Source organism: Triticum aestivum, chromosome 2D, assembly GCF_018294505.1.
Source record: "Triticum aestivum cultivar Chinese Spring chromosome 2D, IWGSC CS RefSeq v2.1, whole genome shotgun sequence".
Classification (NCBI taxonomy): Eukaryota; Viridiplantae; Streptophyta; class Magnoliopsida; order Poales; family Poaceae; genus Triticum; species Triticum aestivum.
The window spans coordinates 281,678,796-281,750,884 of NC_057799.1; the positions used below are offsets into that span (position 1 = coordinate 281,678,796).

Sequence of the window (72,089 nt, forward strand, 5' to 3'; positions counted from 1 at the left end):
GTTTTAGCTATTTTCTGGAATTTTCTGAATAAGAATAAATCCAGAAAAAGGTTAACTGCGTCAGCATGACGCCGGGGTGACGTCAGCAGGTCAAAGGCGCCAGCCCAGGTCAAACCTGACGGCTGGGACCCACATGTCAGTGTAACAACAAACTAACAGAATTAGCTAGTGTTAGGTTAGCACTAACCTAGGTTAATTAGGGCCTGGGCCCACTTTTCGGTGAGTCAACCAACTAACTAGGTTAATTAGCGCTAACTTATCTAACACCTAAACTAAAAAGGGGCATGGCCCACACGTTAGTCAACCAGGGCGGTCAAACTAGGGTCAAACCCCGGTCAGCAGGGTCAAACCCACCGGCGACTCGACGCCGGCGAGGCCCGAGACGGCGGCGCGGCTCGGAAATCGCCCACGGGCGGCCAAATGGGCGGCGGAGAGGCTCTACGGGGAGCTGGCGATCGCGCGCATCTAACGGGGCAAGCGGGAGCAGCTGGGGTGGAGCGAGCTCGTCGGAAGCGAGCTCGCGGCAGCGGCCGACGTTCGGGTGTTCGCGGGATCGGTGCTGCGGTGCGTAAACGAGCGCAGCGAGGCACTAGGGAGGCTCTATGCGCGGTGGTGAGCATGTTGGACGCACGCCCGGGACCAAATGGTCACCGGAGCTGCGTCGGCGACGAGTGCAGGCGGCGGCGCAGTCGGGCGAGAGGGGCGCGGTGACTACGGAGTGCAAGAGAGAGAACGGAGAGGGGAAGGATGATCAGCAGCTCACGGTGAACACGAGGAGCGAGTCGGCGAGCTCAGGGAGGGGCTGAAGCGAGCGGGGCGGTGAGGGGGATCTCTGGCGGCCGACGGCGAGGATGAGGATGATGGCGTCGCTTCGGGCGTCCCGCGGGCACGTGCTTCGTCTTGGGGCTCCGTGGCGTCTAGGCGGAGCCTCTGGACAGCAAGGAGAGGCGAGGGAGAGGCGATGGCCGCGGTGGTGCTCGTCGGCGGCGACGACAGCGCTCGGTGGTTGCGTGCGAGATAGCCAGAGGAGGAGAGGAGCTCGGGGAGAGAGTGAGAGGGCCTGGGGGTGCGTGGCGTCTCCAGGGTGACGTCGGGGAGGCGGCAGCAAGCAGGAGGTGGCCAAGCGCGACGTCGGCGCTCGCCACCGAGCTACTTCATGCACTGGCATGGGGAAGAAGACAGGCATGCCCCTGGTGGGCTGGGCCAGCCAGCTGGGCCGTCGAGGTGGGCTGCACAGGAGGTAAGCCCAGGTAGGTATCCTTTCTCTCTCTCTCTTCTTTTTGTTTCAGTTTTTCTATTTGTCTGCAACTTTAGAGCTTTATTAAAAATACTAAAACTCACTCAAAAATCATGAAACTTCTCATGCCCACTTTTTGGAATATTTCCAATAGTAAACATTTTAGTTTATGATTATTTGGACATTTTAAATATTTTATAGTATTTAAATGCCCAAATGCAATTAGAGTATGATTTAATCCAATGACCTTATGCTGTCCTAGAAAATTGTGCACCATTTTTGTCAGAGGTTCTAGACCAAGGCTAAGATGATGAACATTTTAGAAGGGCATTTCAGGTTCATTGAAAAGAATTTTGGTAAACTCTAGTTGGTTTAAGGGGTGCTGGGGGTTCTGTCATCCCCATTTCAAGTTTCTACGAAATTTAAACATGATGCACACATAAAGGGCTAGCCTAGTGCAAACTAGATCTAGGGATGTGACAACTCACCCCTACTAAACAAGAATCTCGTCCCGAGATTCAAGTCGTGAGGTAAGAAGACAGAGGGACATAAGCTAATACAATCTTCACGATCCAGATGTATTTCTCGAGGATGTTGATTCATTGCATCACCTTGATCTTGACGTCTTGCTTTGAGAACTACATCCAACATGACAACGAGAAGAAAGGGAGAATTTTAGAAGAATCGATCTTCTTGAGGTTCGAGCAACTTAGGATCATGTAATGATCACAAGATCAACTCACGGAATGAGACGTAGAAACATCTCTGGAGCCGAGAGGCAAAACATGCATTAGGAGGGACAGAAGAAACAATTTGACGAGGGTTTCAAAGTAGCGAGGAAACAATTACCATGATCCCATAACGGGGCACCTTGGGAGAGGTGACTCGTACAATTATTCCCTTAGGTGGCAAAAAGAATTACTTTTGATGCATAGATCATTGAAACTCTCTATACCAGCCTAAGGAAAATCACAATCGATCATTTGAAGGAATTCGAAAGAATGACATACTCAGCTTGGAAAGGAAACTAGAGTTATAAGACAACTCGGCAAACGGAAGGCACATTCCGATTGATACCGAGGATGTAACCTAGTGTCTGAGCGTGCTCTCAAGAACTTGAGCATTTCCATATTCATCAAGGTTTTACCAACATCCTGGCAAGGATCCTGGCAACACGACATACTACCATGATGACTAGTGATGGATGATGCGGATACAAAGGAAGATAACACCTTCTCAGACTTCCCCTTAGCGAGGGTAAGGAAACAGACTCCGGATGATCGACCGAGAGACATTTAGCACTCCGCTTCTAATGTTCTCCTTGATGTGCTAGCGTAATCCATTCATAGATATGGTTTGATATCTGGAACATCAAGTAAAAGGTCGGACTTCGGGAACACAAAAATCCATAAGGAACAACTATTGGAATAAATTCCACGAGATCCTTATGGGCAGGTGGCCAACTTTCTCAATCAAGATACTACAATAATAAGTCTTCCAGTTGGGTGTGTTGGCCACAACATCCACTTTACCGGGTTACAGAGAGACCAATATTATAGTTCTTGATAAACGTTCCAACCATCATATATGCCTGAGATTCAGATCTGGCTGGTGTCAGGATAATCCAGACTCATCGGGTTTGGAAAGAAAAATGAAAGTTTGCAACACAAATCGACGAGATGACATTGCGAGATTCTCGGGGGAATGAACTACGGTAGTAAGCTCCAAAACAAGAGCCGGTTCTGCTACAAGCATGTGAACACGCTGTCCTAGACAAGCATGGTCACCTGGTAGTCTTGCAACGAAACACCACCGAGTTCAGGGGGGAACCATCAACGAGGATATCGAAGTCCTTGCGTAAGTCTAGCTCTTAAGAAGAAACTTCTTCTCCTTGAACAAATCAATCAGTGGCTTAGTGTGCTAGGGACATATATGGACTGGAGGTAGCGAGCCTATCAAACCGTAGAATACTTCGCACATGCATGACTAACTTGGGATGACTCCAAAGGAAGCAAAAACAAGCTTTCTGGAATCCACGGCGGCAACTTGCATCAGATGCACATGAATTAGAGGAGGTCACATCTTTCAACCGGACATATGCTTCATGAACGGGACATGAGGGCAGTGCTTATAAAGTTTCCAACACTAGTGTAATGTTCAACATGAATCATGGGGGAGACAAAATGTTGCTGATGGGCTCAACAGCAACTCATCGGAATTTCCATATCACTGGACTTCCACCATCATGTGAACACGGTGATAGCATTGGTCAGACCAAAAGATGTAATGGTGTATGCTCGAGGGATCAACCACGAGTAAGACAACATTACAAACATCGTTGGTTCTGATTTGACTTGACGATAGCCCATACTCAAGTCAAAGTTTTGACAAGACAATAGGTCCAACAACTGATCAGAGGGACCAATCGATGAAGATATCATCTTTCTTCAACTAACACACACACACACACACACACACACACAAAGATATCCCTTAACATGAACTAAGTCAGACAAGCTCTTATCTTCGAACTCTCCAAGTTGTTGGTTAGCTTAACTAACTAGCTCAGGGGTATCCAACACAGATTCTTGGAGAAAGGGTGGTTTACAAGAAACCAACTTAATCACGAGCTCAACATAACAGTCAGGGGACAACCTGGTGATACTTCCGAGAAGATATTCGGAAAATCATGAACCACCAATATGTTACTAAGCTCGAGAACAATCTTGATTTTCAGGGCAAAACGATGTGATCAAATAAGCAAGGGGTTGACACAATCCTAACTCATTGATCGAAGAATGCACCAGGAAAATGGTGTAGGTAGCACAATCTATCTTAGAATGATGATTCTATAACCAACACGCTAAGAATGAGAATATTGTCCATTTACTACCAAGCAACGAGTTGCTCGGAGTATTGATTTCACACATCACAATTCACTTGTCGGCATTCCGGTTACAACAACACGAGGACCGAGGAATGAATGATGATGGTGAGAAGTATCACTGCATCAAGAACTCATAAGAGATGGTGCAATTCCTATGATATTCTTGACATAAATAGCGTAATACTCCAAGGTATAATAGAACAAAAGCTGGTTTGGCATTTGATCTGCGGAATACAACTACTTTGACCCAATCCTAGAAATGGATGAGGTACTGGAGTTTGTTTCTCCTAGTCATTCTGAACTAGAATGGCTTGACGGACCACAAGAATGATAGGCACCGATGAACGAATGCACGCATACTCTTGACTATCAATTGATAGACGAAGGTCAGAAGACAACTAAAGAGGGACAACTCAAAGGAACATATGTTTTTCTGAGTTGTGGATGCATGGATTAGTATGCCGAACAAATTCAACATATTTCTTTCGGATAACCCATGCAGAGAGGTAGGATTGGCAGAGTCACAATATAGAATGGGGAACTCATCGAGAGCACTCTTGTTGTGATCTTTTGGTTCAACGAGGAACTTCTGCCAAGGATGGTTCATGGTATTTGGAAGAATGATATACCACGGACCTCGAAGACTATCACAAGGTCACTAATATCCTAAAGGAACAAGCAACACTATCTACCTGAATTAAGTAGAGTGAATCTTGGGTTCAAGAACCCAGAAATAGAATGCCTACTAACTAGATGGCATCATGGGATGCTTTCGAGAATAATGGCCAGAATCATCACACTAGGAATATAAAGCACTACTAGATTACTTGGTGGTTCTCTAGGATGCCTAGGGTCATAATACTAGCTCCAACACATATGTCAAGGCAATGGAGTACCTCAACAGACCGTTAGTGTGCTTAATCTGGCCCAAAGGAACGCGAAAACAGATGGAAAGGATTTTGCAAATGCATCAAATTGTTTGGAAACCTGGGATGACTCGGACAGCATAACGGTTGTAAATGTTCAAAAGATTTGAGACATCCTGCAAAAAAGGTGGCATAACCACCCAGAATCACAATATCAAGGTGCTGAGATCAACTAACAACACACGGAAGTAGTAGGAACTGAACTGGGGCTTGAAACTATCAACTCTATAAGTCTATGGATTAGTAACACGTCATCCTGATAGATAGATGAGAATGCCTAGTTCTTAATCCCCGTAGAAAAGAAGAGATTGACTCAGATCAGAAGGGCATAAGGTAAAGGAGTAAAAAGAGCCTTACGTTCCCTTCCACAATCAATTCCCCTATATAACTAAAGAATTTCTAGACTCAACTTCGACCAGTTTGGCTTGGTAATCCTACAGGCAGTCAGGCTCTGATACCAAAGCTGTCAGGACCCCGATCCCAAGCCACTTCGATCTAGCATGTAACACATCATATCACTTCGCGGCTTCACGCACGGTATTCCCACGGGTGTCACCTTACCTGGCCCGGGACCGTTTACGCCTTTTGGCTCACGTATATGATAGTGTTGCTAGCATCCATATGACAGAGAACCCGGGCCGACATGACTAGTCGTGAACCCAAAGTGGCACTAACTTACGGGGACAGGCATACATGAACCAACATCGAACGTGTCGGTCATCAGCGTGTGAATTCGGGCTGTAGCAACTGGGCTAACAGGACTCCGGGAACCCGGGCTGTAGCAGGCTAGCAGGACTCCGGAAGTCACCGCGTGACATTTCCCCGAAGGGACAGACACAGGAACGAACTGGATCACATGCCGGCCAGTCTAAGTGTTCCGGAGCAGTAGCAACTGGGCTAGCAGGACTCCGGTAAACCGGGCTGTAGCAGACTACCATGGCTCAGTGGAAGCACTAGACTACATTTCCCCATAAGAGAGGCCACCAAGGATAGACAACTAGGTTGTCGGATCCCACACATACCAAGCATTTCAATCATACACACAATATGCTCGATATGTACAAATACAACATGGCATCACAACATGACTCTACAACTCAAGTATTTATTCAATATGCTCCGAGGAGCGAGATATTACAAACATGGGTCTCATGACCCAACATTCAGAGCATACAAGTCAAAGCACATGCGGAAGCTTAACATGTCTGAGTACAGACATCTACAAATGAAAAAGGCTGAGACGCCTGACTATCTACCAGATCCTGCCGAGGGCACAAGATCGTAGCTGAGGTAACAAGCTAAACGTCGAAGTCCACGCATAACTATTAGCAAGACTGAAGTCTCTCTACAAAAACATAAATTAAGCAAACGTGAGTACAAATGTACCCAGCAAGACTTACATCAGAACTAGCTACATATGCATCAGTATCAACAAAGGGGGTGGTGGAGTTTAACGGCAGCAAGCCAGCTTTGACTCGGTGGCTATCCTGAACTACGACTACATGTAACTCTTTTGAGGTGGCGCACACGAGTCCACATATTCACCATATCAATACACCACTATGGATCCGCTCCCGTCTCCTTACGAGAACGCCATCCATAGCACTCACGCTTAGGCAAACCTCCTGGCTGTCTTTGCACCCCCACCTCCTTTATCACGTTGAAAATTTTTGTGTTTCCGCTTGAGCCGTACGAGATTAAATTTTCATATACGGCTCGATGTGTGCAGGGTTCCCGAGACACCAAACGGGCGCCCGGTACACCGGGCCACGGTGTATCTACCGCATCATAGCCCACCCCTAGGGTTAGCGCTACGCACGACCTCCAACACATATCCTACAAACACCAGAAACTAGTTGCAACTCCTGGACAGAGATCAAGGCGATTAATAAGTCGAGAGAGTCAATTAAGGATCCCAATGTGTGGTAGTAGCTATTCATGGATCACAAACACAGAACCCAGTTCCTGAGGACGGCTTCAATGAGACAACCCACCATGTACTCCTACATGGCCTCTCACCACTACCTTTACCAAATCGTGTTCACACACTTAGCTCACGCATAGTAGGACATGTTCATCACCGTTCCAATTCATCCCCGATGAATCAGACCTGACTCAACTCTAAGCAGTAGCAGGCATGACAAACAAGCATGAATGAGTAGGCACATCAGAGCTCAAACAACTCCTACTCATGCTAGTGGGTTTCATCTATTTACTGTGGCAATGACAGGTCATGCAGAGGAAAAGGGGTTCAACTACCGCAGCATGTAACAGTTGAATCGTTGTTGTCCCAATGCAGTAAAAGAGAGCAAGAGCGAGAGAGTGGGATTGTATCAGAATGAACAAGAGGGTTTTGCTTGCCTGACATAGTGGTTGAGGGGTAGTGCCATTCAACTTGATACTCGTGAATATCCTCGGGAGCAGAACCTACCACGGAGATCACACCGGTAACACAATCAATACATGGCAATATGCAACATTATGATGCATGCAAATGACATGGCAAAATGAGTGTGTTGGGCTAATGCAGCTTTGAACAGGGTGGTTTGAGTTCATTTGAATCAAAGATTCAAATGCAAACCCAAAATATGAACTCATATAAATGCATTATCTTGTTTCATCTAAACAGCAAGGTTAGGTTGCTCTAACATGCATGAAACCAGTACAAATGGATAGATTGGATTTTTCTAATCAAATTTCATATATAAATTATCTCATTTGGAGTTACAGATTAATTTCTATTTTAGAAGTTTTAGCTATTTTCTAGAATTTCCTAAATAAGAATAAATCCAGAAAAAGGTTAACTGCGTCAGCATGAGGTCGGGGTGACGCCAGCAGGTCAAAGGCGCCAGCCCAGGTCAAACCTGACGGCTAGGACCCACATGTCAGTGTAACAACTAACTAACAGAGTTAGTTAGTGTTAGGTTAGCACTAACCTAGGTTAATTAGGGCCTGGGCCCACTTGTCGGTGAGTCAACCAACTAACTAGGTTAATTAGCGCTAACTTATCTAACACCTAAACTAAACAGGGGCATGGCCCACACATTAGTCAACCAGGGCGGTCAAACTGGGGTCAAACCCCGGTCAGCGGGGTCAAACCCACCGGCGACTCGATGCCGGCGAGGCCCGAGACGGCGGCGCGGCTCGAAAATCACCCACGGGTGGCAAAATGGGCGGCGGAGAGGCTCTACGGGGAGCTGGTGATCGCGCGCATCTAACGGGGCAAGCGGGAGCAGCTGGGGTGGAGCGAGCTCGTCGGAAGCGAGCTCGCGGCGGCGGCCGGTGTTCGGGTGTTCGCGGGATCGGTGCTGCGGTGCGTAAACGAGCGCAGCGAGGCGCTAGGGAGGCTCTACGCGCGGTGGTGAGCATGTTGGACGCACGCCCGGGACCAAATGGTCACCGGAGCTGCGTCGGCGACGAGTGCAGGCGGCGGCGCAATCGGGCGAGAGGGGCGACAGAGTGCAAGAGAGAGAACGGAGAGGGGGAGGATGATCAGCAGCTCACGGTGAACACGAGGAGCGAGTCGGTGAGCTCGGGGAGGGGCTGAAGCGAGCGGGGCGGCGAGGGGGATCTCTGGCGGCCGACGGCGAGGATGACGATGATGGCGTCGCTTTGGGCGTCCCGCGGGCGCGTGCTTTGTCTTGGGGCTCCGTGGCATCTAGGCGGAGCCTCTAGACAGCACGGAGAGGCGAGGGAGAGGCGATGGCCGCGGTGGTGCTCGTCGGCGGCGACGACGGCGCTCGGTGGTTGCATGCGAGAGAGCCAGAGGAGGAGAGGAGCTCGGGGAGAGAGTGAGAGGGCCTGGGGGTGCGTGGCGTCTCCAGGGCGATGTCGGGGAGGCGGCAGCAAGCAGGAGGTGGCCAAGCGCGACGTCGGCACTCGCCACCGAGCTGCTTCGTGCGCTGGCATGGGGAAGAAGACAGGCATGCCCCTAGTGGGCTGGGCCAGCCAGCTGGGCCGTCCAGGTGGGCTGCACAGGAGGTAAGCCCAGGTAGGTATCCTTTCTCTCTCTCTCTCTTGTTTTTGTTTCAGTTTTTCTATTTGTCTGCAACTTTAGAGCTTTATTAAAAATACTAAAACTTACTCAAAAATCATGAAACTTCTCATTGCCCACTGTTTGGAATATTTCCAACAGTAAACATTTTAGTTTATGATTATTTGGACATTTTAAATATTTTATCGTATTTAAATGCCCTAATGCAAATAGAGTATGATTTAATCCAATGACCTTATGATGTCCTAGAAAATTGTGCACCATTTTTGTCAGAGGTTCTAGACCAAGGCAAAGATGATGAACATTTTAGAAGGGCATTTCAGGTTCATTGAAAAGAATTTTGGTAAACCCTAGTTGGTTTAAGGGGTGCTGGGGTTCTGTCATCCCCATTTCAAGTTTCTGCGAAATTTAAACGTGATGCACACATGAAGGGCTAGCCTAGTGCAAACCAGATCTAGGGATGTGACAGTATCGCACTACCAGCACTCCACCCTTGAAGCTAAACATTATGCCACTCATAATTCCTTAGTTTATTTATTCAAATACGAATTTGATATGATTCTAATGTTCCTACTTTAGTTTCGAAATGTGTGTCCGCGTGTTATAGAGACATAAGAGGTTTGTATTTTTGTGTGTGGTCCGGTCAGCATGGTTGGGGGATGAACTTTGTATATGCTGGGGTTTGTAGGGAGACACTCTTCGAGTTGAATCTGCAATGCATTCCATAGATAATCTGACTACTTTTTATGTTTTCATGAATCTCAGATACTGAACATCATCATAATGATTATGAGCTTGAGCGCACGAAAAGAATAAAGCAGAACAATGCCATGGCTGTCAAACTTGGCATTAAGGGACTAAAATCAAGTTTGGATGCAATGCAATGCAAACGCTCTCCACCTACAGATTCGTGTTCAGAATAAGATCCTAACAATGATTCTGAGCTAGAGGGAGACATAAGTCAATGTAGCTCCCTAGTAGAGGAGTCAGAGGCAGATGCCCTATCTTATTCACCCATCAAGGTACTTGCTCTAACTTTCAGAGGTTATATTGGTCGCACATATCTTGCAACTGATGCTTTGCATTGCTTCTACTTTGTTGCATTGCCATTAGCTTAGTTTAAATATCATGTATGTGAATGCGCCCTGCCTATCCATTTTCAGTACATATTCCATCTGTCATCATACCATATTTATCCATTCAAATTTTGTTCTTGTGTCTCAGACATTCAAAAGGAAGAGCGCGATTGCTGATCGCGGAGCAGCGCGAACAAAGTATTTGGAAAAGGCTGTGACACCTGAAAATCAAATAGCCCATTAGGAGTACTTGCAATATCACTGCCACAACTCTAGCAGACTCTAGCCCTACTACACTAGCCATCTCTGATGCCCCAACCAAGCAGACCCCAACTGCAGCAAATATTATGATGATGCTAGTTGACATAGCACTAGCTCTACGACGCAAAACCCCCATTCCATCAAAGAGTACACCAAATCCAATTGCCAAATCCCTTTTCGAACGAGAGAGAGCCCCAGTTGCAGCAAATAGGACCCTTACTTCTTCCCAGTTTAGAAGATGAAGCTTATATTGTTGTCAGGAACTTTGTGCGCATCTTTCCTTCATGGAAAGATTATACCACATACAAAGAACAATTTCCAATTTTCCTCCGCAACTTACGCGTAAGTAATGTACTAATGTTATTCATGGTAATTAGTGCATATGTTTCTGCTGACAAAAGACACAAGATTTCATTCTTTTAAATAGGCGAGGACCAAATTGGATAGTCAAGACGAGCAAGGGTTGGTTGTGCTTTTCAAGCACTCATTGAAGAAGTATCATTCTTACCTGAGGCAAGCGCACTCCGATGGCAAGCATCTAAACAAAATTTCTATAAAGTCTCCGGTGCTACATTTATTAGACAGTGTCTGGAATAATCTTGTTCGACATTGGTCTCATCTACAGCGTAGGTACTGTCTATGATATCACATCACAATTTGAATTACATTTCTGCATGTGCCTTACCGTCTAACTTGTACGAAAATTGTTTGCAGAAGAACATTCATTCTCAAGGGACCACAGAATCTCACAACTATACTACACACTGCGTTGCGCTTGTGAGTACCTCTTGCCTTGTATGACCATACTTACTTTCATAGCTGGTTGATTAGGTAGCATCACTGCACATGTTAGCCTCATTATCCTCAATTTGGAGGACATTATAAGATTCGTATCGACTCTTATATAAATTTAGAATCAACCCAATGCTTTTGAAGAGGTTTAGCTCTAGAGTGCTCTTGTAAGGACTAAACATCTTCTATCACTGTACTTAACAACTACTCCCTCCGTCCCATAATATATGAGTGTTTTGTACAGTACACCAGTGTACAAAACACTCTTATATTATGGGAAGGAGGGATTGGTTCATTGTGTAAAATTCTGCACCTTATCTCCCTCGTCCACCATTTACTAAAAATATCAGATCTATATTTAATCTTACCAAAAAGTTGAATACACAGACAATGCCAGTGTGGAAGTGTAGGCCATTGCTCTTGTCAGCACATTTTGTCCTATAACGCTTGTACTTACAGGGATTGGTAGTTGATTATGTAGCATCAATCTGCATCTTATCTTCATTATCCTCTATCCCTTCCAGTATTATCATATCTATAATTACTCTCTACAAAATGTAGAGTATAGGCAATGCTTATGAAGAAGATTCTGTGCTGAAATTCATGAGTTATCCTTCCCTTGACATGGAGAAGGGCATTATAAAGCCGGCGTTAACTGTTAATGTAAGTCAGTCCTTCTAAAGCCTTTATCCTCACCTGCTGTTTAATTTGCTCATACTCCCTATCGTCAACTGCTGTTTAGTTTGCTGTTTCTATCAAAATGCATGTTTGCAACAACTGTAAGATCCAAGTTTTAGTTGTAAAACCAAATTCTTTATTCATACCATGCACATTACTCAATACTCCCTATATGTATGCTTGTTTTTGTGGATCTATAATCCAGTGTGTGGTGAAGCAACCCACATTTGCACCTTTTCATCTCCTATTTTATCTTACTGATGTGGCTGATGATATGAACAACATGCCATGCACATGAACCAAAATAGATACAATGATTGTCTTTGCCCTTCATATATGCTTGTCTTGTTGACATGGTAATCCAGTAGTGTGGTGAAGCTCCCCGCAGTATGAACAATGCCAAATTATGCTATTGATATTTTGAACTGACTCTTTATTTTCTAATTTGAAATTGGATGGAATTGACATCACAGTTACCATCTTTGTTTATACACGTGCAAAACATGTCATCTCTCTGCTTGTTTTAGGGTGATCTGCCTAATGGCATGCACAAGTTTGCTGAAGGCTGTGAGACAAACCCAACATATATTGGAGCAAAGAAGGCAAAACATCTTGAAGATAGCGAGACAACCCCAAACTCATGTCTTGATGCAGTGTTCAAGTTACTTGAGACTAGCAGTCAGACAAGCTCACAAAATTCGTTCTTTGAATCAGTTCGACTTCTTCAGTCTCAAATTCAAGCAGAAAGGCATTCTGCAACTCAACTTCGACTTGAAGTCCAATCTCTAAGGAAGATCGCGGAGAACACCAATGAGAACCTCATTGCTAAACAACTATACCTGGAAGCTATGACTGACATGCTAGGCCGGTCTCACAGCCTTGCTCAGTAGCTTGCGCAATAGCTCCAGCACAAGGCTAACCTTTCTTGACCTGTCTTGGAAGGGGTCTTGGTTCAGTATTATTTTGTTACGCCGCAATGGCGCCCAGTTTTTGTAATTTGCTTCTTCGTTGCGCTTTATGATCACTGGCGGTGAACTTCGATGCCTAGTGGATGTAATATACCATAAATCCTTTATTGTATAGTGTAGGTTTATTCTAATTTACTATGTCGTAATTTCTTTATTGTATATAGTAGGTTTGTTCTTAATTCCTACTAGTTACCGTATATGCCATCATTCGCTATCTGGAAAAAACAGGAACAATCTGATGTAGTCGATCAGGCCAAAACATTTGCGTCTAATGGGCCTGCATTTTAGCGGGCCACAATTGGGCCGGCCCGCAACTTTCTTGTGCCTGAAAGGCCATTGGGGCCCTTCACACTGTGCGCCAGGCCCACAACTTACACGGGCCTACATTCGGCCCAAAGTTTAGTTGGGCCTTCAGTGGACCCAATGCTTAGTTGGGCCCATGTAGCTTCGGGCCATTAACAAGCTGAATATTCTGCTGGCCTGTTACGGCCCAGAAGATACCATGGGCCTTTAGCAGGCCGAAATGCATGTTGGGCCTCAAGTTTCAATAGTCGTCCACGGGCCTTTAGGAGGCTGAAATGTAGGCCGGGCCATTATTGGCCCAGTTATATGACGGGCCATTACCATACCGAAACATATCTCGGGCCTTAGTTGGCCAACTGATATCATGGGCCTTTAAGAGGCCGAAAGCTTAGTAGAGGTATCAACGGGCCGAATTATACGAGAGGCCATTAACAGGCCCAAAGTCACGTTGGACTGAATTGTTGCCACCTTGATCACGGGTCGTTAGTGGGCCGGATGTTGCGTCAGACCATATATGGCCCATGGGCAGCACGGGCCATTCCCAGGCTCAAAGACACACCGGGCTGAAATGGGCCCATGTCTACATCGGGCCTCTAACAGGCTGAAATGTCACTGGGCCGTAATTGGGCCCAAATACTCGGTGAACAATTAACGGGCCAGATCTGGCTTTGGGCCATAAATGGGCCATGTTTAAGTAGGCCATTAGTGGGCCGGCCCACTAGTACCTAAGTAAATACTACGAACCTTTGACTGGGCCGGCCTTTTTAAACTTTATGGGCTCTGTTAGGCCCTACCACGTGTCGATGTATCATAGGCACGTCTCCCCCATTGGATGGACGACATATGGCCCACCGAGGAGCTGACACGTGTTTCCTCCGACCAATGATGATTTTACACATGGAAAATCCCCATTAGTCCGGGCTATTAACGGGTTATCGGATCCAAACCAGAACCCGATAGCTTAACAGCGACCTGTTATAGTGGATGCCATCTGTCGGTTACCCTTGATGAAAGCACTTCCATGACGCACCATTTATCGTCATGGAAGTGCACACTTCCGTGATGATAATTTTGGCATTGTGATGGAACACTTCTATGACATCACAGGTATGACTATCTTGATTCTGTCATAAAATCGTCATGGATGTACATGCATGACAGAAAACGTGACCTACTATGACAAACACGTATTATCATGGAAGTGGTTTTTTGTAGTGTTGGGGGAGGTGCCACGGTATCGTGTCACCATCACTTTTGTTATCTTTACCTATCTTAGTTGGATCCTTAGCTATTTTGTGATTTAGCACAATAAAAGTTTAGTATGATCTATTTTCGAGTGCTAGTTTCATGATCTATCTATCTATGTAATCGAGTTGAGAGTTATATAATAAAGATTAGTTTGAGTTTTTGCTTGTTTAATTTTTTTTGTTTCAATCAAAATAAAGGAAATAATGAAAAAGATCATATGCCAATCTTATGGAAAGTAATGACATTACATAAGTAAAAGTATAAGTGGTAAAATTTATTGAAAGTTGACAAACATAGCATTAGTCAATGATGCAATTCATGAAATAATTAATAAGGGAATAGAAGATTCACATGCAAATACACTATCTTGGACATCTTTTATGATTGTGAGCCCCCATTAAGTATTTGATGACAAATTGTTGATGTTGGACAAGGAAGATAACGTAAGGATTTATGTTTGTTCATATTATCATAGAAGTTATATTGTGATAGATCCTCGAACATGTGGTGCTTGCCCAATATCTTTGCTAGCCAAAAATCCGCACCAAGTAGAGATACTACTTGTGCATCCAAAAACTTTACACCCAATCTCAAGTTATGAGAGTCAACTAAACCTACCTATGGATTGAATAAGATCCTTCAAGTAAGTTGTCATCGGTGCTTAAGGCAATAAAAATTGCTTCTAAATATGTATGAGCTTTTAGTGCAAGAGAAAATAAGCGTTGTACAAACTTGTGATGGCAAAGTAATAAAAGCGATGGACTGCATAATAAAGGTTGCTATCATAAGGGGCAATATAACATGACGTTCTTTTGCACAAAGAGTGTGTGCATGCAAAAATAAAAGCGCATGACAACCTCGGCTTCCCTCTGCGAAGGGCCTATCCTTTACTATTATGTATTTACTTTTTATGCAAGAGTCAATAGTGTCTCCTCTATTCCTTTTTTATTTTTCTCTTTTGCAAGCATCATGTGGTGGGGAAAGATCTAGGCACATATATCCAGTTGGATATGAGTGATCATGAGTTATTATTGTTGACATCACCCTTGAGGTGAATAATTTGGGAGGCGAAATTATAAGCCCCTATCTTTCTATGTGTCTCGCTGAAACTTTTTGCTCCATATATATGTTGTGAGTGTTAGCAATCATATAAGAGTAAATGACGGTTGAGTATGTGGACTTGCCAAAAAAGCTCCGACACGAGACCCTTCCTAAAAATATGATGAATTGCAATTGCATTATTGACTGAGAACATAGTTTGTTAGTTTCCAAGAAAGTTTATTCCTTATACTTGGATGCTGTGATGACTTGTTACTTGCTCATGAGAAGTTTTATGATAAAGTTTATTGCGCTTATAATAATGATCATGATGCTACTATGTCCGTATTTTGTTTTATCGACACCTCTCTCTCTAAACATGTGGACATTATTATTGATATCGACTTTCGCTTGAGGACAAGTGAGGTCTAAGCTTGGGGGAGTTGATACGTCCATTTTGCATCATGTTTCTATCGGAGAACGTAGGATGAAAATGTGCATAGATTACCCCAATGTCACCCCGGGAATCCATGAGTTAAGTGCCAAAACATACGTCAACTGAATCAATAGAACATCCCATTGTCACCACAGATATCGCATCGCCAGACATACATCAAGTGTTCTCAAATCCAATACTCAATCCAACATAACAAAATCTCAAAGATTAAGACTCAATTCATCACAAGAAGGTAGAGGGGGAGAAACACCATATGATCCAACTATAGTAACAAAGCTCGCGGTACATCAAGATCGTGCCAAATCAAGAACACGAGAGAGAGAGAGAGAGATCAAACACATAGCTACTGGTACATACCCTCAGCCCCGAGGGTGAACTACTCCCTACTCGTCATGGAGACCGCGGGGATGATGAAGATGGCCTCCGGTGATGGTTTCCCCCTCCGCCAGGGTGCCGAAACGGGCTCCCAATTGGTTTTACGTGGCTACAGAGGCTTGTGGCGCCGGAACTTCCGATCTAGGGTTCTTTTCGGAGGTTTCTGTATTTATAAAAAAATTGGCCTCGGAAACAAGTCAGGGGGTGCCCGAGGGGCCCACAAGCCCTTAGGGCGCGCCCTGGAGGCTTGTGGCCTACTCGGGACTCTTCTGGCCCAGCTCCGGTGCTTCAGGATTCTCTTTGGGTCCATAAAAAATCACCGTAAATTTTCAGCCCATTCCGAGAACTTATACTTCTGCAAAAAAATTACACCACGGTAGTTCTGCTGAAAACAGCATCTGTTCGGGTTAGTTCTAACAAAATCATACCAAAACCATATAATTTTTTTGCAAACATGGCATGAATACTTCATAAATTAAAGATACGTTGGAGACGTATCATCATCCCCAAGCTTAATTCCTACTCGTCCTCGAGTAGGTAAATGATAAAAGAAAGAATTTATGAAGTTTGAATGTTACCTAGCATATTTATCAATGTAATCTTCTTTATTGTAGCATGAATGTTCAGATCCATAAGATTCAAAACAAAAGTTTAATATTGACATAAAAATAATGATACTTCAAGCATGCTAATAAAGCAATCATGTCTTCTCAAAATATCATGGCCGAAGAAAGTTATCCCTACAAAATCATATAGTCTAGTTATGCTCTATCTTCATCACACAAAGTATTTCATCATGCACAACCCCGATATTAGTCGAGCAATTGTTTCATACTTTAGTATTCTCAAACTTTTTCAACTTTCATGCAATACATGAGCGTGAGACATGGATATAACACTATAGGTGGAGTAGAATATGGTGGTTGTGGAGAATACAAAAATAATTAGAAAGTCTCACATTAACTACGCATATTAACGGGCTATGGAGGTGCCCATCAATAGATATCGATGTGAGTGAGTAGGGATTTCCATGCAATGGATGCACTAGAGCTATAAGTGTATGAAAGCTCAAAATGAAAACTAAGTGGGTGTGCATCCAACTTGCTTGCTCATCGAGACCTAGGGCAATTTAAGGAAGCTCATCACTGGAATATACAAGCCAAATTCTATAATGAAAAATTCCCACTAGTATATGAAAGTGACAAAATAGGAGACTCTCTATAATGAAGACCATGGTGCTACTTTGAAGCACAAGTGTGGAAAAAGGATAGTAACATTGTCCCTTCTCTCTTTATCTCTCATTTTTTTGTCTTTTTTTGCTTGCGCTCTTTGGCCTCTTTTTTTATTTTGGGCTCTTTGGCCTCTTTTTATTTTTTTAAGTCCGGAGTCTCATCCCAACTTGTGAGGGAATCATAGCCTCCATCATCCTTTCCTCACATGGGACGATGCTCTAATAATGATGATCATCACACTTTTATTTACTTACAACTCCAGAATTACAACTCAATACTAGAACAAAGATATGACTCTATATGAATGCCTCCAGCGGTGTACCGGGATGTGCAATGATCAAGAGTGACATGTATAAAAAAATATGAACGGTGGCCTTGCCACAAATACTATGCCAACTACATGATCATGCAAAGCAATATGACAATGATGGTATGTGTCATAATAAACGGAACGGTGGAAGTTGCATGGCAATATATCTTGGAATGGCTATGGAAATGCCATAATAGGTAGGTATGGTGGCTTTTTTGAGGAAGGATGGTGGTTATAATGCACTGACGAAAGTTGCACGGTACTAGAGAGGCTAGCAATGGTGGAAGGGTGAGAGTGCGTATAATCCATGGACTCAACATTAGTCATAAAGAACTCATATACTTATTGCAAAAAGTTTATTAGCCATCGAAACGAAGTACTAATATGCATGCTCCTAGGGGATAGGTTGGTAGTATTTAACCATCACGTGCTCCCGACCTCCACACATAGGATGACAATAAAAAAACAAATCATGCTCCGACTTCATCACATAACGGTTCACCATATGTGCATGCTACGGGAATCACAAACTTTAACACAAGTATTTCTACCAATCCACAATTACTCACTAGCATGACTTTAATATCACCATCTTTATATCTCAAAACAAATGCAAGGAATCAAACTTCTCATATATTCAATGCTCTTATATGAAAGTTTTTATTATATCCCTCTTGGATGCCCATCATAACCTAAGCAAATTACCATGCTATTTATAAGACTCTCAGAAATAATATAAGTGAAGCATGAGATTTCATCAATTTCTTCAAAATAAAACCACCACTGTGCTCTAAAAAGATATAAGTGAAGCACTAGAGCAACTAACAAACTACTCCAAAAAGATATAAGTGAACATCAATGAGTAGTTGAATAATTATGCAGCTATGTGAGGACTCTCTCCCATTTAAGAATTTCAGATCTTAATATTTTATTCAAACAGCAAGCAAAACAAAATAAAATGACATTCCAAGAATAGCACATATCATGTGAAGAAGCAAAACACTTAGGCTCAACCAAAACTAACCGATCATTGTTGAAGAAGAAAGGTGGGATGCATACCGGGGCATCCCCAAGCTTAGATGCTTGAGACTTCTTGAAATATTAACTAGGGATGCCTTGGGCATCCCCAAGCCTGAGCTCTTGTGTCTCCTTAATTCCTTTTATAACATGGTTTTCCTAAATCTCAAAAACTTCATCCATACAAAACTTAACAAGAACTCATGAGATGAGTTCGTATAAATCAAATGTGAAACCTTATCATTCTCTACTGTAGAAAATCACTAAAATTATAATTTTACATTGCATACTAAATGCCTCTGCATATTTAATACTCCTATCCTCAAATAGAATCATTAAACAAGCAAACATATGCAAACATAACAGCAATCTGTCTAAACAGAACAGTCCGTAAAGAATGCAAGAGGAATCATACTTCCCTAACTCCAAAAATTCTGAAAAAATACCACACTTTAGAATTTTTTGGTTACTCATTGTGTAAATATTTCAAGATTTTATCATGTTTTGACTATTCACAAATATTCAGACAATGATAGAAAACTTTCTGTTTTCAAAACAACAGCATATAGACTTGCAAAATAAGCATGGTAAAGGCTATACTTGAACTTTTTATTGAACTAAAATATGCAAAACATTACTATAACTAACATCAAGAAAATCCTAGTAAAATAAAATGACGCTCCAAGCAAAACTCATATCATGTGATGAATAAAAATATAGCTCCAAGTGAGGTTACCGATAATGTTGGAGACAAAAGAGGGGATGCCTTCCGGGGCATCCCCAAGCTTAGTTGCTTGGATCTTCCTTGAATATTAACTTGGGGTGCCTTGGTAATCCCCAAGCTTAGGGTCTTGCCACTCCTTATTCTCCTCATATCGAGATCTCACCCAAAACTTGAAAACTTCAATCACACAAAACTTAACGGAACTTCGTGAGATGGGTTAGTATGATAAAGACAAATCATTCACTTTGATACTGTCAAGATAAGATTCATAATTTTTCTCACACAATTCCTACTGTACTTTATCATTTCCACAATTTATATCACTTAATATAAGCTATGGAAACACTAAAACAAGCAAACTATGCATTGAAAACAGAATCTGTCAAAAACAGAACAGTCTATAATGATCTTAACAACAACCATACTTCTGCTACTCCAAAATTCCGAAAAATTAGGACAACCTGGGAATTTTGTATATCAATCTTGTGTAAAAACTTCATATCAAAACCACGCTTCCGTGATTTTTTAAAATTATGTCAATGAGCGCAAAAGTTTCTGTTTTTCAGCAAGATCAAATCAACTATCACCATAGATCATCCCAAAGGTCTTACTTTGCACTTTATTGAAACAAAAGCTATAAAACATGATTACTAGAGTATCATAATCATGGTAACACACAAAAACAGAAGGGGTAAATGTTGGGTTGTCTCCCAACAAACACTTTTCTTTAATGCCTTTCTAAGCTAGGCATGATGATTTCAATGATGCTCACATAAAAGATAAGAATTGAAACATAACGGGAGCATCATGAAGCATATGACTAACACATTTAAGTCTAACCCATTTCCTATAGGGATTTTGTGAGCAAACAATTTATGGGAGCAAGAATCAACTAGCATAGGAAAGGCAAAACAAACAAAACTTCAAAACTTTAAACACATAGAGAGGGAACTTGATATTATTGCGATATGTAGAAGCATATGTTCCTCTCTCATAATAATTTTCAGTAGCATCATGAATGAATTCAACAATATAGCTATCACATAAAACATTATTTTCATGATGCACAAGCATATAATTTTTTTTACTCTCCACACAAGAAAATATATTCTCATGAATAGTAGTGGGAGCAAACTCAACAAAATAACTATCATGTGAGGCATAATCCAATTGAAAATTAAAATCATGATGACAAGTTTCATGATTATCATTATTGTTTATGGCATACATGTCATCATAATAATCATCATAGATAGCAACTTTGTTCTCATAATCAATTGGAACCTCTTCCAAAATAGTGGATTCATCACTAAATATGCCTCTCCAAATCCACTTTCATAATTGTTACAATAAGATTCAACACCCTCCGAAATAGTGGGATCATTACTACCTAGAGTTGACACTCTTCCAAACCCACTTTCATCAATATAATCATCATAAATAGGAGGCATGCTTTCATCATAATAAATTTTCTCATCAAAACTTGGGGGACTAAAAACATCATCTTCATCAAACATAGCATCCCCAAGCTTATGGCTTTGCATATCATTAACATCATGGATATTCAAAGAATTCATACTAACAACATTGCAATCATGCTCATCATACAAATATTTTATGCCAAACATTTTATTGAGTTCTTCTAACAATTGAGAACAACTTTCCTTTCCATCATTTTCACGGAAGACATTAAAAAGATGAAGCATATGAGGCAACCTCAATTCCATTTTTTGTAGTTTTCTTTCATAGACTAAACTAGTGATAAAAAAGAAACTAAAAGATCCAATTGCAAGATCTAAAGATATACCTTGAAGAACTCACCTCCCCAGCAACGGCACCAGAAAAGAGCTTGATGTCTACTACACAACCTTCTTCTTGTAGACTCGTGTTGGGCCTCCAAGCGCGGAGTTTTGTAGGACGGTAGCAATTTTCCCTCAAGTGGATGACCTAAGGTTTATCAATCCGTGGGAGGCATAGAATGAAGATGGTCTCTCTCAAACAACCCTTCAACCAAATAACAAAGAGTCTCTTGTGTCCCCAACACAACCAATACAATGGTAAATTGTATAGGTGCACTAGTTTGGCGAAGAGATGGTGATACACGTGTAATATGGATGGTAGATATAGGTTTTAGTAATCTGAAAATATAAAAACATCAAGGTAAGTAGTAACAAAAGTGAGCAAAACGGTATTGCAATGCTTGAAAACAAGGCCTAGGGTTCCTACTTTCACAAGTGCAAATTCTCTCAACAATGATAACATAATTGGATCATATAACAATCCCTCAACGTGCAACAAAGAATCACTCCAAAGTTTCTATCGGAGAGCATAGGAAGAAAACATGCATCAACCCCTATGCATAGATTACCCCAATGTCACCTCGGTAATCCGCGAGTCAAGTGCCAAAACATACGTCAAGTGAATCAATAGAACATCCCCTTGTCACCACATATATCCCATCGCAAGACATACATCAAGTGTTCTCAAATCCAGTACTCAATCCAACATAACGAAACCTCAAAGAGCAAGACTCAATTCGTCACAAGAAGGTAGAGGGGGAGAAACACCATATGATCCAACTATAGGAACAAAGCTCGCGGTACATCAAGATTGTGCCAAATCAACAACACGAGAGAGAGAGAGAGCAAACACATAGCTACTGGTACATACCCTCAGCCCCGAGGGTGAACTACTCCCTCCTCGTCATGGAGACCGCCGGGATGATGAAGATGGCCTCCGGTGATGGTTTCCCCCTACAGCAGGGTGCCGGAACAGGCTCCCGATTGGTTTTTCATGGCTACAGAGGCTTGCGGCGGCGGAACTTCTGATCTAGGGTTCTTTTCGAAGGTTTTTGTATTTATAAGAATTCTTGGCGTCGGAAACAAGTGAGGGGGTGCCCGAGGGGCCCACAAGCTCTCAGGGCGCGCCCTGGAGGCTTGTGGCCTCCTCGGGACTCTTCTAGCACAGCTCTAGTGCTTCGGGGTTCTCTTTTGGTCCATAGAAAATCACCATAAATTTTCAGCCCATTCTGAGAACTTTTATTTCTACACAAAAATGACACCATGGTAATTCTGCTGAAAACAGCGTCAGTCCGGGTTAGTTCTAATAAAACCATACCAAAACCATATAAAATTCCTGCAAACATGGCATGAATACTTCATAAATTAAAGATACGTTGGAGATGTATCACCATCCAACGACTCGCCATCTAGTCGGGTCCTATTATAGGTTGTCATGGCATGAATACTTCAGAGCAAGGTTGTTCACAACATTGTGTCGGAGATGACTGGATTATCATGGAAGCCAAGCTATGGATTGCAATTGGAGGAAGAAGGTCGATGGGATGGGCTTTTTCATACCTGTGTTGTAGTACAAGAGAGATCATGTGCCATGACAATCGACCACATGAATTTGATCAACGCCACAAGCATCGAGATGGTGGAGAAGTTGGAGCTACCAATCACACCATGTCCACAACCATACTCGTTCGGTTAGGGTCAAGAAGAGCTCACTGTCATGCAGCAAACCAAGGTACCATTTTTGTTGGAAAATTATTTTTGCGAGGTTTTGTGCGACGTGATTCCAGCACCGATGATTTCATTTAAAGACATTATAACCTAGCACTATTCCAGTCCTCTCAGACCATCAGCCTTTTTGGCCGTTGGATCCTTTGTTGACAATTTCGGTTGTCCAATTAGCGTTTCAACTTTTTCTCGCTGTCAGATCTTCGTTTCAGCGCCGATGTACCGCGACCTGGGCCACCTGTCCTAATGGGCCGCTAATCTGGGGACTTTTTTGAAGGCCTGTCATTGATCCACCCGGTCGCTAACCCTCCTGAAGAAAAAAATTGATCAGCGGACAGAAACTGCTTGGTCGTTGCAAGAGAAAGGAGAAGGGGGATCCACCAGAAAATCCTATTTGCCGCTCACTGCGTCAAACTGCCGGCGCTTCGCACAGGCGAGCGACCGAGCAGCGACGCAACGGGTCGGCCCGTTTAACCGTTCCAACGCCCCCGGTTTTGGGAACCTTCTAGAGGTTCCCAGCTGGTTTTTTCTGGTTATAGGAAACTTCTAGAAGGTTCCTTGAATCGGTTTATTCTTTATTCTGTATTTTCTTTTTTCTTTTCTTTTCTCTCATTTTCCTTTTTCTTTTTTTTCATTTGTTTCTTTTTTGTTTTTTATTAATTTAAAATTTGTGCACAATTCAAAACAAAATCACGGTTTCAAAGTTTCGGCATAATTCAAAAGCTGTTCACGGTTTCAAAATTTGTTCAGAATTCGAAAAATATTCACAATTTTGTTCACGAATTTGAAATTTGTTGATGTTTTAAAATTTGTTCACAATTTGAAAAATGCTCGCAGTTTCATAATTCGTTCACAGATTCAAAAATGTTCACGGTTTTATAATTTTATTCACGAATTTGAAATTTATTCATGTTTCAAAATATGTTCACAATTCAAAAAATATTCACAATTTTACAATTTTTTCATGAATTTGAAATTTGTTCATGTTTCAAAATTTGTTCACAATTCAATAAATGTTCGTGGTTTCAAAATTTGTTCACAATTTGAAAAATGTGTGGTTTCAAAATTTATTCACATTCCAAACAATGTCCGCGGTTTAAAATTTAGAGATTTGTTCGTGCTTTTAAAAATATCAAATTTTGAAAAAGTGGTCGTGATTTCAAAAAATGTTCGCATGTTTTCAAAAATTCTTCGGGTATCTGAAAAAATATTCTTGTTGTACAATAATTGTTCAGAGTGGTTTTGTTCAAATTTCTGAAAACTTTTCAAAAAATGTTCGGGATTCAAGAATTGTTCCCATTCTCAAAAACTGTTCACAAATTTCAGAAAAATGTTCATGTTTCCAAAACAATTTTCATATTTTAAAAAAATGTTCGTCTATTCAAAAAATTAAAATTTTGTTTTCTTTTTTGAAAAATGTTCGGGATATCAAAAATTGTTCACGTTTTAAATTTCTTTTCGTGTTATGTTTTTTCCATTTTCCTAAAAAAATGTTTGCTGTTTCTAAAATTTTTCATGTTTTGAAAAAATGTTCGCAATTGTCAAAAAGTGTTCGCCGTTTGTAAATAATGTTGAGGACTTCTAAAATTGTTCACGGTTGCTTTATTTTTTTGAAAAATTTCAAAAATTATAAAATTTGGTCAAGTTGAAAATAAATATTTTCCTTTGCAAAATAGGAATTTCAAAATTGTTCATAATTTCCAAGAGAATGGTAAAAAAAATCAATAAATGTTCCAAATCTGCTTCCACCGTCTTTTTTTAGGATCAAATGCCTCCATTGACTGTTCTTAAACGTATGTTCTAAGAAGTTGTTAACTCCCGGCGTGAGCTCTAGTGGCTAGCTGCATGCGGGTAAAAGTGCCAGTTCGTGTGTTCGAATCCCACAGGCACCTTTTTTTGTCGTGGTTTTTGCGTCATGCTATAATGCGTTCAACTTCGGTTGTACTGGGCCGGCCCATTCGTCGATCCCCCTGTGCGGCGCGCGCTCCATTTGCCGCAATATGCGGCGTATAGGAGGTCCTGGATCCACCGGTGCGCGGGAAAGGAGAAGGGGATCCGCCGCTGCGCGAGAGGTGAGAGGCCGATGCAGGGATGGATCGATCGGTCATGGCACCCTATCTGTTTGGTGACGGGTGATGTTGCCGGCGCCCCATCTCTCTTTCTCCCACCATAGCTCGCTCACCTCAACCCTCTCTCTTGCAGGTCAGCGGCGAGCCGATGACTCTAGGTCATGTCGCCATCATCACATGTAAGCCCCATCTCCGCACGCACACATATCTCTTTCTCTCGCAAGCCGCACACACGTTCTTCCCCCTCCCCCCTGCTTGATTCAACTCATCTGCTACATGATTACATCACATTGCAGGAGAGGTCTTCCATGTGGTGATCTGTCCATGTGTGTTTGCTATGGAACTGGTCAGTGGTTGAGCCCTAGATTTGAGCTCCTCATGGTAATACCAATCCTTAAAGACATCTTCTAATAAATTCTGTGTAGCCAATCCAACGCATTTCCGTGCAGCCACACTATTTTGCTATGGTTACATACAGCTCACAGTGGTTGGGTTGTATATTTTTAATGTTTAGTACTGCACCATAAGATTATTTAGTCATACTCATACAAAACCATGTTCTTTTTTTGTGTGGGAAGTACAAAACCATGTTCTCATTTGCTTGTTGAATGGAGCTTGTTATTCTCTTATTTATACAACCAATTCATAGCCATTCATAGCCATACATCCCCATGTTCTCATAGACATGAACTGGTCAGTGGTTTTGGACCGTTGTAGCCCGAGTGATTTTCTCAACTGCAGATGTAGAAGAATAGGTACAAAAAGAGGTATGATTTTCTCTCCAGTTGAGAACATGAGGGGTAGAGAGAGGAAAACACCATCGATATAATTGGAGAAAGCAGACCGATTTCATTGTGCCGCTTTATCGCCGGCAATTTGTGTGTCAGAATATGTTTTTAGAGCCAAGATGATTAAGAAAAATGGAGCAACCAAATGAAAAATGCATGTTGTGCAGAACAAAATGACAACTTCCTGCCATAATGTGAAGAACCGTTTGTCAACAGTATGCCATAATCAATTTACCTCTCGACACTGAAAAATACAAATGGCGCACTATAAGTCTTGTCCAAAGATTCGTGTTGGGCAGGAGAAGAAGTTAATATTTGTGATATACATAAAGTTGATCCTTATGTAGAACCAATACAAAAGAATCTAGATTGATTATCTTACATGTTATCTCAACAGTATGCCATAATCAATTTACCTCTCGACACTGAAAAATACAAATGGCGCACTGTAAGTCTTGTCCAAAGATTCGTGTTGGGCAGGAGAAGAAGTTAATATTTGTGATATATATAAAGTTGATCCTTATGTAGAACAAATACAAAAGAATCTAGATTGATTATCTTACATGTTATATATGTTTAGTTGCAGTGAAGAATCATGGAACGCCTGAGTTGAAAAATAATGTCATAAAATTTGACAAGGTAACATGCGATCTTATTTAGTTTGTGGGGTGAATTGGCAAAGTAAGTTTCTTAAGCTTTACATCAATTCTCCCAAAATACTACATGGATTGCTTCTCCACTAGGCTATGCGCCATCTTTAATTTAGTTTGTGGGGTGAATTGACAAAGTATGTTCCTTAAGCTTTACATCAGTTCTCCGAAAATACTACATGGATTGCTTCGTCATTAGGATGTGCATCATCTTTAATCTACCGTATTTTCCCTTACCATTACCTTCTCCATCGGTTCAGTCTGACTCGTCCAAATCTGTTTTTCTTTTGCTATAGGTTATGGTATATCGGTTTGGGGATTATTGGAGGCTAGATCTAGATTATTTTTCCAGAAGTGGAATTCATGAGCTGACTATTTAAAATGGCTGCTGATCGGGTAGTTAACATGCATTAGGGAAAATGGAGGACTGTCTAAATGAAGATGAGTTCCTTGTCCAGTGTATTGTAGTCTCTAGGAGAGTGGCAAGGAAGATACATCCCTTAAGCTATTATGCTCTTTGCAGTGCTATAAAAGCAGTTCGAAATCAGTTGAACCAAATCAAAACGCATTAGACAAAACAACAGAGAATGGATATGATATGCATGGTTCTTGAATCATGGTAAGTGGCATATGTTCCCTATACATTGATGTCAGTTTTAAATCAACCGGAGTGGCATACCCAATAATATAGTGTCCAAGCCTTCTTTAATTCCTTCTTTTGTCAATCTGTGCCCTAATCGTGTCATATATTCAAAAGATTTCTTAGACATAGTAGTAGTTTTCTGTTCTAAATTATGTATTATATACCATTACTTGGTCCTTGCTGATGTACAACAGGATTTAGTCCTTGTATGCAATTGTTGGCAGTTTTGCATCTTTACTCTCATAATGTAAAAATATAAGACTAGAAAAAACTAATCATTTTGTGTAAGTGGACCCCTTTATGTTTATAGAACTAATAAAAATTATCTGCAATATGTGAGTAAGTTTATATAGATCTAATTATATGTTTTGTGTGTCGACATATTTACGTCTATTCCGGTCATTCTATTGTCAAAATGGAAGGACGCAGCAACGCGCGCCAACGATGATCTAGTGTCACTTGTTATTGGTCGAGCCATGGTACAAAGAGCATGGTGTTGCTTATGCAAAACACACAGATATACCGTCAAGAGGGGTAAGAGGTGCAGCCTCGTGCCAATGAATGACGATCATTTTATTTCTTGGAGGAAAGAACATCTTCAAAAGATAAAAGAGCAGAATGAAAAAGAAAATAATAAGATCAAAGTTGCTGAAATTTCTGTGGTTGTCATTCAATCGAGTGAGGAAAACATGCCGAAGAGGTCAACTCAAATCCGAGGACGGTTTTGATGGGGGGGGGGGGGATGATATGACCAAAACTAAATTTATTTGTATCGACGACCACCACGATGTAGAAGACGCTGGTCTAGGTCAAGTTATGGCAGCTTCACTTGATAACATGATGCATCCTAATCAGGAAAATATTAAGGTTGAACCAGAGTCAACAGTTGGTGTTGTGCCAAAATATGGACGCACGCTATGGAAGGGAAAAACTCCATCACATGCACGTTTGAAGGTTTGCAACAACTTGATTGTCTGTTTATGTTGTCACATCCAGAACAAGACCCAGCTGTACGAAAAAAGTCTAAAACAAACCTTCAACTTGTAGACGAAAGCTAAATTGAACCGTGAACTTGCAATCCCGGAAATCAGCACACCGAACTTTCTAAATCCAGTCTATTTTAAACCTTGATGGTATGTAGTTGGTATTCGCTGACGTGGCAAGGATTGCTGGCTGGACATTACGACGAATTGGACTGGCCCATTAACACAGACGCTCGCTCTGTTTTTTTTATTTTCTTTGTTTTTCATTTACATAATGATAATAACTTCTTTTAAATTTTCGTAACGAAAATATACATTTTTTTACAAACCCACTTGTCTTCTACGAGGCAACGGCAACTCATCAAGTAAAGAACGGCTGCGGTAATTTTCGTTGGTGTCGAAACGTTAGACCCCAAGATTATAAGGAGGGAGTAGTAGGAGCGACAAAAATTGCAAGCGGCCACAAAAAATGAGCTCAACAATATTTGAACTCAGGACGTCGCACTCGCAGAGGCCACACATAGCCAATCACCCTGAAGGCTATTAATGATTATGTTTAGCGCGCACTATAATATAAGAACAGAAATGAGCGTTCATACATGAAAACCTTTTTGAAAAAAATTCGAAAAATTTCTTAGAAAAACTGTAAAGAAATTTGAAATACCGAATATATATTTTTAACGCAAATAATTTACGAAAATCCAAAACATTTTTTTTGAAAAATGTGACACAGTAACATTTTGCCAATATGCACATTTTAAAATCTGTTCCCATTTCTTCCAAAAATGTTTATGTCTTAATAGTGTTAACTCAAAATTGATTGTGTTTTCCAAAAATGTTCGTTTTTAAAAAGTATTCAGTATTTTAAAAAGTTATCGCACTTAAAAAAAATCAGAGATTTAAAAATTGTTCGTGCCTGCACGTTTCTAATATTGTTTTGCCCTTAAAGAATCTGTCAAATCTCGACGCTGTTGTGCGTGGATAAATTATTCTGGTCTCTCAGTATAGCAACATCAGCTAAAGCTTCTGAGGGCTAGCTGCATCAGTTTAGCAGAGGCAGATCGCAAGTTTGATTTTTCAGAGATTTTTTACTTCGCGTGTTCGCTTGGCGTCTCTTGGCCGGCCTAATCGCTACTGCCGTCAACCATCCCTTTCGGTATTTTCATTTAGCCTGTTATGAAAAAATTCGTTTCTCGGCCGGCCCAGTTGTGACTACAGTCAACAATCCCGGGATTCGACGTGCCATGTCGACAATCCCTGTTTAAAAACGCTCTCAAGGTTTAAATTAGACTGGGATCAGAGAGTTTAGTATGCTGATTTTCGGGATTGCAAGTTTAAGATTTGATTTATTTTCGTCTACAAGTTAAAGGTTTATTTTGGACTTTTTTCCCGCTATACGTGTGAATCCTAATCAGCTACTGCTTCTCCCGATCAAGACCGCGAGAGCAAGCGTACGCCGGCACGTTCGATCGGTGGAAATTGCTTTCCTTGAGAGACATTGGATGGGGGCCACTGAATAAATTGTATTTAATAATTTTGGTATTTAATCTGTAATGAATACATGCTAAAATAAAGAACATAATCAGGTTCGCTTTTTAGTTATTGGGTCGATAGTTAGACTAGTCACAATGGTAGTAACTTAGACTAGTAACATGCATATGTTAGTAGTCTATGTTACTATCTTTATAGTGGGGAGTAACATATGTATGATGCCATGCAACACTTCATTTATTAGGTTGTAGACTCATCTTATCTTGGTATGTGTGATATTACAGTAACTAGTTATGTTACCACATGTCTCTCTTTCCTCATTAATTACTCGCTACATTATATGTTTTGCCTAGAGATGTGTGATATTACCACCTATGTTACTCCCACTGTAGGTAGTCTTAGAAACATAGAGAATATTTTATACGGTCAACTTATTAGGCAAGTTAAAGTTGAATAGCTATTCTACTATATATATAGTCTTTTTTTGACGAGACTATATATAGTCCTGATACGGTCATTATAAGAGGAGGTGATATTTTAATATGAAATAGAGACGTGTTTTCGAGGGTAGACATCCGTATTAAGTTTTTGAGATAGCTTTAGAAACCTTTTTTGTTTGGCGTGTGAGGTACCGTCATCCAGATTGTTTCTCCCGTGCCGAGCCTCAAGGTTCAAACCCTCTACTCCATGTACATCACGTACGTGTGCGAGAGGCTACTGCTGCTGAAGGTGGAGTGTCGTGAAAGATTGGGCCATCCAACCACTCGCCATCTAGTCGGGTCCTATTAGATTTATTCTACCTTGTCTTGTATTTTAAGAAGATTCATGTACTCTTTCTCTCTTTCATCACTCAGGGTGTAGAATAAGTTAAAGAGAGAAATATTTACGCCCACGAGGCTCAGCAATATAACAACATTCTAACGATCTCCTCTCTAATCATCTTACAATAATTTATAAGAAAGAAATGCGAAGAAAGAGAAAGAGATAGTAATGGGTCCCACCATGTAAAACTGTCCCAGATGAATGAACTATTATTGGGAGCCGCTACGCGCCACCGGCGGATGCATTAGAACCATCCGCCGCATGGAGCTTCGTTGGATCAGCGCTCTGACAGCCATCAGATCTAACCACCACGCCCGTGACCACCTCCTTACTTCCTGGAACAACTGCTCAGTTTCGGAAACAAATTCCCCTGTCCGCCGTCCTGACATAGCTGCGCCCAGCGCGACGCCAGCCCCCACCACCGCAAAATCGCTGCCGCCGGCACCGGGGGACTAGTCCTTGTCGTGATCGCTGGAGTTGTTGCTCCTCCTCCGTCTCAGCCCCGCGAGCAGCTGCTAGCTCCAACCGAGCATAACGGCGACGACCTCTCACACCCTGCGCTTCTTCGACGTATTCTGCAACCAGAGCTATGTTTTTGAAACATGCCTCATGTTGCAATGTCTCACCACTCACTCTCTAACATCGGGCGCTCCTGCGGTGCTGCAACTTGGGCTATAGTTCTGTAACAAGACCCTTGTTGCAGAAAAAACCTTCACAACCGAAACATTTCTTTTCTTTCTGAAACAAAAGATATGTTGCAGAAATCTTTTGAAACAAGACTCCAGTTGTAGAAAAAAAACCTTCATCACCGAATCGTTTTTTCTTTCTTTCTGAAACTAGTCCTATGTTGCAGAAATCTACCGAAACAGGATCCTTATTGCAAGAAAAAGACTGGCGCGCGGGACTGACTTGTGGCCAGCGTGTCCACTTGATCAGGATTGATCTGACGGCTACGCAAGCGGCGGACGCTCGCGTGTGCATCAGTCGGATGAAGGTAAGCTTTTCCCGTTATTATTTTGTATTAATTGCCATACATATCAAAATTATGAAGGATAAGGGAGCAGAAATATTGTGTTTTAAAATAAATAAAGGAAAAATGTTGCAACATGTGGACCCCACACTGGCACACGGCAATAGGATGGCCCCACCTGTTAGCGTCTTTTGTTCTTGAGAGACCCACTCGTCGGTGTTGCTGGTAGAAGCACTATGGGTTCCCAAGGAAGCGAAGAGAAAGCCACCGGACAAGAGCAAGAAGGGTTGGAAGGCGGCGGCAGGATAGAGGAGAGGAGTCAGAAGATGGCTCCGGTGAAGAAGCCCAAAAAGGCCAAGCGGAAGATCAGTGACTCCGGCGAGACCAAGATCGATGACTCCAGCGAGGCGAAGACCAAGGACGCCAGCAAGGTCAAGAGAACCAAGTCCGGCGGCCCGTTGGCGTTGCTTCCGGCGGACCTTCGTGGCCCCGATACGGAATGGTGGTATGTCTTCCTCAGCAAGCACGCGGAACTCCACAAGGAAGCCGAATCAGGTACCGCACCTCCCAAACCCTCGCGCTTTCATCTCCTCCAACCCTGACAGTTCTGCCCCCCCCCCCCCCCCCCCCCTCTCGCTCCATTCGGCAGCCAATCTTGTTTGGTGTGTTTGTGTACGTATTTTGCCAAGATTTTGGGGTGGGCGGCCGTGTTCTTGTTGGAAGCACGAATCTTGTAGATTAATTGCGACCTTGCAATGCGATGCTGTCGAGACGAATCTTAGAGATATAATTCTGACCTTTTATTCACTCTGTTGGATAGGTGGTCGTGCTCCAGTGCCTTCAGATGATGAGGAAGCGTTCAGGTACTTCTTCAGGACATCGAGGAGGACTTTTGAGTACATCTGCTCGATTGTACGGGAGGATTTGATATCGAGGCCGCCTTCTGGGCTGATCAACATTGAGGGGAGACTGCTTAGTGTGGAGAAGCAAGTAGCAATTGCCATGAGGAGGCTGGCATCTGGGGATTCGCAGGTGTCCGTTGGAGCTGCTTTTGGTGTGGGGCAGTCTACTGTTTCCCAAGTCACATGGAGGTTTATCGAGTCGATGGAAGAGAGGGCTCGGCATCATTTGGTGTGGCCGGGCCAGGAGAGGATGGAGGAGATCAAAGCTAGGTTGGAGGCTGTCTCTGGTCTACCGAATTGCTGCGGTGCCATTGATGCCACACACATTATCATGACGCTTCCTGCTGTTGAATCATCTGAAGACTGGTGTGACCCTGCGAAAAACTACAGTATGTTCCTACAAGGTATTGTTGACAATGAGATGAGGTTTATTGATATTGTCACTGGATGGCCAGGGAGCATGACATTCTCACGCTTGTTAAAATGCTCTGGGTTTTACAAGCTCTGCGAGGCTGGAAAACGCTTGAATGGTCCTGTCAGAACTTCAGGGGAGGATTCAGAAATAAGGGAATTCATTGTTGGTGACATGTGTTATCCTCTACTGCCATGGCTTATGACTCCCTACCAAGGAGAAAGTCTATCTACCCCAATGGTCAACTTTAATGCCCGGCAAAAAACTGCAAGGATGCTTGGAACAAGAGCATTGGCACGGCTGAAAGGCTCCTGGAAGATCTTGCACAAAGTCATGTGGAGGCCTGATAAAAATAAGTTACCGAGTATCATCCTGGTGTGCTGTCTGCTTCACAATATAATTCTGGACTGCAACGACAAACTGCTTCCGGATATTCAGCTTCCAGATCATCATGATTATGGTTATAATGAAGAGAACTGCCAGCAAGAGAATCCTAATGGCAAAGTAATTAGAGAGATCATTACAGGATATCTCCCGACTTATGAAGAAACATCAAACTGAATTAAGCTGGATGGAAGCATAGTTGGAGATGTGATGATGTGTCTTTGTTCTATTGTTATTTACCTCAGTTATCCCTAATGTTCATGTTCTAGTTTAATCAGATCTGCTGGTTACAGTAAAGGTTCTGCATGAATGGTGTGATTTATTCCTTCAGCAATTAGCTACTTTGAAACACATGTTGAGTTAATTTTTTCCTGATGATGACAGTCCCTATCATGTTGAGTTCCATAATGTTGCTGAGGCCAGTTGTTTTGAATCAAGGAAATCAATTGTTTTTTCGAAAATGGGCAAAGGAATCATCTTTGAGGCTCTATTGTCATTAGCTACACAATTTTATTTTATATATTATACTGAATCCATGTTAGATAATTATTTAAACATGAGTTCTCCAGTCCTTTTAGTGGGTATACTGTCCATAATATGTCATGCTGTGGACAGTACTAGTCATGAATTCTTTGTTGACTCATCTTTGGTAGATTACTAGGCCACAGTTCCTATTTTATTACGTTTTGTGTTTGACATGACTGATGGTGATTTGCTGAACTTCTGAAGATAAAACTTAACATTCCATGATTTTTTTGGGGTGATTTGCTATTATTTCACTGATAAGGGTCTAAAATCCTTAAGTGGCAAGTGTTTTTATGTGTAATGAATACACCTTCTTTGATAGCACACTTGATACCCGTGAAATATTGACTCTATAGAGCATACTGATAATCTGACATCCTCTGATGTACAGGTAACTGTTTACAGCTAAGTAATACATTATAACTGTGATTTGACAAACAAACCCCTTGCATATTTCCCATGAAACGCTTATGTCCAAAATATTTCTGCCCTATCTTGCACACAGACTATAATCACAGATGCAGATAATTTCTTGACAGGCATTGGAGGGATAATATATCTTATACTCTCCATATACCTTTTTGTGCTTCTGACTTCGAGACGTGAACAGGTTACATGTGTTTCCTAATCCTGTTGTTTCTTGTTCCTTGTTTCGAATACCATTAATGTTTACCACCCTCATGGTCATTTTATTAGTTAATGGCAAGTAAATGTGAGTTCTGTGAAGTGATTTTGTACACATGAAGATTCTCATTCCTAGGAAATAGAGTAGAATGCATCAAAGGTCCTAATATTTTTCTGGAGGTGTCAAGTTAGTCCTAATTTTGTAAAACTGCATATCTATGTCCTAGAAGAATTTAAGTCGTTCATGCCCACATGTGGCGGATTGACCACTGCCATGTACTCCCTCCGTTCCTAAATATAAGTCTTTTTAGAGATTCCATTATAGAGACTACATTTAGATGTATATAGACGATTTTTAGAGTATAGATTTCACTCATTTTTCTCTGTATGTAGTCTATAGTGGAATCTCTTAAAAGACTTATATTTAGGGGACTGCTACGCGTCCACCGGCTGATCCGTATGAAACATCCGCCACCTCGACGGCCGTTCGATGCACACGTGTGCAGCCGTCCGATCTACTTCTGGCACGCAGCTCGGTCGCCTCCCCCGACCCATTAATTTCTGAAACAACGTCGAGTTGCAGAAACAAGTGCTTTGTTGCAGAATAACTTTGCAACACAGATGAGGTTGCAGAAACCTTTGCAGTAGAGTTTATGTTGTAGAAAAACTTCCGAAACATGGATGATGTTGCAGAATAACTTCTGAAACATGGATGATGTTGCAGAAAAAAAAAACATGGATGTGCGGTGCAGTGGGTCTACATGCGACACGCGTCACGTGCCGCAGGCGGCAGACGCCCAACGCTGGATCTGCAGTTGCAGGAAATGGTCATGAAATAAGAGCTGGGTTGCAGGAAACGGACACGGAGCCGGCGGAAGCTGGAATGCTCTCGGCCGTTTGATCAAGTCGCGATCGGACGGACACGGAGCAGGCGGAACAATCGCGCTGATCGGCCCGTAGGAGGGAAGAGTTTTCCTTATATTTAGGAACGGAGGTAGTAGACAACATTTCCTGCAAAATCCACCTGAAAAATTCCGTCCTCTAATTTTTTGGACGTTCTGGCGTGGCTCTGTCAACGGCGACCTGCTCTCTGTACGCATCCCCGTCGCGCGCCGGAGATTTTCTTGGGGCACGCCGAAAAAGGGAAGCGTCTTAATGGCAACGGTGGAACCCTGACGTAGGTCTCTCTCTCTCTCTCCAGCAGTCTAACAGTGTGCGGGGCGGCGTCAGCTAATGGTGGGTGGAGGCAACTGCACGACGCTGCAGGGCGCACGACATGGCGCTCTGCTGGATGAGCTTCAGGCCGCGTGACATGGCACTCTGCTGGATAAGTTTCAGGGCGCACGGCAGGTGATGATCTGCCAAGAACCTGATTTTGAGCAATTAACGTGCTCGACGAAATGCTTTACCGGAGAGGCAGCGCCAGCTTATCAGGACAAATCGTGCTGGAAGAGCAGGTCGCGGTTTTCCAGTGCTATGCTGACACATGCTCGCTAGCCTATCCCAGACGAGCCAGGCAAGGGCGCAGACGAAGCAGAGGGAGGTGTAAGAGATGTGTGCGAGCTACGCGAGGAGCTACGCACGGCAGGGTACATATCAGATGCCCGCCTTGTGCTGCACGACATGTACCCAGCAAACGCCTCGCCATCACGTTCGGGCTGGTGAGCATGCCACACGGCCATCTTTTTTGGTATTTTCTTCTCTCCGTCCATCTGTCTGCTTAAACGGGCCCGTATTCACATCACTGTTTGCTCTAGTTAGTTAATTGTGTCTCCTGACTCTGCCTGGAGCCATGTTGTGCTTGTGTGTATGAATGATTTGGTCTGAGTGGTGCAAATGATGGTGAGGCTGCTACTCAGCCTGGACCTTAGCACCACAGCAACAACACGTACTCGACAAGCACTGCTGGCCATGATAGGCGGCTGTAGGCCGTACCTGACGCAGTGGGAGCTCCTCCATGGCTGACTGGGATGTGATGTGAGTGGGTTTGAGAGAGCAGTTGGAGAAGAGAGAGAGAGAGAGAGGCCACCAAATCAGAAGAGCAAAAGATCAGGGTGTTTTGTTCAAAATATTGCCTATGTGGCGGTGGTCAACTTGCCTCACGTGCAGGTCAAACGGGATTAGAGCTGCATAGGACCTGCTGTGAACGACTTGGATGCTTTTAGGACGTAGATGTGCAATTTTGAAGAATTAGGACCAACTTACAAAAAAATTAGGACTATGATGCATTTTACTAAGGCAATATACCACTGATATGGTAAGTCAAAATCCAAGGAAAAGTATACTTTTTAAGAACATGTTACGTCACAGCAGCTATTTTATACATCCTTTGTTTCACCGTATCTGTCCCCCATGCATACCTAGGAGGCCAAAAGAGTGAGTGATATTTGGTGGAATTTTATAGTTCTTGCTTTCATGAAATGAGCATACTACTAATATATCTAGTGAGAACAAGTATGCTATTCCATCAAATATTACTTCAATTCTGCGTCTCCGTGTGGGACAAATTATGGAGAAGAGGTAGTATAAATTAATTCATGTTATGCACAAACCAAGTCTCAAATGATTCCTTGCAAACTAGTTTGGTAAGTAAAAAATCTCCAGGCAAAATTTACTTCTAAAAACATGTTACATCACTGCAGCTATTCTATACAACTTTATTCATGTTATGCACAAACGAAACCTGAAATAATTACTTGCGAAACAGTTTGATAACTCGAAAATACCAGGCAAAGTATGCTTGACAAAAAATGTTATGTCAATGTAGCTAGCTATACGTGTTAATTCATGTTATGCACATCTGCTGGAGTTAATTGGCTTCTTATACTGAATGACACGACATTTTTTTGCTGAGACTCATCGGAAAGATATATCATACTAAATGGTATTCTATTGGTCTTGTCATTTAATACAAGGCCGCAGAAAATGAAACTGTCCAACACTTAGAAGACATAGATTAATGCACATGTAGGTATAAGCATAGTGACCATCAAATTTGCTGCACTCTTTGAGTTCCTGGAGCTTGATGTTGCATTCGAATTCGGGCTTCCTGCATTAAATTGAATGATGTAGCAGTTAGTCCTTGAGTTTTCACCATGTATTGCATACTGGATTGGAGGAACATTAGACTACTGCTGATCTCATCGTTTAGTTCTGGAAGCAGTTTTTTACCTTGATCACCAGAATTTTTTAACTTACATTGGTCTAGGGTGGTAAATACTCGTGTACTCTGCAGTAATGTGTACCAAAACTTTTATTTGGCGAGAAATGGACGACATAGTCGAAGCAAATTTTGATCTTGCATTTTGTACAGGATAACAATAATGAAGCATCTTAAATGAACACACGGTATGTTCCATGTGCTTATTTATGACTTTACCTTTAGGTGCATCTGCGACTTGGTTGCTCGTCTCCTCCGGTGGGTCCTCTGGCGCTGTTGCTGGAGGAACTGGGATGGCTGGAATTTGAGAAGTCTGATGTAATGAGTTTAAGAAGCGACATGTTACTTACTCTAGGGTGCAATGGATCGTAACATTTACAGACCTGTGCATTGGCTAATCGGCGGTGCTTGGACCTTGCAGATGCCAGGGAGCTCCAGGGCCCTCGTGTGGTTAATGGCGATGCCAAATGACGCCGCACTGCCATCGAGAACCATGCACAGGCAACGGGGGTCGGTCTGGACGATGCCGGCGAGCGTGGTGCAGCAGGAGAAGCCGGGCTCCAGGGCTTTGCTTCCGATGAAGTCAAGGCATGGGGATAGGGTCATCATCACGCTCGAGCAACCGTTGTTCTGCGGTGCGGCTTTGGAGGCAATCATCGTCGCCAGAATAAGAGCGATGGTAGCGATCTCCATCTTCCTCGCAGCTCCTTCCCCAGGATGAACAATGCCGGTAATTAATATCACAATGCTACGTCTCAGAGAGGAAAAAACTTGGATGTATTGACAGGTAGTGGTTCGTAAGGACGTTGTAGGAAGAGGAAGAGGGCATTGTCTGCTGCGGATGCGGCCGGATTTTTCGGAATAATATACCAGGAAGCTGCTACTGTCTCCTGACCACACACATGTTTGGTCTATTGTTGCAGCATTCTAATCATGGAAAGGGCTTTATGCATGTGCATAAATTTAGGGTGGTTTGTTTCTCCCAACCAGTCGCTGTTCTCCTTTATGATTCCTTAACCTGGACATTTTGCCTTCATATTTGTACTGTAGGAGGCAACTATTATTTGCTTGTTTTGAGAATTAACCTACATTATTATATGAGTGTGTTCTTAATTAGTCAGAGCGAAAACAAAATATATGCCTCACAAAAATATATGTAAGAGCATCCCCAATACGTGGATGTAGATGTAAAAATAACCGAAATATACATCGCTTAGGCTAAAAAAAGTACCTCCAATACACGATGTAGATGTAAATCTTGTACATCTGAGTTTACTCTAGATGTAAAATGCATCACTAAGTGATGCAAACATACATCACTTGGCGCTGTGAAAACGCAGCCGCACCGCGCGGAGCCCTGCCTCCTGCCGCACCATGCTGCTTGCCCACCGGAACATCGCTGCACCTTGCTGTCAGTAGATCCGGCCTCCTACCCATGCCGCCGTCGGATCCGTCACCCACGCCTCGAAAGGGCAAATTTGACAATTTTGACCTCGGGACGAAATCATTTCACAGAATGAACTGGGTGCGAAACTATTTCACTCCCCTGACCCTTTTGTGTAGCGCCCGCCACGCCGGCGCCACACCCTACTGTGCAGCGCCTAGCGCGGCGGCGTTGCACTCCTGTCCACCGTGGTAGCCCCTGGGCCCGCACCCAGCACTGCAGCGCCTCCGAGCTAGGCGCCACACATGTAAAGTGCAGCGCCTAGCCGCTAGGCGCCACACATGTAATGTGCAGCGCCTAGCGCGTAGACGCTGCACTGTGACTTATCCAGCCACTTGGCTGGCCCCCCCTCCCCCACCCCCCCACACCACACACTCTCCCACTCTCTCCCCGAGCTTTGCCCCCTCTCCCACTCTCCCCCCTCTCAAATCCTCTCCCAAATCTTGCAAATTTGAAGAATTTGTCCGTGGATTTCGAAGTCAAACCCTCCCTCAAGGTAATATTCTCCGATCCCCTTGTTTTGATCCAAGTAAAGTTCTCCCATTGCTCATTTGTTGCTAGTTTGGGGAAACCCTAGTTTTGTTTGGATCTAGAGATTTGCATGGAGATGTGAGATGTTTGTTTGCCAATTTCTATGATTAGGCTTTGTTAGTATGCTAGGGTTATTCTTATGTTGGTTGTAGGGTTAGGTTTAGGGCTAGGGTTATGGTTATGGTTAGGGTTGTTGTTTGATATATATATTAGGGTTTGTATTCCGTGTTAATCCTTGGATTAGTACTCATGAAAGCAATGTTACATTGTGTTCTTTGAATGCTTATAGGGATGGGAAGAACATGTGTGTTTGTTCATCATGGGGACAAAGACGCCTTTTTGAAAGACAACATAGAACCGGACCCGGATGAGCTTGACATGGTGTTTGATAGTAGTCCTAGCTATGCGGAGCTCTTGCAACAAGTTAGGAAAGATTTGAATTGGATGGACCCTAGTGATATCATTGAGTTGGAGGGAAGGCATAATGTTGGTTTTGGAATGCACATCCGTTGGAAGACAATGCGTGTCAACTCGGAGCAACGTTGGTTGCATACAAGGAGACGGTGGCCGAATCACTAGACAAGGCTCTTGAGTTATTTGCAACGAAGAAGGTTGATTCAAGTTTGCATTTGGACTTGAACCGGAACCCCTCCCTTTGGTTGCTAGTAGCCCCCACCCTTGAAGCGAGATGAAATTGTTGAACCTCTTTTGACCCAAGAAGTGAGGCCAACATTGAGCCCGTTTACAAACAACCAAGATGAAGCTTTGCAGGAGGACAATGATGAGTATGCGGACGATGACAATGAAGTTGATCTCCATGACAACAATGTGGGTGATCTCGACAAATATCATTTGCAAGATACAATGGACCATTCCATCCCTTTTTCCCGTGCATTTGCATCGGACTCGGATGACGATGGTCCCGATGAACAAGTTGATGCGGAGGGGTTCACGGTGAAGGAGGACGAAGCTTTCGAGAAGGTATTTGGTCGGGATCATCGGACTACATTGTTCAAGGATGTTAGTCTCGCGGATGAAGCCGTGGTAGATGGTGGCCAATGTGTACCTCTTGGGGTTAGGCCAAGCTCTCACCGTGATTTGGGAGACGACAAGAACCGGGTTGCTAAAGGTTCTAAGTTCGACACCTTGTTGGAATTGAAGATGTGGCTCGACAACTACTCGGTTATGCATTATCGTCCACACAAGGTGGTGAACTCGGACGTCAATGTGCGCTACACGGTTGCATGTGCATGTGAAGATGAAATATGTCCGTGGATTATGCGTGCAAGACCATGGAAAGGAGGTCCAACTTGGCATGTAGTGAGTTGTGTGCCAACTCACATGTGCCAAGGCAAAAAGGTGGATGGAAAGGTTATGTCCCAAGACCACAAACAACTCACGCCCGAATTCATCCCTTACAGGCTCTCCAACTCAATATCCACACTTCCAACAATGAGCGTCCAACATGTCATTGACCTTGTGAAGCCATCTTTCATTACAAGGTGAAGTACGGCAAGGCATGGAAGGCGAAGCAAGCCGCATTTAAGATGCTGTATGGTACATGGGAGGAAGCATACAACCGAATCCCTAGGTTGTTGTTAGCCATGGCCGCGACTGTCACGCCCAATATGCGATACTATCCTAAAGAGACTCGAAGGTCCCACCAAGGATGGAACCGCATATTGACACGCTTTTGCAAGGTGGATATCATTACATCAACATTAAATAATATATGAGGATACATCAATACATCATACATAAGATCAACATCCGACTACGGATGAAACACAAACAGAAGCTCAAACGACATCCACCCTGCTAGCCCAGGCTACCGACTTGGAACCTATCCCCTGATCGAAGAAGAAGCAGAAGAAGAACTCCAAAACAAGTAACATCGCTCTCGCATCAAGATCATCGCAAAACCTGTACCTGCAACTGTTGTTGTAGTAATCTGTGAGCCACGAGGACTCAGCAATCCCATTACCATGGGTATCAAGACTAGCAAAGCTTAATGGGTAGGAAAGGGGTAAGGTGGTGAGGTTGCAGCAGCGACTAAGCAAGTATGGTGGCTAACATACGCAAATAAGAGCGAGAAGAGAAGCAACGGAATGATCGTGAAACTAGCAATGATCAAGAAGTGATCCCGAACTCCTACTTACGTCAAACATAACCGAGAAACCGTGTTCACATCCCGGACTCCGCCGAGAAGAGACCATCACGGCTACACACGCGGTTGATGCGTTTTAATTAAGTCAAGTGTCAAGTTCTCTACAACCGGATATTAACAAATTCCCATCTGCCACATAACCGCGGGCACGGCTCTCGAAAGTTTATACCCTGCAGGGGTGTCCCAACTTAGCCCATTATAAGCTCTCATGGTCAACGAGGGATATTCCTTCTCCCGGGAAGACCCGATCAGTCTCGGAATCCCGGTTACAAGACATTTCGACAATGGTAAAACAAGACCAGGAAAGCCGCCCAATGTGTCGACAATCCCGATAGGAGTCGCACGTATCTCGTTCTCAGGACACACCGGATAAGCGAAGCGTACAGGTACCGACGTAACCCAAGTTGCCAAGGGATGATCCCGCACGGTGCTCTAGTTTGGACCAACACTTAGACAAGCACTGGCCCCCGGGGGGGGGGGGGGGGTAAATAAAGATGACCCTCGGGATGCGCGACTCCCAAGGGAAAAAGGCTAGGTGAGGCAAATGTAAAACCAAGGTTGGGCCTTGCTGGAGGAGTTTTATTCAAAGCGAACTTTCAAGGGGGTCCCATAAATCACCCAACCGCGTAAGGGACGCAAAATCAAGGAACATAACACCGGTATGACGGAAACTAGGGCGGCAAGAGTGGAACAAAACACCAGGCATAAGGCCGAGCCTTCCACCCTTTACCAAGTATATAGATGCATTAATAATATAAGAGATATTGTGATATCCCAACATAAACATAATCCAACATGGAGCAATCTTCATCTTCACCTACAACTAGCAACGCTATAAGAGGGGCTGAGCAAAGCGGTAACATAGCCAAACAACGGTTGCTAGGAAGGGTGACAAAGGTTAGAGGTTCATGGCAATTTGGGAGGCTTGAAGAGCAAGTGAATAGGTAGCGCAACATAGCGATAGAACGAAGCAACTAGCATAACAATGATAGTAATGAGATCCAAGGTGACGGTCATCTTGCCTGAAATCCCGCTAGGAAGAAGAACGAGTCCATGAAGAAGATGAAGCCACAAAGACGAACGAATCCTCACGATCGCAACGACACGGGAACTATCGAGAAGAAGCACACAACATGGTAAACACACCACACATGAACAAGGCATGATGCTCAACCAATTATGACAAGGCTACATGAAGCTACTCATGATAAGAGATGATGCATACAAGAACAACACATCAAAACAAGTTTAAATGAGGCCGGAAACAACATATAACAATTCCGGTAAGTCCTCATATACAAATTTCGAAATTGGTCCAGATATGAATAAACCTTATGTTCAAGTTGTTAAACAGCAAGTTAAGATGCACCAAGATGATCTACATGAAATTCTAGTCAAGTTACATATAAAGTTCATTTAGTTCGGAGTTACGGCCTAGAAGATATGAGCAAAACAAGTTAAACATGGCATTGATGCAAAATGCATTCAATCATCAAGCAAACACCTCAAAACAAGGATTCAATAAGGTAATATGAAACTACATGCAAAACTAAGCAAGTTTCATATAGAGCATGCTCAAAACGGAGCAACGGTGCAACACATACACTCCAAACAAGATATAGCAACAATCTGTCCAAAACAGCAACTAGGCATCTAGCAAGCATCAAAACAATATGCTACAGCAACTCAACATGAAAAAAAAGGTATGGACATGATTTACAAGTAAAGCATGATAAAACATGAACACTGAGCTATCTCCAGAAATTACTAGAACATACTCAAAAGGACATGACAAGATTGCAAATAATAACAGTTCACAGACTTGGCAGAAATTACTGGACATGACAAAAATAACATCAGGTTGCTAAGTTTAGAGCTATCAAACAACATGCTACAGAAACAGATCATAGCAAACAAAGGCATGGCATGAATCTAATAATTTCATAGAACAAAAGTCCCTTACTGATCACGAGCTAAAAAGGTACAGAAGATATGATGGCACCCATGTAAACATAGCAAGTTTCATAAACAGATTCAGACTTGGTGAAAATAACAGTTCATGGCAGAATCAACGATAAGTAGGCATGTTGGTGAGCTTGAACCACTCACCATAGAGCAAAACATGGCATGAAAAAGTGATCAACAGTAATATGACATAATTTTGAAGCTAAACATGGCAAGAGAAAAATCATAGGGTGCATAGATCACTAGCAAAACACATGGCAAAACTGGACCTCATGTTAACAGGCTGACAACAACAGTATTTATCAATTTGAGAGCAAGATAATAACAAGCTACAGGAGGCTATAAATACAAACAAGGGCATGGATGGATAGAGCATAACATTTATAACAAAACACCCTTAGTGAACATCTCCAGATTATGCATAGAACTCATGATGGCAGCAGGTTTACATGGCATCACAATGTTACAGCTACAGACGGCAGAAATGACTAAGTCACAGAAATCAGCAACATCACGGAGGCTACTTTGCATGCTTGTGGTAGTCATCACATATATCACAAAAATACAAGTCAAGCACACCAGTAAAGATGGCATGATGTACTTCAAAACACATGTAGGCATCAAGCTCATAGGATGCATACACAAAATGCAATGAAAAAGACAAATCATCAAGTTCTGATAACAGACAGCAGTTAACATCATATAGCACTCTTGCAACGATGATTAGGGTATCAAGATGGACTCAAACAAGCATGGCACAGTGGAACAAAATTAAGAGCATCTCATGATAAACGTTTTGATATATTACACGCACAAAACAGAGTATCACACATGAAATTATGGCATGTCGAACATGAGCACATATGATGAAAATTCTGGGACTTGGCCGTTTTGAGAAAAAAACAGAGCAGGCGCACGATAGAAAAAGACGCTCAGGGCGGGACTTCGCGGGTTCTCACCACGGGCTTTGGCCCAGCTTGGAGAGGACGCAGCAGGCCGACGAGGCTTGGGCCGGAGCTGGGCCTGGGCCACGGGAAGGCCGGGGTTGCGCCGGACGCGGGGCCCACGCGCGGTCAACGCAGCGGCGGATCGGGGCTCCTCCCGATCGGCCATGGCAGCGCCGGCGACGGAGCTCGGCGGAGGCGGCGGAGGAGGACAGGGGCCGACCGGGGAGGGGCGGATCCGGCCGGGGCAACGCGGGGGCGCCGGATCTGGTCAGCGGTGAGGCAGGAGCGACGGATCCGGTCGGCGGCTCGCCGGATCCGGGCGCGGCGGGGTCGGTGGGGCTCCTTGTCTGACGGGGAACTCCTACAGGGAGCACGTGCGAGCGTGAGGGGGATAGAGAGGAACGAGGCGACGGGGAGGCGGCAACCTAACGGAGGAGCTCGCCGGCGGCGGGGCTCCGGTGGCCTGCCGGTGCAGCGCGGCGGCGAGGGAGATCGGGCCCTGCCCGATCCCGACGAGGGAGGCGCGAGGCGGCGGGGAGCGAGCGCTCGGGCGGCGGCGGCAGCGGGCGCGGGCTCGCTTGGGCCCCGGATGGGCTCGGGCGGGCCGCGCTCGGGCTGGAGCGGGCCAACGGTGGGGGAAGAGGCCAGGGAGGCGCAGGGTGAGGTGGTGTAACGCCCACGATGCGGCTATATCTCCCACGTGTCGAGGCACGACTTAGAGGCATAACCGCATAGTGGTTTTGTCGCAAGAAGGGTCATCTTCACACAATCCCATGTAATGAACAAGAATGGGATAAAGAGTTGGCTTACAATCGCCACTTCACACAATACATAAATATTATTCATACATCATCCAAAATACAAGCATATAGACCGACTACGGTCAAAATCCAGATGAAAATAAGACAACCCCAAATGCTAGATCCCCGATCGTCCCAACTGGGCTCCACTACTGATCATCAGGAAAAGACACATAGTAACGACCACGTTCCTCGTCGAACTCCCACTTGAGATCGACGCCATCATCTGCACTGGCATCGTCGGCACCTGCAACTGTTTTGGTAGAATCTGTGAGTCACGGGGACTCAGCAATCTCACACCCGCGAGATCAAGACTATTTAAGCTTGTAGGAAAAGATGGTGCAGAGAGGTGGAGCTGCAGCGGCAAAAGCATATATGGTGGCTAACTTGCGCAAATGAGAGCGAGAAGAGAAGCAATGGAACGGACGTCATCTAGCAATGACCAAGAAGAGGTCCTGAACACCTACTTACGTCATACATAACACAGACCGTGTTCACTTCCCGGACTCCGCCGAGAAGAGACCATCACGGCTACGCACGCATTTGATGTATTTTACTTGGGTCAAGTGACAAGTTATCTACAACCGGACATTAACAAATTCCCATTTGCCTCATAACCGCGGGCACGGCTTTCGAAAGATATTACCCTGCAGGGGTGTCCCAAATTAGCCCATCATAAGCTCTCACGGTCAACGAAGGATAAACCTTCTCACGAAAAGACCCGATCAGACTCGGAATCCCGGTTTACAAGACATCTCGACAATGGTAAAACAAGACCAGCAAAGCCGCCCGAATGTGCCGACAAATCCCGATAGGAGCTGCACATATCTCGTTCTCAGGGCACACCGGATTGTCCAAGCTTCCGATAGGCGAGCCCAGAGTTGCCCCTGGTGGCCACCGGCGACTGACAGTTTGGACCAATACTCAGAGGAGCACTGGCCCGGGGGTTTAAAATAAAGATGACCCTCGGGCTCTAGAAAACCCGGGGGAAAAAGGTATAGGTCGCAAATGGTAAAACCAAGGTTGGGCCTTGCTGGAGGAGTTTTATTCAAGGCGAACTGTCAAGGGGGTCCCATAAATCACCCGACCGCGTAAGGAACGCAAACTCAAGAAACATAATCCCGGTATAACAGTAACTAGGGCGGCAAGAGTGGAACAAAACACCAGGCATAAGGCCGAGCCTTCCACCGTTTACCAAATATATAGATGCATTATTAAATAAGAGATATTGTGATATCCCAACATATCCATGTTCCGACATGGAACAAACTTCAACTTCACCTGCAACTAGCAACGCTATAAGAGGGGCTGAGCAAAAGCGGTAACTTAGCCAAACAACGGTTTGCTAGGAAAGGATGGTTAGGGCTGACATGGCTAAAATGGGAGACATGATATAGCAAGTGATAGGTAGCGAGCATGGCAATAGAGCGAACAACTAGCATAGCAAAGATAGAAGTGATTTCGAGGGGTGGTCATCTTGCCTGCAAGATTCTCAGAGTTGTCGAAAGCTTGATCCTCGTAAGCGTACTCGACAGGTTCCTCGTTCACGAACTCGTCTCCCGGCTCTACCCAAGACAAGAACACAAACAAACGGAACCACAATCAACAACGAGAAATGCGCAAGCAACATGATGCAAAACATGTATGAAATGCAAAATATGATATGCGATGCATATGCGTGCTCCGGAAGGAAAATGATGAACATGGCAGTAACTTGGCAAACCAAGCATGCCACTGGAAAGATGAGATGATTTCGGTCGAAATCGATATAAAGATCACCGGAATCGGATGCACGGTTTGCAAATGGCAAGCAAAACAAGAATGACACGAATCTGCGATTAACAGCATGATAGCACTTAAAATGCAACAAGCAACAATGCTACAGCACCCCAACATAGCAACAAAGCACATGGCAGTAATCTACAGGAGATGCTTGACAAAAGATGAACACTGAGCTATGGCTAGTTCACAACATATCAAGCTCAAACAAGCATGGCAAAAGTGCAAAAGATTACAGGTTCACAGACTTGGTGAAAAACTGGACATGGCAGAAAACAGCATCAGGTAGCAATGTTCAGAGCACAAAATCAACATACTACAGGAACTTAACATAGCAAAACAAGGCATGGTAGTGTTCTACTAAATGCACATGACAAAAGTCCCTTACTGACCATAAGCCAAAAAGGACCAGAAGATATGATGGCAAGCATGTAAACATAGCAAGTTTCGTTATCAGGTTTCAGACTTAGCAGAAAACAGAGCATGGCAGAAATATTAATATGTAGGCCTCTTTGTGAGCTTGATGCACTCACTACAGAGCAATGCATGACAAACAAAGCATACCTACAGCAAGATGGCATGTTTATGAAGCTATCCATGGCAAGAACAAATGCATAGCATTTATGGCTCAACTACAATAAGCTTGGCAAAAATGCATATCATGTTAAGAATCTGCCAGAAATATTTTATAGCAAAAGTAGAGCAAGATTGAGTCATGCTATGGCACTCCATAATTGCAAACAATTGCAGGAATGGATCAATTGCAACTATAGCTACAAAACATCCTTACTAAACATCTCCAAAATATGCATGGATCTCTCTGTAGCATCAAGTTTACATGGCAACAAAATTACAGCAGACAAAGACTCGGAGAAATCACTGTCCCTGAAATCAGAAATATTACGGGGCCTACTTTGCAAGCTTGTGCTAGTCACCACAGAGATCACAAAAAATACATGGACTACACCACTGGAAAGATGGCATGGCATAATTCAAAACACATGTAGAGCTCATGCTCAAAAGATGCACAGATTAAATGATACAAAAATGACAAATCTCCAAGTTCTGGCCGGCGACGGGGAAGGAGGGAGAGGAGGCGCGGCGGCCCGGGGGAGGAGGCGCCGGCGCGGGGAGGCGGCGGTGGCGCGCCGGCGGCGGGGATCGGAGGGAGACCGGCGGCGGGCGGCGGCGGAGAAGGCGGGGCCGGCCGGCGGCGGCGGCGGGCGCTCAGGCAGGCGCGGGCGGCGGCGAACGGGCCGGCGGGCCCGCGGCGGGCTTCGCGGGCCGGCGCGGTGGAGAGGCCGGCGGGACACGTGGCAGACGCGGGTTGGCCGCGGGGGCGGCGGCGACTTCGTCCGGCGGCGCTGGACGCGTCCGCCCGCGGAGAGGCGATTTAGGGTTACGGGAGACTGCGATTTCGTTTTCGGGATGCCCACATATAAATAGGTAGAGGGAGCTAGGAGACTCCAAATGAGGTGCGGTTTTCGCCCACACGATCGTGATCGAACGACCTAGAGCATGGAAGAGAGTTTGGTGGGTTTTGGGCTGGTTTTAGAGGTTTTTTTTGCTGGACACTCAAATGGACTTTGCGGATGCCCGGTTAACCGTTGGAGTACCAAACGACCTCCGAATGGAACGAAACTTGACCGGTAGTCTCCGGATGGTATATTAAGACCACTTGACAAGCCTCGGTCCATTCCGAGAAAGTTTGACACATGCACACGAAAAAAAACAAGAGGGATGCACTGGAGGAGATAGGAGCGCCGGATTGGAAAACGGACAACGGGGAAAATGCTCGGATGCATGAGACGAACACGTATGCGAATGCAATGCACATGATATGAAAATTCAAGACATGACAAAATACAAAACGAAAGACAAAACCCGACAACGGAGGGAAAATCATATCACATAGCCGAAAATGGCAAGAGTCGGAGTTACAAATATGGCAAGTTACATGCGGGGTGTTACAACACTCCACCACTACGAGAGGATCTCGTCCCGAGATCTAGGACTGAAAGAACTCCGGATATTCGGAACGGAGATGGTCCTCGCGTTCCCAGGTGGCTTCCCGGTCGGAATGGTGCGACCACTTCACTTTCAGGAATTTGATTGACTTGTTGTGAGTCTTGCGCTCAGTTTCTTTAAGAATAGCAACGGGGTGCTCATGATAAGACAAATCTTCTTGAAGGTCAATCTCTTCGAAGTTGATAGTGCGCTCAGGCGTCTTGAAGCACTTGCGGAGCTGTGACACGTGGAACACATCGTGCACGTTCGCGAAGTTGGAAGGAAGCTCAAGTTGATAGGCGAGGTCGCCTCTTTTCCCAATGATCTTGAAAGGACCCACGTATCTAGGGGCAAGCTTCCCTTTGATACCGAAGCGACGAGTGCCTTTCATTGGAGAGACGCGGAGGTAGACATGGTCTCCGATCTCGAAAGCCAAATCACGATGCTTACTATCATAGTAACTCTTCTGGCGCGATTGCGCGGCTTTGAGATTATCACGGATGACTTTACACATTTCTTCAGCTTCAGTGATTAAGTCATTGCCAAGAAGTTGGCGTTCACCAGTCTCTGACCAATTGAGAGGAGTACGGCACTTTCTGCCATAGAGAATCTCGAATGGGGCCTTGCCCGAACTCGCTTGGAAGCTGTTGTTGTAGGAGAATTCAGCATATGGAAGACAATCTTCCCATTTCATGCCAAAGGAAATGACACAAGCCCTGAGCATATCTTCAAGAATTTGATTGACTCGCTCGACTTGGCCACTAGTTTGAGGATGGAAAGCTGTGCTGAAGCGAATGTTTGTGCCCATGGCCTTCTGGAAGGAGTCCCAGAACTTAGAGGTGAAGATGCTTCCACGATCAGAAGAAATCAATTGTGGAATGCCGTGCAAGGAGACAATTCTGGAGGTGTAGAGCTCTGCCAGCTGAGCTGCTGTGATGGATTCTTTGATTGGAAGGAAATGAGCCACTTTAGAGAGCTTGTCGATGACAACGAAGATAGCATCATTTCCGCGCTTGGACTTGGGAAATCCAGTCACGAAGTCCATTTCGATATGATCAAACTTCCATTCCGGGATAGCAAGAGGTTGGAGGAGACCAGCTGGTCGTTGGTGTTCTGCTTTCACTCTTCGGCAGACATCACATTCATTCACGAATTGAGCAATTTCTCGCTTCATTCGAGTCCACCAATACGACTGCTTGAGGTCATGATACATCTTCGTACTTCCAGGATGAATGGAAAGGAGAGAATTGTGCGCCTCGTTCATTATGACTTTCCTTAGATCACCTTTCGGAACCACAATCCGGTCCTCGAAGAACAAAGTGTCTCTGTCATCAATGCGATAGCACTTGTATTTGGAAAGACCCTTGTCGATACCACGTTTCACCTTCTTCACCATGGCATCAAGGAGTTGTGCCTCACGAATTTGATCTTCCAAAGTAGGAGATACTATGAGGTTGGCAAGAACGCCTTGAGGAACAACTTGGAGATTCAGCTTGCGGAAAGCTTCACAAAGATCCGGTTGGAAAGGCTTGAGAATTAAGCTGTTGCAATAAGCCTTCCTGCTTAAAGCATCTGCAATGACATTTGCTTTGCCTGGAGTATATTCGATACTCGGATTGTACTCTTGAATCATTTCGACCCATCGAGTCTGCCTGAGGTTGAGGTTGGGCTGAGTGAAGATATACTTGAGACTCTTGTGATCAGTGAAAATGTCCACTTGTCTTCCCAACAAGAGATGTCTCCACGTAATCAATGCATGGACAACTGCCGCCAACTCAAGATCGTGAGTGGGGTAGTTCTTCTCGTTGGGCTTCAACTGCCGAGAGGTATAGGCCACAACTTTCTTCTCTTGCATTAACACAGCACCGAGACCTTGGAGAGAAGCATCACAGAAAACTTCATACGGCTTGGATTCATCAGGAGGAGTCAAGACAGGAGCTGTGACTAGTTTCTCTTTGAGAGTGTTGAAAGCAACGTCACACTCAGGAGACCAGACATACTTCACATGCTTCTGTAGGAGGTTGGAAAGAGGCTTTGCAATCTTGGAGAAATTCTCAACGAATCTTCGGCAATAGCTTGCAAGACCCAGAAAACTGCGGAGCTGCTTGACATTTTGAGGAGGTTCCCAATCCAGAACTGCGGACACCTTCTCGGGGTTAACAGCGATGCCTTTGGCAGAGATGATGTGACCAAGGAAAAGAACTTCATCGAGCCAAAACTCACATTTGGAGAACTTCGCATAGAATTGATACTCTCTGAGCTTGTCGAGCACCAATCGCAAATGTTTGGCATGATCCTGCTTATTCTTGGAGAAGACCAAGATATCATCGAGATACACCAGAACGAATTCATTGGTATAGGGGTTGAAGATGAAATTCATCATCCGAGAGAACACCGGAGGAGCATTGACAAGGCCGAAAGACACGACAGTATATTCATAAGAACCAAAGCTTGTTCTGAATGCTGTCTTGGGAATATCTTCTTCACGAATGCGAATCTGATGATAACCCATACGAAGGTCAAGCTTCGAGAATACTTTAGCACCTTTGAGTTGCTCAAATAGCTCATTGATGTTGGGAAGTGGATACTTGTTCTTGATTGTCTTCTTGTTCAATGGACGGTAGTCGACACAAAGTCGGTCCGTGCCATCCTTCTTCTTGACAAAAAGAACACCACAACCCCATGGAGAAGAACTCGGTCTGATCAAACCCAGATGTTCTTGTTCATCGAGCTGCTTCTTCAATTCCTTCAGCTCGTTGGGTCCAAGCTTGTATGGACGCTTGCAAACGGGTTCAGTGCCAAGCTCTAGTTCGATAACGAACTCAACTGGCCGATGAGGAGGCATACCCGGAAGCTCTTCTGGAAAGACATCTTGATACTCGCAAACGACTGGAATTTGAGAGATGGCATTCAATTCGCTCTTCTCATTGAGAGAGAAAAACCGAATGGTTTCATCACGAGCAGCAAAAATAATCACATCCTCAGACGAGTGTGTCAATTGAATTTCCCTGGCAGCACAATCAAGTTTAACTTTGTGCTTAGAAAGCCAGTCCATCCCGAGAATTAGATCAATATCCGAGTCACCAAGAACAATTGGAGAAGACTGAAATTTATAGTCGCCCATCTTGATGGTAACATTCGGAACCATGGAACTTGCATTCATGCATTTGCCCGGAGAGACAACTGCTAACGGCCTAGGCAATCCTTGGAAATGCAATTCATGCTTGGATGCAAAAGGTCTTGATATGAAAGAAAGCGATGCACCAGTATCAAAAAGAACTTTTGCAGGAATATCATTAACAGGAAGATTACCCATTATCACATCAGTAGATTCCTCCGCTTGGGCTGCATTCATCATGTTCACCTTGGCAAACTTTGGATTATGCTTGACCACTGCATTGCTGGAAGATCTGACAGGAGGAGGAGGAGGAAGACGCCTCTGGTTGAAGCACTTGTTAGCATAGTGACCTTTCTGCTGACATTTGTTGCAAGTCACCTCTGAGAGTGGACGGTGATAAGGAGCATTGGACTTTGGAGCTTGATTCTGAGACTTGTTCTGATAGCCAGAGTTGGAAGAGTTGGAAGAACCATGGCCACCTTTGTTCTTCTGCTGATAAGGCTGACGAAACGGAGGAGGAGGAGGCAACCAGAACTTCTGTTGCTTAGCTGTCACAAGTGAGGAAGAAGAAGACTGAACTGCGTCTCTGACTCTCTTCTTAGAAGCCTCACACTTGAGCTGAGCAGCCTCTTGCTTCAGTGCCATATTGTAGAATTGATCAAACTGAGTAGGCTCAACAAGAACGAGAGCTAACTGCAGATCCTCTTTAAGGCCACCTCTGAAGTGATAGATCATGCTCTTCTCATCAGGAACGTCTTGTTTAGCGAAGCGAGCAAGTTTCTGAAACTGAATGTTGTATTGATACACAGACATGTTGCCTTGCTTGAGATTGCGGAACTCCTCACGCTTGCTCTCAACAACACTTTGTGGAATGTGGTGCGCTTTGAAGTCCCGACAGAAGTCAGTCCAAGTGATCACACGACCTCCTCTGGAATCTTTGTATTGTTGAAACCAATCAGCAGCTTGGTCCTTGAGCTGGAAAGAAGCGAACTTGACATAGTCCTCAGGCCTGACATTGCTACATTCAAAATGCTTGTTGATGTCCACGAGCCAATCATCGGCATCCGTGGCCTCGGCACAGTAGCTGAAAGACTTGGGCTGATTTGCGAGAAACTGGTTGAGAGTGGCAAAGTGAAACTGATTGTTGCCTTGACCTTGATTGCCTTGATTGCCTTGCCCTTGAGTACGTTCTTGCAAGAGTTGCAGAATCATCTGAGCATTGGCGTTGGTGGCTGCCATGATTGCTTGCCATGCCTCCGGAGGTGGAGGTGGTGGCGGAGGGTTCGCTTGACTCCCTTCATTGCGATCCGGATTCTGACGCGTTGGCGGAGCCATCCTGAAGAGGGTGACATCCGTTAGCATCTTGATAGACAAATAGATAAGTAGAATCAACGGATAGAAATTGCAACATATAGTCTTCACAATAAACATTCGAACGAAGATGAACGAATGAATTCCGTAGTAAATCATCACACTTCCATAAGTTGAGAAGCCACTTGAAAAAGATATGGAATGAACATATGAATTCGAAGCAACTCGAATACCACAATACAAAATAAAACAAAGTATTGGCTTGCAGAATAAGCCGGAACAAACATATGATAGATATTTCGTCCGAAGTTTTCGTGGTGGGGCCCACACGGGCTCAATCGTACAGCACCATCATGTACAAGGCTGTGCACATGACATACGAAGCGTCCCCGAGTCGGCAAAGCCATGGACTCTTTAAGACACAACGAGACCACTGTAAAATCAACCGTATACAGGCGGACCACTAGACGTCGAACCCCAATCTCATATCATGCGTCTGTCGGAAAGATATCCTAAGGCTACTAGAATTCCCACTTATAAACTCCCGAAACTTTCTGGTTATGCAATCTGGTGTAGGGGATACAGGGGACACAAAATATATCACCCAAACTAGCAATCCCTAGATCCAGCTGTATCCATCCGTCAACACATAACCAAGAAACCTTCGGAAATCGTTTACCTCAACCTTCGAAAAACATCCGTTATACAAGTTATGGCAATACTCCCGAACTCCCGCCCCAGTACTGGGTGGCGTCGAGGTGATCTCACCAACAACTGCATAAAAGAGATTTCGATGTCGGCGAAACTCAGGTATTCCAGAACTGCAACGATAAAATTGTGACGACAACACCTCGGAGCTCAACTCCCCGGGACACTGCCACAACCCCTAAATGACAGGAGGCACCAAGAACAATGTTCTCGTCACAAAGCCATCGGAACGATTCCAAGATACCCGCGTGATCCTAAATTTTTTTTAGTGAAATTTGAGAAGAGAGTAGTCAAAACTTCTACGTCAGGAGACCTCACCAGAGCGACGAAGGGACTGAGGAGTAAAAAGAATCCTACTCTCCGATATATATAATCCTAAGACTCAAAACATTTTTGTTCTAGACTCAACAACGTCAGCGATTCGATCAAGCAGGGGGCTCCTAAGTCGGGGATGGCTCTGATTACCAACTTGTAACGCCCACGATGCGGCTATATCTCCCACGTGTCGAGGCACGACTTAGAGGCATAACCGCATAGTGGTTTTGTCGCAAGAAGGGTCATCTTCACACAATCCCATGTAATGAACAAGAATGGGATAAAGAGTTGGCTTACAATCGCCACTTCACACAATACATAAATATTATTCATACATCATCCAAAATACAATCATATAGACCGACTACGGTCAAAATCCAGATGAAAATAAGACAACCCCAAATGCTAGATCCCCGATCGTCCCAACTGGGCTCCACTACTGATCATCAGGAAAAGACACATAGTAACGACCACGTTCCTCGTCGAACTCCCACTTGAGATCGACGCCATCATCTGCACTGGCATCGTCGGCACCTGCAACTGTTTTGGTAGAATCTGTGAGTCACGGGGACTCAGCAATCTCACACCCGCGAGATCAAGACTATTTAAGCTTGTAGGAAAGGATGGTGCAAAGAGGTGGAGCTGCAGCGGCAAAAGCATATATGGTGGCTAACTTGCGCAAATGAGAGCGAGAAGAGAAGCAATGGAACGGACGTCATCTAGCAATGACCAAGAAGAGGTCCTGAACACCTACTTACGTCATACATAACACAGACCGTGTTCACTTCCCGGACTCCGCCGAGAAGAGACCATCACGGCTACGCACGCATTTGATGTATTTTACTTGGGTCAAGTGACAAGTTATCTACAACCGGACATTAACAAATTCCCATCTGCCTCATAACCGCGGGCACGGCTTTCGAAAGATATTACCCTGCAGGGGTGTCCCAACTTAGCCCATCATAAGCTCTCACGGTCAACGAAGGATAAACCTTCTCACGAAAAGACCCGATCAGACTCGGAATCCCGGTTTACAAGACATCTCGACAATGGTAAAACAAGACCAGCAAAGCCGCCCGAATGTGCCGACAAATCCCGATAGGAGCTACACATATCTCGTTCTCAGGCACACCGGATTGTCCAAGCTTCCGATAGGCGAGCCCAGAGTTGCCCCTGGTGGCCACCGGCGACTGACAGTTTGGACCAATACTCAGAGGAGCACTGGCCCGGGGGTTTAAAATAAAGATGACCCTCGGGCTCTAGAAAACCCGGGGGAAAAAGGTATAGGTCGCAAATGGTAAAACCAAGGTTGGGCCTTGCTGGAGGAGTTTTATTCAAGGCGAACTGTCAAGGGGGTCCCATAAATCACCCGACCGCGTAAGGAACGCAAACTCAAGAAACATAATCCCGGTATAACAGTAACTAGGGCGGCAAGAGTGGAACAAAACACCAGGCATAAGGCCGAGCCTTCCACCATTTACCAAATATATAGATGCATTATTTAAATAAGAGATATTGTGATATCCCAACATATCCATGTTCCGACATGGAACAAACTTCAACTTCACCTGCAACTAGCAACGCTATAAGAGGGGCTGAGCAAAAGCGGTAACTTAGCCAAACAATGGTTTGCTAGGAAAGGATGATTAGGGCTGACATGGCTAAAATGGGAGACATGATATAGCAAAAGATAGGTATCGAGCATGGCAATAGAGCGAACAACTAGCATAGCAAAGATAGAAGTGATTTCGAGGGGTGGTCATCTTGCCTGCAAGATTCTCAGAGTTGTCGAAAGCTTGATCCTCGTAAGCGTACTCGACAGGTTCCTCGTTCACGAACTCGTCTCCCGGATCTACCCAAGACAAGAACACAAACAAACGGAACCACAATCAACAACGAGAAATGCGCAAGCAACATGAGGCAAAACATGTATGAAATGCAAAATATGATATGCGATGCATATGCGTGCTCCGGAAGGAAAATGATGAACATGGCAGTAACTTGGCAAACCAAGCATGCCACTGGAAAGATGAGATGATTTCGGTCAAAATCGATATAAAGATCACCGGAATCGGATGCACGGTTTGCAAATGGCAAGCAAAACAAGAATGACACGAATCTGCGATTAACAGCAAGATTGCACTTAAAATGCAACAAGCAACAATGCTACAGCACCCCAACATAGCAACAAAGCACATGGCAGTAATCTACAGGAGATTCTTGACAAAAGATGAACACTGAGCTATGGCTAGTTCACAACATATCAAGCTCAAACAAGCATGGCAAAAGTGCAAAAGATTACAGGTTCACAGACTTGGTGAAAAACTGGACATGGCAGAAAACAGCATCAGGTAGCAATGTTCAGAGCACGAAATCAACATACTACAGGAACTTAACATAGCAAAACAAGGCATGGTAGTGTTCTGCTAAATGCACATGACAAAAGTCCCTTACTGACCATAAGCCAAAAAGGACCAGAAGATATGATGGCAAGCATGTAAACATAGCAAGTTTCGTTATCAGGTTTCAGACTTAGCAGAAAACAGAGCATGGCAGAAATATTAATATGTAGGCCTCTTTGTGAGCTTGATGCACTCACTACAGAGCAATGCATGACAAACAAAGCATACCTACAGCAAGATGGCATGTTTATGAAGCTATCCATGGCAAGAACAAATGCATAGCATTTATGGCTCAACTACAATAAGCTTGGCAAAAATGCATATCATGTTAAGAATCTGCCAGAAATATTTTATAGCAAAAGTAGAGCAAGATTGAGTCATGCTATGGCACTCCATAATTGCAAACAATTGCAGGAATGGATCAATTGCAACTATAGCTACAAAACATCCTTACTAAACATCTCCAAAATATGCATGGATCTCTCTGTAGCATCAAGTTTACATGGCAACAAAATTACAGCAGACAAAGACTTGGAGAAATCACCGTCCCTGAAATCAGAAATATTACGGGGCCTACTTTGCAAGCTTGTGCTAGTCACCACAGAGATCACAAAAAATACATGGACTACACCACTGGAAAGATGGCATGGCATAATTCAAAACACATGTAGAGCTCATGCTCAAAAGATGCACAGATTAAATGATACAAAAATGACAAATCTCCAAGTTCTGGCCGGCGACGGGGAAGGAGGGAGAGGAGGCGCGGCGGCCCGGGGGAGGAGGCGCCGGCGCGGGGAGGCGGCGGTGGCGCGCCGGCGGCGGGGATCGGAGGGAGACCGGCGGCGGGCGGCGGCGGAGAAGGCGGGGCCGGCCGGCGGCGGCGGCGGGCGCTCAGGTAGGCGCGGGCGGCGGCGAACGGGCCGGCCGGCAGCGATGGCGGCGGCGGCGGGGCCGGCCGGCGGTGGCGCGGGCGCTCGGGCAGGCGCGGGCGGCGGCGAACGGGCCGGCGGGCCCGCGGCGGGCTTCGCGGGCCGGCGCGGTGGAGAGGCCGGCGGGACACGTGGCAGACGCGGGTTGGCCGCGGGGGCGGCGTCGACTTCGTCCAGCGGCGCTGGACGCGTCCGCCCGCGGAGAGGCGATTTAGGGTTACGGGAGACTGCGATTTCGTTTTCGGGATGCCCACATATAAATAGGTAGAGGGAGCTAGGAGACTCCAAATGAGGTGCGGTTTTCGCCCACACGATCGTGATCGAACGACCTAGAGCATGGAAGAGAGTTTGGTGGGTTTTGGGCTGGTTTTAGAGGGGGTTTTTGCTGGACACTCAAATGGACTTTGCGGATGCCCGGTTAACCGTTGGAGTACCAAACGACCTCCGAATGGAACGAAACTTGACCGGTAGTCTCCGGGTGGTATATTAAGACCACTTGACAAGCCTCGGTCCATTCCAAGAAAGTTTGACACACGCACACGAAAGAAAACAAGAGGGGTGCACCGGAGGAGATAGGAGCGCCGGATTGGAAAACGGACAACGGGGAAAATGCTCGGATGCATGAGACGAACACGTATGCGAATGCAATGCACATGATGACATGATATGAAAATGCAAGACATGACAAAATACAAAACGAAAGACAAAACCCGACAACGGAGGGAAAATCATATCACATAGCCGAAAATGGCAAGAGTCGGAGTTACAAATATGGCAAGTTACATGCGGGGTGTTACAGGTGGCGAGGAGGACGTGGCGCGCGCCGATTGGAGAGGAGCGCCGGCTGGTGGCGGCGCGGCCATTCCGGAGGCGCCAAGTGGCGGGGAGAGGTGGCCGGCGGCAGATCCGAGGAGGGAGGCGGCGGCTGGGCTATGGAGATGGCGGCTGTGGGTTGGGTGGCGGAAAAAGAGGAGGGGGTAGGGTTTCCAAATCATGAGGAGGAGGGCTGCTTAAATAGGAAAAGGGGGGGCTAGAAGAGGGGTTTTTGCTCCGTTTCCGGACCGTTCGATCACGATCGGACGGTCCGAAGCAGAGGGGAGTAGTGTAGGAGGGCTAGAGGGCTGTGCAGAGGGGTTGGGCTGAGAAGAGAGAGATGAAGTGCGGCCCGACAGCAGTTTCCGGAGACCAAAAACATCCGACGTTTGACCGGCTACGATGCCGCTATAAGTTTAACGGTAAGGCTATCAAACAAGCTCCGAATGCGACGAAACTTGACAGGCGCTCTGTCTACACTACAATAAGACCGCACGCCAAGTTTCGACCCATTCTGAGAACATTTTTATGCCACTAATAAAATAATATTTCGGAGGTGCTACGGGCGCGTGTGGGGGTGTCGGATCGCGAAACGGACAACGGGGAAAAGGACCGGATGCAAGTTTTGAAAAGCATGCAGATGAAATGTAGATGATGACATGGCAAAATGCAACACGCAAGAAAATGACATGGCAACAATGACGAATAACTGGAAGACACCTGGCGCATCGGATCCGGGGCGTTACAGCGACAAACCCGGGCATGGTTCATGTGGTCGAGCCTCATGGGCACCAAACAACGGTTCATGAAGGAAGGAAAGCCAGAGTATTTGGCCGTGCTTTTTGGGCGTTCGAGCAATGTGTGAGGGCTTTCGAACATTGTAGGCCGGTCATCGCAATTGATGACACGGTCTTGACCGGACAATACAAGGGCACCTTGTTGGTTGCGATAGCAAGTGATGCCAATAACCGGGTGTTGCCATTGACATTTGCTTTGGTTGAGGTGTAAAACAATGACAACTGGGAGTGGTTTCTGCATCTTTTGAGGACGAAGGTGTTACCCGCTCAAAGGGAAATTTGTGTCATATCGGATCGGCATCCACGAATTCTTAATGCGGTGGAGATTGACATTCCCGGGCATGCTCCGTTGCACCATCGATGGTGCATGAGGCACTTTTGTTTGAACTTCTATAGGGCATGTGGCCTTAAGGAGTTGGCCCATGATCTTCAAGATTGTTGTCTCGCTTTCTCCGATAAGCGCTTCGCCACTTTGTACAACAAATTGCTTTTTCCATAAACTAGGCCTACTTCATACAAATAACTTCATACAAATAACTTTTCCATAAACTAAACTAGGGTTCCACAAATCAAACAAACAAGGGTTGTAATACATGCAAAGTTCTAATACATGCAAGATTCAAATCAAATCAAATCAAACAAGGATTCCCCAAATCTTCAAAATATCATATTTTCTATGGATAGAAAGAAGGGGATCGGAGGAGAGTACCTTCTAGGATGGATTGGTGAAGAAATGCACGGACCAAATCGTCGGATCTGAAGGATTTGGGAGAGGGGATTGAGAGGGGGAGTGGAGAGGGCCGCCGCCCTGTTCTGTTCTGTAACTGGCAATGGGGTGGGTGGGGGAGGAGAGGGCTGGCGTGGCTGGATCTAAGTCACAGTGCAGCGCCCGACGGCTAGGCGCTGCACTTTACATGCGTGGCGCCTAGCTCGGAGGCGCTGCACTGCTAGGTGCGGGCCCAGGGGCTGCCATGGTGGACAGGAGAGCAACGCCGCCGCGCTAGGTGTTGCACAGTAGGGTGTGGCGCCGGCGTGGCGGGCGCTACACAAAAGGGTCAGGGGAGTGAAATAGTTTCGCACCCAGTTCATTCTGTGAAATGATTTCGTCCCAAGGTCAAAATTGTCAAATTTGCCCCTGGAAAGCGCCCAAATCTGTCGCTTTTTTGCTGCTCCACTGATGCCGTGCGATTTGAAGCTTCTCCTTTGTCGTCTGCATAGCCTCCGACCTCCACAACCCTCGTCGCTGCGCAATTTTAAGCTTCTCCGTTGCCGTCGCCACACAATTTGATGCTTCTCCATCACCGCGTCGTCGCTCGATTTGGAAGCCGTAACCGCTCAGCCGTCTCCGTGCAGTCGCTCGATTTGGAAGCAGCATGACTCGACTCCGCCGGTCATCTCAAAGTCGCACAGGCCGCGAAGAGCAAGACTGGCTTCTTCGAGTGCGGGAGAAGCCGCCCGGGAACTTCGGTGTCGAGTTCCAGTGCGACGGCTATCGCTATTGGTGGCACCTTGAAGTACCCGGAGGTGGCCGCGCGTGTGTATGACGTCGCCGCCTGGCGTTTCGGGCGGTTGAGGCACGAGATGAACTTCCCGGAGATCGAAACCCGAGAGGATGCGGAGTTCATCGGGTTGAAGAATCTTAAGATACGACGGATGGACAAGAAGAAGGGGGAGAAGAAGAAGAAGACGGTCATAGCCATTGCTCCCGGCGAGACGAAGCTACGCCCGCGAGGTTCGCGAGGGAGCATACGGACTATGTCCAAGCTAAGCAGGAGTTCTATTGGAAGCGTGACGCCGAGCAGAAGAAGGTGGTGAAGAAGTAGGACGAGGTCAGCCCCTCGACATTGATCCCCGTCGAGTGTGACTTGTCAGGTTGGGATGACTCGAGGAGGAGGAGGAGAAGCTCGGCGAATGGGGCGACCCCAACAAAGATAAGTTCCGGGAGCAGTTCAAGAGCGACGATGAGTAGTTTTTGTTTGATTAGTTCAAGTAGACTCAGAGTAGTAGTAGTTTGGTGTGATTTAGTAGTTTGAACCATGTTTAATTATGTTTTAAGAACTATGTTAGCTTCAAATGAACTTGGTATGTTTGAATTTTATGTTTGAAATAATATAGCATTTCAACTAGTTTTACATCATTTGTTGGAGCACTAGTTTTACATCATCTGTTGGAGTTGGGTGTTTTCGGTGATATAGATTTTACGTTTAGCACTTTTTGGTGATGTATTTTACATTATCTATTGGAGATGCTCTAAGTAGCATTGCACCAGGTGGTGCAAATATATACTCTTCTGTATCCCCCTATAGCTGCAGGTGCTAGATCTTATAATTACTAGATGACCCCTTGCGCAACCAATTATGTCAAACATATTTTATGAATGATCCATATAGGGCAAAGAAAAACTATCTCCGAAGGATGTTTTTCGTGAATTGTTTGCTAATGATTATGTTTGTATTGCGTCTGTTTTTTCCTTATCCTATATACCTAAGAGATACATCCCCACTACCATATTTATCTTGACATGCAACATGTCCATATCAGCACAGTGCCAGCTCATCTATCATTTTCTTTTTCTTTTTTAGAAAAATCGTATGATTTTACTCTGGTCACCGATTCCGTCAGTAACGGATGCATTAGTGTAGAAGCCCATAAAGCGCAGCACACCGTTGATCTGCCCATTTGTTACCCTTCCCGCATTCACTTTCATTGTTTTTTTCTAGCCTAAGAAAATCATTTTTTTATGGTCGAGTGTACCTCTCGCTTCGTGCTTTACCTGTCTTTTTTTCTACTCGCATGGGCTGATTGACTTCTTGGTAGAATATAAAAGGAAAGACATCTTGCCTGCCAATCTTTTGTCTTGTGGTTCCGTTACTCTTCCCTCCCATTAGTCTTCTGTCCCATTGGCATCTCTCCCTCTCCCCAGACCATCTCTTGGGCATCTACTTATATGCGCAGACACATTCATCTCTTCGTCTGCCCGATTACAATGACACTGTATCAGACCTTGCCAACCCCCGCCACCACCGGATTCGACGACGAGGAGCTGCGACAACCCCTGCCACCACTGGATTTAATGGTGAGGAGCTGCGCTAGAACCTTCAGCAACCTAGCTCCGCGTCCCTTGTGATGAGGACATCAATACCATTGTTACACCCACAGCCCCTACTGCTACATATACTGGACCAATTACTACAGCTCGCGCATGCTAATTAAATTTTCAGATACTTTCGTTTCTTGGTAATGATTCTAATGTTCATGAGAATATGATGCTGCCTAAATTGGATACATTTGTTTTGCTTACAAATGAAGGGCCTGGCATGGATAAGAGGGATGAACACTGGAGAAAGACCGAGCATGGAGAGGATGGCATGTGCAAGGGGAACAAGAACGGAGTTACAAGTGATGATTTCAGGACTTTGAAGCCACCATAATGAGTGCATGAAGCCTTGGACGAAATATACAAGATGCCACTTCATAAATTTCGTCCAGAGGCTATTCTAGGTGCTACGTCACCTTATTATTGGGCCAGGCCCATGTAATTTCGAAATACATAAGTATAGGCTGTTTTAGAGTCCGTATGTGTGGGGAAACAAGAGATAGGGTTAGTTTCGGACCCCTTCCCCAAGGGACACGAAATTCCCTGCCCTCTTCCTCCATATATACAGCCCTTAGGGCACCGTTTAGACTTTGGGTTTTCTTTAGATAAAAAGTTCGCGATAGCTGCAACTTCGCGTACTTCGTTTGTGTTCAACGACCAGACAAAGGCGTCACAGAACCCCACCTTCATCAATAAAGCTTTCCTCTTATATTCGCAATATCCAGATTGCAATCTTAGTTTCTTGCTTGTTCTTCATTTGCTCGCAGGAAACGGACCTTTGTGGTCAGGTTGATCGTGCTCCGGCGTGGTCAAAAACCCTCGGAAGTTGGTTTAGCGGTTGCTAAGGCGCGACGTCTCGCACGTTCGTAGTCGGACCGTCAAGGTCGACTCCCACAGAAAATGATAGCCAACATCTCATCGAAACATCGGGACACCTTCGCCTCTATCAAGTGGTATCAGATTTCCAGGTTGCTCGGTGAGATTTTACAGTTTTTTCATAGTTTAGACCGAGTCTGTTCTTCATACCTATAGTCAACGAAAAAGCCAAAAAAATTAGGGTTAGTTCATCCTATCCGAACCAGTCTGAGCCTTTGCATAGTCTTTTCAGTATTTTGCTTTGTTGAATTTGCGGTTGCATCATCGTGTCAAGTTGCTGGTCTTAGCGTCTAGTCTTTTAGAGTTTCGAGTTCTGGTCATAAGTTGTCACGCTGCCACCGCACCATCATCATCGCCCCTGCCACCTACCACCACCGCTTATCCACCACCGCTCTGCATCCGTATCCATATACCACCACCAATCCGTATCCATATACCGCCACCGATCCATATCCATATACTACCACCGCTACCACCACCGCTGCCCTATACCACCACCATATATCCACCACCAATCCGAGTTCCTTTCATATTAGGTTTGTTTTCGAGATCCATCTATTTTCCGATTCGTGTTTCCTTGCCTGAGTAGGTTTCGAAAAAAGAGTCTGGAGACCCCCGGGCAGTTTTTAGGCCAAAATTTCGGCGACCGAAAATATTTTTTACCTATCCTATTTTTAGGATTTTCTGAGTCTTTTGAGACACTCGCCATCATAGTGATTTTTTAATCGCACTTTTTCGTTGTCGCTGCCCTGATTTCCGGAAAAAAATAGTCAAAAAAAATTTGTGCCCATCCTGTCAGTTTGACCTGGGAAGAGTTTTGAGACACTCGCCATTATAGTGATTTTTCGCAAAAAAGGAGCGCAAAAAAAAAGAGCGCAAAAAAAAACTGAGCGATTTTTTTCCAGAGTGTTCTTTTCCCTTGTTTACGTGCAGCGCTGTGATTTTGTTAGTGTTCTAGGCTCGCGTCTCTAGCACGGTCTAGCCTAGGACCAGCACAGTACCGTCCTTGAGCGTTTATTCAACTTTGCATCTCTGAATTGATTATTGCTGACCCTTTTTGCTACCATATTATAAGCCTTCCCAGCTCCACATACATCTACATCATGCGTTTGACTCTCCCTGGTAATCGCTCTATCCAAGCTTTGAGTGTTTTGACTACATTGGTTGCCGATCACCGCCTGCTGCTGGGTAAGAACTGGTAAGATTTTTGAGATTTGCTTGACGGATTTGTGACACGCACCACCACCACCACTTGTTAGTAGTCTGTAGGATCATATTCTTGTGTGTTTCTATTGCTGCTAACCATGCCAGGATCATAAGCCGACGAGATTGACTGGGAGAACTTAACGAACAAGGAGCTTCATGATAAGTTTCAACAAATGATGATTGAACAGGTGCAAGATGTGCTGAACAATTTTGAAGAGGCCATGGATAAGATCACTGGCCTTGAGAAGACGTTCGAAACAAAGCTCGATAACAAATTTAATGAGCTGCTTGCACGTCTTCCACCACCGGCTGCACCTGCCGCACCTCTGCAACAACAACAATAACAACAACAACAACAACAACGACGACGACGACGACGACTACCTCCACGTCACGAAATAGCCCTCCGCTGAGCGAGTCGTGTCCCTCTTGAGCCTGGCCAACCTGTTGGTGCTGCTGTTGATACTTCTATGGCTCCTGCAGCTGATAAGGAGGAGGATGATTATGCGGGAGATTACGAGGATGAGGTTGATCAAGATCAGAACTACGTGCAACCACCAGCACCCGGTCGTCCACATGCAAATAATCGCAATGGTAGGGCTGCATTACCAGCTCAGGTACGAGATCATGACCATCTTCCTAAACTGAGATTGAATGTTCCACCATTTGAGGGTAGATATGTTCCTGATATATATCTTACTTGGGAGTTAGAAACCGAACAATGTTTTACATGTTTAGAATATCCCGAGGAGAGACGTGTTGCTGCTGCACTTTGTGCTTTCACTAGTTTTGCTTGTGTATGGTGGTCTGAACATCGTAGATTATATCCGAATAATATTCCAACTACTTGGGCTGCTTTGAAAACTGCTAGCGTACTCGCTGGGTTCCACCATATTATCAACGTGAATTACTTCAAAAATTGCAGCGTTTAAGACAAGGAAAAATTTTCTGTAGAGGAATATTATCAGGAATTACAAACTGGCATGATTAGATGTGGTATTGTTGAGGATAATGAAGCTATGCTTGCACGTTTTATGGGTGAATTAAATAGAGAGATTCAGATTATTCTAGAGTATAAGGAGTATAATAATATCACTCGTTTATTCCATCTTGCTTCTAAAGCTGAACGTGAAGTGCAGGATCGACAGGCATTGGCGCGAACTAACTTTTCTGCAGGTCGACCTTCATCATGGACACCACGTACATCCTCTAATTCCACTGCACCATCACCTCCATCAGGTGCCACCTCCAACCGTGATACAAGAAAGCAGGCACAACCACCACTATCTGCCAAGAGCACACCTGCCGGACCTGCACAGAGCTCTTCTTCTTCCATGGCATCAACAGGGCACACAAGTGATATTATTTGTCGTCGTTGTAAGGGAAGAGGTCATTATGCGAGAGAATGCAAATCTCAGCATGTGATGATTGCTACTGAGGATGGTGGTTATGAGTCCGCTAGTGACTATGATGAGGAGACTTTGGCTCTTATTACACGTGAAGAACACGGTGGAGATGATTCTGATCATGAGACGCAATACATGGCTCCTGAAGATGCTGACAGGTATGAATGTTTAGTTGCTCAATGTGTTTTGAGTGTGCAGGTTACACAAGCGGAGCAAAATCAGAGGCATAATTTGTTCCATACAAAGGGAGTTGTGAAGGAACGTTCTATTCGCGTCATCATAGATGGAGGGAGCTGCAACAACTTGGCTAGCATGGAGATGGTGGAGAAGCTATCTCTCACCACAAGACCACATCCACATCCTTACTGCATCCAATGGTTCAACAACAGTGGCAAGGTTAAGGTAACACGTACTGTTCGTGTGCATTTTAGTATCTCTACATATGCTGATTATGTTGATTGTGATGTGGTACCTATGCAAGCATGTTCCTTATTACTTGGTAGACCATGGCAATTTGATAAAAATTCTGTACACCATGGTAGAAACAATCAGTATACTCTTGTTCATAAGGATAAAAATATTACTTTGCTTCCTATGACTCCTGATTCCATTTTGAAAGATGATATTAATAGAGCTAATAAAGCAAAACAGGAGAAAAATAAGAGTGAAAATCAGACTGTGGCAAAAGAATTTGAGCAACAAATGAAGCCTAATAATAAACTATCTAGTGTTGCTTCTGAAATTAAATTGAAAAGTGCATGTTTACTTGCCACCAAATCTGATATTGATGAGCTAGATTTTAGCAAATCTGTTTGTATGCTTTTGTGTGCAAAGAGGCATTATTTTCATTCGAGGACGTGCCTTCCTCTTTGCCCCCTGCTATCACTAACATTTTGCAGGAGTTCGCTGACGTCTTCCCACAAGACGTGCCACCGGGATTACCACCTATTCGAGGGATTGAGCATCAAATTGACTTAATTCCCGGTGCATCGCTACCCAACCGTGCATCATACCGTACCAATCCAGAGGAGATGAAGGAGATTATGCGTCAAGTACAGGAGCTGCTCGACAAAGGTTAACGCGAATCTCTTAGTCCTTGTGCCGTTCCTATTATACTAGTGCCTAAAAAGGATTGTACGTCACGTATGTGTGTTGATTGTAGAGGCATTAATAATATTACTATTCGTTATCGTCATCCTATTCCTAGGCTAGATGATATGCTTGATGAATTGAGTGACTCTACAATATTCTCCAAAGTTGATTTGCGTAGTGGATACCATCAAATTCGTATGAAATTGCGAGATGAATGGAAAACAAGATTTAAAACTAAGTTTGGTTTATATGAGTGGTTAGTCATGCCTTTTGGGTTAACTAATGCACCTAGTACTTTCATGAGACTAATGAACTAAGTTTTACGTGGTTTCATTGGACGATTTGTGGTAGTCTATTTTGATGATATACTGATTTATAGCAAATCTTTGGAAGAACATTTGGAACATTTACGTGCTGTTTTTATTGCTCTATGTGATGCACGTTTGTTTGGTAACCTTGGGAAGTGCACCTTTTGCACCGGCCGAGTATCTTTTCTTGGCTATGTTGTTACTCCACAGGGAATTGAAGTTGATAAAGCCAAGATTGAAGCTATTGAGAGTTGGCCGAAGCCGAAAACAGTCACACAAGTGAGGAGCTTTCTTGGACTCGCTGGTTTCTATAGGCATTTTGTGAGAGATTTTAGCACCATTGCTGCACCTCTCAATGAGCTTACAAAGAAGGATGTGCCTTTTATTTGGGGTACCGCACAGGAAGAAGCCTTCACGATATTGAAAGATAAGTTGACACATGCTCCTTTACTCCAACTTCCTGATTTTAATAAGACTTTTGAGCTTGAATGTGATGCTAGTGGAATTGGATTAGGAGGTGTGTTATTACAAGATGTCAAACCTATTGCATACTTTTCCGAAAAATTGAGTGGGCCTAGTCTGAATTATTCTACTTATGATAAAGAATTATATGCTCTTGTTCGGACTTTAGAGACATGGCAACATTATTTATGGCCCAAAGAATTTGTTATACATTCCGATCATGAATCTTTGAAACATATTAAAAGTCAAGCTAAACTGAATCGTAGACATGCTAAATGGGTTGAATTCATTGAGACTTTTCCTTATGTCATTAAACACAAGAAGGGTAAAGAAAATGTTATTGCTGATGCATTATCTCGTCGCTATACTATGCTTTCACAACTTGACTTCAAAATATTTGGTTTGGAGACCATCAAAGATAAATATGTGCATGATGCTGATTTTAAAGATGTAATGCAGAATTGTAAAGAAGGAAGAACATGGAACAAGTTCGTTATTAATGATGGCTTCGTGTTCCATGCTAACAAGCTATGCATTCCAGCTAGCTCTGTTCGTCTTTTGTTGTTGCAGGAGGCGCATGGAGGAGGATTAATGGGACACTTTGGCGTGAAGAAGACGGAGGATGTACTTGCTACACATTTCTTTTGGCCAAAGATGAGACGGGATGTTGAGCGTTTTGTTGCTCGCTGCACTACATGTCAAAAAGTTAAGTCACGACTAAATCCTCATGGTTTATATATGCCTTTGCCTGTACCTAGTGTTCCTTGGGAGGATATATCTATGGACTTTGTTTTAGGTTTACCTCGAACAAAGAAGGGGAGGGATAGCATATTTGTTGTCGTGGATAGCTCAAAAATGGCACACTTTATACCATGTCATAAAAGCGATGATGCTGTTAATGTTGCTGATTTGTTCTTTCGTGAAATTATTCGCTTGCATGGTGTGCCGAATACTATTGTTTCAGATCGTGATACTAAATTTCTTAGCCACTTTTGGAGATGTTTATGGGCTAAGTTGGGGACTAAACTGCTTTTTAGTACTACTTGTCACCCCCAAACCGATGGTCAAACTGAAGTAGTCAATAGAACATTGTCTACTATGCTTAGGGCTGTTTTGAAGAATAATAAGAAAATGTGGGAAGAATGCTTGCCTCATATTGAATTTGCTTATAATCGTTCGTTGCATTCTACTACTAAGATGTGCCCTTTTGAAATTGTGTATGGTTTCCTACCTCCTGCACCCATTGATTTGTTGCCTCTTCCATCTTCGGAGAAGGTTAATTTTGATGCTAAACAACGTGCTGAATTGATCTTAAAAATGCATGAGTTAACTAAGGAAAACATTGAGCGTATGAATGCTAAATATAAACATGTTGGAGATAAGGGTAGAAAACATGTTGTCTTTGCACCTGGAGATCTTGTTTGGTTACATTTGCGTAAGGATAGATTTCCTGATTTGCGCAAATCAAAGCTAATGCCACGTGCTGATGGTCCATTTAAGGTGTTAGAGAAAATAAATGATAATGCATATAAACTTGAGCTACCTGCAGATTTTGGGGTTAGTCCCACTTTTAACATTGCAGATAAGCCCTATTTGGGTGAGGAAGATGAGCTTCCGTCGAGGACGACTTCATTTCAAGAAGGGGAGGATGATGAGGACATCAATACCATTGTTACACCCACAACCCCTATTGTTACATATACCGGACCAATTACTAGAGCTCGCGCACGCCAATTAAATTTTCAGGTACTGTCGTTTCTTGGTAATGATTCTAATGTTCATAAGAATATGATGCTGCCTAAAGTGGATACATTTGTTTTGCTTACAAATGAAGGGCCTGGCATGGATAAGATTGATGAACACTGGAGCAAGACCAAGCATGGAGAGGATGGCATGCACAAGGGGAGCAAGAACGGAGTTACAAGTGATGATTTCAGGACTTTGAAGCCACCATAATGAGTGCATGAAGCCTTGGACGAAATATACAAGATGCCTCTTCATAAATTTCGTCCAAAGGCTATTCTAGGTGCTGCGTCACCTTATTATTGGGCCAGGCCCATGTAATTTCGAAATACATAAGTATAGGCTGTTTTAGAGTCCGTATGTGTGGGGAAACAAGAGATAGGGTTGGTTTCGGACCCCTTCCCCAAGGGCCACGAAATCCCCCCCCTCTTCCTCCATATATACATCCCTTAGGGCACCGTTTAGACTTTGGGTTTTGTTTAGATTAAAAGTTCGCCATAGCTGCAACTTCGCATACTTCGTTTGTGTTCAACGACCAGACAAAGGCGTCACATAGCCCCACCTTCATCAATAAAGCTTTCCTCTTATATTCGCAATATCCAAATTGCAATCTTAGTTTCTTGCTTGTTCTTTGTTTGCTCGCAGGAAACAGACCTTCGTGGTCAGGTTGATCGTGCTCCGGCGTGGTCAATAACCCTCGGAAGTTGGTTTAGCGATTGCTAAGGCGCTACGTCTCGCACGTTCGTAGTCGGATCGTCAAGGTCGACTCCCATAGAAAACGATAGCCAACATCTCATCGAAACATCAGGACACCTTCGCCTATATCACCTTGCTTTCGTAGCATCATCAAATCTGTGTAGACACATTCACCTCTCCACTGCCCTGATGGAAATAATGCCAAATTCAACCACACCGACCACGCGAGGCCGCGACGACCAGATTCGACAGCGAGGAGCTGTGAGCGTGTAACCCCTTCCATAACCATGCTCCACTGCGCTTTCCCTTCCCCATCTTCCAAATCTGGCCTAGATGCAGCCCAAAGAAAAGGTGAGATTCTCCTGTTCTATTGCGTCATTTATTTGATCCAGAATTTGAGTATTGATGAATCGTGAGCATCTCGAATTTGATAAGGCGAGATCTCCTATAATTGCTTTATTTTATCTTAAGAGGTTGTGTTAAGAAAATTTGCCATGAGATTTTTGGACCTTGCCCCCATTACTGTAGTACAATTATAAATAACCAAATACGTACAGAAACTTTGACTAACATGTGCTTTTGACTGTGTTATCACTTCATTGTTATTTCAGAGGGTGTTAACAAGGAAACATCAGCGTTGGCAAAATATTTCCTATGATAATACAGCTGAAGGACCAAGAATCCTGTACAATATACGGAGATAACATTCGCATTGTTATGCCAAAAACACCAGGACTGATTAATTTTTCTACACATGATGCCATCATAGTTTGATTCAGTATGTGCAGACGAGGCCAAAAAGTTGGTTATAGCTCTTCAATATACTGTCATTTGGGACGTGGTTAGATGGGTCAGATTCTGACACCGCGAGACATATCCGTGTAGGAGTATGTGCTTTATTATGGGCAGTCTGGAACTGCAGAAACGATTTGGTTTTTAACAGAACAACAAAAAATCATTTCTTGCAGGTTATCTTCCGGGCCACTACACTCATTTGTATGTGGTCGCTACTCACTCCGACGGAGGCCAGGGAGCGTTCGGTTACTGGATCTATACGTTGGGAGACGGTACCTCGGGATATCTTCAACCGGTTTGGATGGCGGTCATGTAATAGGATAGGTGTTTAGTTTCCTATCTTATATTTTTGCCTGCTGGTTGTGGCTATCTTGTCATGATGTTTTTGCTCTTTGTGAGGTTCTTTACTTTTGAGACTTGAAGACTTTTGTAGAACATTTTGCTGTTTATTAATAATTTGGCCGTATGCATCGTTCTGATGCAGAGGCCGGGGCCTGACCCCTTTTCGAAAAAAATATACTATCATTTACTTTCATGAAGGTATGTAGCAATTTAAATTGAGATTTTGATCAACAGGGATGCATGTTGTGCGTAGCATTAAATTTTTCGTCCAAGTTATATGCGATCATTTCCCTATTCATGTATTAGAAAGCATATTCGTGTCTTTATCGTGTTGTGACAGTTGGCATCCTACAGTTGATACTATATAACCTATTCCTTTTTAGTTTGTTTCTTCCGTAGCATATGCACGTATGGCCTTGCCATCTTAAAATAATTTCCGGCACCTTTTTCTAGAAATCAACGAGGGGCGGTTCATGCCACATCTGAACGTCCATGTACTTCATAAATTAGATATTCATACTTCCTGAAGATGCATCTATATTTTCCTGCCAGTTTTCCACCAT

At 44.2% G+C, this 72,089-nt stretch overlaps 2 protein-coding genes and 1 long non-coding RNA gene across 7 annotated transcripts; 2 read left to right on the forward strand and 1 right to left on the reverse strand.

Annotated features, from left to right (window-relative positions):
• Positions 1 to 24,998: 24,998 nt before the first annotated feature.
• Positions 24,999 to 27,321, forward strand: LOC123049230 (uncharacterized). 4 transcript variants are annotated; one of them, XR_006423499.1, is made up of 4 exons: positions 25,007 to 25,119; positions 25,250 to 25,295; positions 25,413 to 25,497; positions 26,851 to 27,321. It is a non-coding gene; the product is annotated as an uncharacterized lncRNA (long non-coding RNA). The 4 variants fall into 4 exon arrangements; XR_006423497.1 differs by having other exon boundaries at positions 25,082 to 25,179; XR_006423498.1 differs by lacking the exon at positions 26,851 to 27,321 and having other exon boundaries at positions 24,999 to 25,119; positions 25,413 to 25,712.
• A 4,344-nt stretch (positions 27,322 to 31,665) lies between these two features.
• LOC123052770 (protein ANTAGONIST OF LIKE HETEROCHROMATIN PROTEIN 1) lies at positions 31,666 to 33,512 on the forward strand. The gene is made up of 2 exons (XM_044476108.1): positions 31,666 to 32,018; positions 32,284 to 33,512. Exons 1-2 carry the CDS (start codon positions 31,700 to 31,702, stop codon positions 33,336 to 33,338), a joined length of 1,374 nt encoding a protein of 457 aa, XP_044332043.1. The 5' UTR covers positions 31,666 to 31,699; the 3' UTR covers positions 33,339 to 33,512.
• Positions 33,513 to 36,994: 3,482 nt separating this feature from the next.
• On the reverse strand, positions 36,995 to 38,097 carry LOC123049231 (non-specific lipid transfer protein GPI-anchored 15). 2 transcript variants are annotated; one of them, XM_044472188.1, is made up of 4 exons: positions 37,854 to 38,097; positions 37,690 to 37,767; positions 37,482 to 37,539; positions 36,995 to 37,359 (listed from the first exon to the last, which is right to left on the reverse strand). In XM_044472188.1, exons 1-3 carry the CDS (start codon positions 38,077 to 38,079, stop codon positions 37,505 to 37,507), a joined length of 339 nt encoding a protein of 112 aa, XP_044328123.1. In that variant the 5' UTR covers positions 38,080 to 38,097; the 3' UTR covers positions 36,995 to 37,359; positions 37,482 to 37,504. The 2 variants fall into 2 exon arrangements, with proteins under 2 accessions (XP_044328123.1, XP_044328122.1); XM_044472187.1 differs by lacking the exon at positions 37,482 to 37,539.
• Between the last annotated feature and the right edge of the window lie 33,992 nt (positions 38,098 to 72,089).

What these genes read in the sequence shown, in the direction of transcription:
- LOC123052770 (XM_044476108.1), top strand. Translation starts at nt 31,700, where the DNA reads ATGGGTTCCCAAGGAAGCGAAGAGAAAGCCACCGGACAAGAGCAAGAA. An exon ending in CCACAAGGAAGCCGAATCAG is followed by an intron (nt 32,019 to 32,283) that starts GTACCGCACCTC and finishes TCTGTTGGATAG; the next exon opens with GTGGTCGTGCTCCAGTGCCT.
- LOC123049231 (XM_044472187.1), bottom strand. Translation starts at nt 38,079, where the DNA reads ATGATGACCCTATCCCCATGCCTTGACTTCATCGGAAGCAAAGCCCTG. An exon ending in GCCGATTAGCCAATGCACAG is followed by an intron (nt 37,768 to 37,853) that starts GTCTGTAAATGT and finishes CTCAAATTCCAG; the next exon opens with CCATCCCAGTTCCTCCAGCA. An exon ending in AGTCGCAGATGCACCTAAAG is followed by an intron (nt 37,360 to 37,689) that starts GTAAAGTCATAA and finishes AATTTAATGCAG; the next exon opens with GAAGCCCGAATTCGAATGCA.